The following is a 71,735-nucleotide window of genomic DNA, read 5'->3' as shown; positions in this document are numbered from 1 at the left end:
TGCTCTATAGGTAGTTGCGCTCTTCTAATGTATATCTGCAACGCCACCTTGCAATCTGAAGCCACCTGAATCTTAGATTGGTTCTGCCCAAGTTTCGCCTCGAGACGGCGGCACTTCATCCTGAAAGCTCTCTTCTGATTTTTTTCCAGGTCAAAAGACATCATATAGTAGAAGAGGGGCACCAAAGGCTTGCCAAGGGGCCCTGAAGCCAGGGAGACGCGCCCAGGGGGTAGGGCGCGCCCCCATCCTTGTGGCCACTTGGTGGGTCCCCTCTTGTATTTTCTTCACCCAATATTTTTTATATATTCCAAAATAATTCTCTGTAAATTTTGAGGATTTTTGGAGTTATGCAGAATAGGTCTCTCAGATTTGCTCCTTTCCGGTCCAGAATTCCAGCTGTCGGCATTCTCCCTCTTTGTCTAAACCTTGTAAAATAAGAGAGAAAAGACATAAGTATTGTACGTAAATACGTAATAACAGCACATAATGCAATAAATATCAATATAAAAACATGATGCAAAATGGACATATCATCGGTTATGGAGTATTGACGACAAATTTGGTTGAGGGACTAATCTATTTATGAGATTCACAGGAGAACACAGATAGAAGTCCCTAGAGATTCGGCTTACCAATCAAATATGACTCCTAAACATGTATGAAGACATTAAAGATAATGGTGGTACGGGAAGACATTTATTTGAAGACAATGGGACGTGTGGACTTTCGCTTGAATACAATGGAGCACGAAGACATAGTCTTTTGATAGTTTCATTTTCGCCTTTCTTGAGCCATAGGAACCACCGTATTGTTAAATGGGGTCGAGGTAAACAAAGTTAGAAACTGACTTGATGTTGAACCTAAAACTCTATGTCTTCTAGTGTAGACAGTGAGAGAACACCTTTTCCAAGGTTCGTTGAGTTAGCTTTAGTTGGAGCTCAAGTAAAGCTGTCGCGTGTGTTTCAAATACGGTTGTTGGACACATGTCGGTTGCCCATTGACCCAGGGTCATTTTGTTCATATCATGTCAGGTTGCCTCCTGGCTATAAATAGCCCACCACCTCTAGCATAAGTTGGTGGTTGTTTCGAGTTATTACATGGTTGTTATCGTTTGAGAGCAACCCACCTCTTAAGCCTTGAGAGAAATTCCTTGCGAGGACAAACCCAGAACACCCAGAGCCCAAAGTGATTGAGCATCACTGAAGCCTTTCTGTTCTGCGTGAACCAAAGACTTGTTACACTTGAAGACTGTGATCTTCCAACCGGTTAGGTGTTGAATTCTGAGCATCCAAGAGTCATTGTGGATTGCTAGTGAACGAAGTCTGTGAAGGTTTGGAAGTTTACCTTGAAGACTTCCCCGAGTGATTGGGTGAGATTTGCGGATATTAGCTTAAGGGGAATAAGGTGAAGACTAAGTCTTCAGATTTCAATCTCAGCCTCCTTAACCAGACATATAGCTGTCACAGCAGCTGGAATTGGTCAAACAAATCACATGTCTTCTATGAGCAAGTGGTTCTATCACTTCACTCCTTTACTTACTGTTTAGTTTCGTGAAGCCTTTGCCTGCTCATACTATTCAAAGACATTGTATGAAGACATTTCCTCTGATTACATATTTGTCTTCACACTATCTTCTCATTGTTCTGAACTACCTAGTTGTTTTCTATCTTCGCATCTTACATCAATTTTTGTTGACATACCGACATGTCTAGTGTGGTTTATATTCCGATGTATCCTGTTTAGTGATTGTTTTTCTTCCGCGTTTTCGAAGACATTGCATGTTTTGAAGACTTTTATAAAAAATTGCCTATTCACCCCCCCATCTAGTCGATAACTAGCACTTTCAATGGTCAACTTGGAAGTCTAAGGTTTGGAATGATAACAGGTGTATACAACTTGAAGGTGAGATCATTATGTCAAATATATTCATAGAAGCATAAGTGTTCAGATCTGAAATTATGACACTCGGGCCCTATTGACAAGCATTAAGTATAAGAAAGTCATAACAACTTCAATCTCAAAACATAGTGCATACTAGGGATCAAGCCCTAACAAATTAACATGATTACATAGGAAATCTCATTCATCTTACTCTACCTCTAGTATGCCTGCAAGGGATTACACACTCTTGGTGGTGAGAATCAGGAAATTATTGATGGAGAAGGGTTGGTGATTACAACCACGACGAATCCCTCTCTCCGGAGATAGGAATGGACTCCAGATCAGGGCTCCCAATGAAGACAAGAGATGGTGGCAGCTCCCAAATTACTTTCTCTCTTATTTTCTTGGTACGGATGCCGATGCTCCGGTATTTTTTATTTATTCCATAAAAAATCTCTACGAAGTTTCGTCCAATTATGAGATTTTTATTTCTACACAAAAAATAACATCAAGGTAGTTCTACTTAAAACAGCGTTAGTTTGGGTTAGTTTCATTCAAATCATATAAATTAGAGGCCAAAACAAAAAGTAAATATGTTGGAGACATATCACATGTGCGGATCTGGTTCACTAGAGCCATGGATGTGGCATGCAACGGAGGATCTTGTGTCTAGATCCGAGTTCAGGAATATATGGATCGGCAACCGCACGCGCCCGTCCGCACCAAGCCATCCACGGATCGCTCGCGGGGATGTATCCTATGCACCCGCAGTAATGGTGCTACCGGTGCACCGGATGCTATAGAACATTTAAAAAGTAAAAAAAATCTAGCACATTAACGCACATCAATGTATGATGTCACAAAAATTTTGTATTAAAGTTTATAACATTTTTAAGATACAAAAATGATAAATTTGACATCAGTGTGATAATGAGCCAAATCTAAAGCTCAAGTTATGTTATGTACTATTTGATGACCCACATCTATAGGGGATCTATCGTAGTCCTTTCAATAAGTAAGAGTGTCGAACCCAATGAGGAATAGAAGGAATGGCAGGCAGTTTTCAGTAAGGTATTCTCTGCAAGCACTGAAATATTGGTAACAGATAGTTTTGTGATACGATAGTTCGTAACGGGTAACAAGTAACAAAAGTAACAAGGTGCAACAAGGTGGCCCAATCCTTTTTGTAACAAAGTACAAGCCTGGACAAACTCTTATATAAAGCAAAGCGCTCCCGAGGACACATGGGAATCATCGTCAAGCTAGTTTTCATCATGCTCATATGATTCACGTTCGTTACTTTGATAATTTGATATGTGGTTGGACCAGTGCTTGGGTACTGCCCTTCCTTTAACAAGCATCCCACTTATGATTAACCCCTCTCGCAAGCATCCGCAACTATGAAAGAAGAATTAAGGTAAACCTAACCATAGCATGAAACATATGGATCCAAATCAGCCCCTTACGAAGCAACACATAAACTAGGGTTTAAGCTTCTATCACTCTAGCAACCCATCATCTACTTATTACTTCCAAATGCCTTCCCCTAGGCCCAAACAATGGTGAACTATCATGTAGTCGATGTTCACATAACACCACTGGAGGAGAGACAACATACGTCTCATCAAAATATCAAAGAATACAAAATTCACATGACTACTTATAACAAGAATTCTCCCATGTCCTCAGGAACAAACATAACTACTCACAAATCATATTCATGTTCATAATCATAGGGGTATTAAATTGCATAAAGGATCTGAACATAGGATTTTTCCACCAAATAAACCAACTAGCATCAACTACAAGGAGTAATCAACACTACTAGCAACCCACACGTACCAACCTGACGTTTTGAGACAAAGATCGGATACAAGAGATGAACTAGGGTTTGAGAGGAAATGGTGTTGGTGATAATGTTGATGGAGATTGGCCCCTCTCGATGAGAGGATCCATGGTGATGACGATGGTGATGATTTCCCCCTCCCGCAGGGATGTTTCCCCGGCAGAACAGCTCCACCGGAGCCCTAGATTGGTTCCACCAAGGTTCCGCCTCGAGACGGCGGCGCTTCGTCCCGAAATCTACCTTATGATTTTTTTTCCAGGGCAAAAGACACCATATAGGAGAAGATGGGCATCGGGGGCCTGCCAGGTGGCCCATGAGGCAGGGGGCGCAACCAGGGGGTAGGGCACGCCTTCCACCCTCGTGGACGGTGGGTGGCCCCCTCTGGTGCTTTCTTCGCCCAATATTTTTAATATATTCCAAAACTGACTTTCCTGGAGTTTCAGGACTTTTCGAGTTGTGCAGAATAGGCCTCTAATATTTGCTCCTTTTCCAGCCCAGAATGTAGCTGCCGGCATTCTCCCTCTTCATGTAAACCTCGTAAAATAAGAGAGAAAAGGCATAAGTATTGTGACATAATGTGTAGTAACAGCCCATAATGCAATAAATATTGATATAAAAGCATGATGCAAAATGGACGTATCAACTCCCCCAAGCTTAGACCTCGCTTGTCCTCAAGCGGATGCCGATATCGAAAAATATGTCCACATGTTTAGAGATAGAGGTGACGATTAAATAAAATACGGACATGAGGGCATCATGATCATTCTTAGAACAACAACATATATAGTTTCATATGATTTCTTATGCTAAAGTAACAATCTATTCACAATGTAAAGTATGAATCAGAAACTTCATTGCAAACTAGCAAACTATAATCTCAGTCATTGAAGCAATTGCAATTTTATCTTAACATCGGAAAGAGTCAATATAAGAGCTTTTCAGCAAGTCCAAATACTCAATTATCATTTAATCTTTCACAATTGCTAACACTCACGCGATACTTATGAGTATGAAGTTTCAATCGGACAGAGAGAAAGGTAGGGGCTTATACTTTCGCCTCCCAACCTTTTACCTCAAGGGTAATGTCAACAATAATACTTTATGAAAACCCACATCCAATTGGATATATATATATATATATATATATAATATATATAATATATATATATATCAGGATCTTTCCAACACACAGAGCTTGCCAAAGGATAAAGTATAAAAAGGAAAGGTGAAGATCACCAAGACTCTTGTATAAGGGTAGAAGGTAAAAATAAAAGATAGGCCCGGGGCGAGGTGTCATCCTTTATGGTTGGATGCACAAAATCTTAATGCAAAAGAACGTCACTTTATGTTGCCACTTGTGATATGGACCTTTATTATGCAGTCCTGTCGCTTTTATTTCTTCCGTATCACAAGCTCGTATAAAGCTTATTTTCTCCACACTAATAGATCATACATATTTAGAGAGAAATTTTTATTGCTTGCACCGATGACAACTTACTTGAAGGATCTTACTCAATCCATAGGTAGGTATGGTGGACTCTCATGACAAAACTGGGTTTAGGGATGTTTGTAAGCACAAGTAGTATCTCTACTTGGTTGCAAAGAATTTGGCTAACATGAGGGGGAAAGGCAAGTTCAACATGTTGGATGATCCATGACAATATAATTTATTTAGGATATAAGCAAACATAACTCATTATGTTGTCTTCCTTGTCCAACATCAACTTTTTAGCATATCATATTTTAATGAGTGCTCACAATCATAAAAGATGTCCAAGATAGTATATTTATATGTGAAAACCTCTCTTTGTTTATTACTTCCTATTAATTTCCACGATGACCAAAACTATGTTTGTCAACTCTCAACAACTTTTATTCATCATACTCTTTATGTGTAAAGTCATTACTCTCCCAAAAGGTCAATATGATCTTTTTATTTATTTTTATTCTTTCTTTTCTTTTATTCCCTCAATATCATAGCAAGATAGCAAAGCCCTCAACTCAAAACTAATCTTTATTATATATAGCTCATGGACTCGATTACATAGATAGGTATCAACACAAAAATCAAAGCTAGATCGAACTAAAACTTTATTCTACTAGATCAAGATATAACCAAAAGGATCGAACTAAGAAAAACGGTAAAGATAGAAATGTGATGGTGATACAATACCAGGGCAGCTCCCCCAAGCTTAGTAGTTGCCAAGGGGAGTGCCCATACCCATGTGTTTATGTCTCTTTCTTGGGGGGGTGATGATGGAGTTGTTGATGATGTAGGCTTATGGTCCATCTTCCAGGGCATAGGCTCACCATCATAGAAGGATGATCGAGTCTCCGGGATCCTCAAATCTGCAGCCAAACTCATCCTCTTGAATCTATATTCATACTCACAGTTTTGGTTTTGCAAGTCATAGATCTAGGCTTGGAGGTGCTCGATTTTCTCATGAAGCTTGAAGATGGTCTCCCCAATGTTCTTGGCATCCAACTTGTGGTTGTTGGTGAACTCCGCGACCATCATGTGGTTGGCGTTGAGTCCGTGTTCCACCATCCCTTGCTACTTGAAAACTTGTCCTTGGGGGCACCTGAAGACGTCATGGTGATCTAGATCTGTCAGAAAAACAGCTCGAAACAAAAGCATATGATTTTGTCATGGTTCGATGGTCAAAACCTTTGGGAGATTATATAATGATTTTTTACCGACAAAAAGAAGTATCGTGCAAGAAAACGGAATCCAGAGGGCACACGAGGTGTCCACGAGGCAGGGGGCGCGCCCAAGGCGTAGGGCACGCCCTCCACCCTCGTGGATGCCTCGTGTCTCCTTCGGACTACTTCTTATTTTCCTAATTTTTTAAATATTCCAAAACAGAGAAAATTTGCTACTATAACTGTTTTGGAGTCGGTTTACTTACCGTACCACATACCTATTCCTTTTGGAGTCTGAAACATTTTGGGAAGTGTCCCTTATGTAGTCCTCCGGGGTTACGGTGTCAATAACATTGGTTTCAACATTTATGGGATTACCTGAGATATGATGTTTGATTCTTTGACCATTCACCACCTTCGGATTTGTGCCTTCAGCGTTGTTGATTTTGATGGCACCGGAACGATAGACCTCCTCGATAACGTAAGGACCTTCCCATTTAGAGAGAAATTTTCCTGCAAAAAATCTTAAACGAGAGTTGTATAGCAAAACATAATCACCTACATTAAGCTCCCACTTTTGTATCCTTTTGTCATGCCACCTTTTAACTTTTTCTTTAAATAGTTTGGCGTTCTCATAGGCATGGGTTCCCCATTCATCTAGTGAGATAATGTCAAAAAGCCTCTTCTCACCAGCAAGTTTGAAATCATAATTGAGCTCCTTAATGGCCCAATATGCCATATGTTCTAGTTCGAGAGGTAAGTGACATGCCTTTCCATAAACCATTTTATACGGAGACATACCCATAGGAATTTTATATGCAGTTCTATAGGCCTATAATGCATCATCAAGTTTCTTGGACCAATTCTTTCTAGATCTATTAACAGTCTTTTGCAAGATCAATTTAATCTCTCTATTACTCAATTCTACTTGACCGCTAGACTGTGGATGGTATGGAGATGCAATTTTATGATTAACATCATACTTAGCAAGCATTTTATGAAAAGCACCATGAATAAAATGTGAACCACCATCACTCATTAAGTATCTAGTGCTAGAGGGGCCATCATGTGGGAGATGGAGTGGAGAGGAGGTGTCCCTGATGATCCAGGAATCGCAGTTGAGATGGGGGGTTGACCCCCCTAATGTGAGGATGTGTCGGTGTGAAACCGGCGGATATCTGGTAGGGGGTCCCGAACTGTGCATCTAGGCGGATGGTAACAGGAGACAAGGGACATGATGTTTTTACCCAGGTTCGGGCCCTCTTGATGGAGGTAAAACCCTACTCCTGCTTGATTAATATTGATGATATGGGTAGTACAAGAGTAGATCTACCACGAGATCAGAGAGGCTAAACCCTAGAAGCTAGCCTATGGTATGATTGTTGTTCGTCCTACGGACTAAAACCCTCCGGTTTATATAGACACCGGAGAGGGCTAGGGTTACACAGAGTCGGTTACAATGGGAGGAGATCTACATATCCGTATCGCCAAGCTTGCCTTCCACACCAAGGAAAGTCCCATCCGGACACGGGACGAAGTCTTCAATCTTGTATCTTCATAGCCCAGGAGTCTGGCGAAAGGTTATAGTTCGTTCATCCGGACACCCCCTAATCCGGGACTCCCTCAATAGCCCCTGAACCAGGCTTCAATGACGACGAGTCCGGCGCGAAATTGTCTTCGGCATTGCAAGGCGGGTTCCTCCTCCGAATACTTCATAGAAGATTTTGAACAGAAGGATAGTGTCCGGTTCTACAAAATAAGTTCCACATACCACCGTAGAGAGAATAATGTTTGTACAAATCTAATCTGCTGACGTATTCCGTAGCGTGACATCATCCCAAGGCCAAGCCTTCATTCGAATTGTTTTACTGTCCCACCTCAGCGCGTTCAGCGAGGCGGTTTCCTTGGCACGTCTTGCCAAAGCAGAGATCATGTCCCCTTATTCCGGGATTCTCATCAATACGGGCGTGGGTAACCCAACCGTGCCATTAATCACGGCACTTGGGAGATAAGCGAGTTTTACCAGGCTGGTGGGGGCACACAGTTTCGTCCGCTCATATAAGGGGATAAGGATCCACCTTTTCCGTCCACGCCCTCTCCCTCCTTCGCTTATCCATTTCCGCGCACTCGAGCTCCAGCGCCCAAGTCCGCACTTCCCACCTCGACCTTCTCCAGCCATGTCCGGAGCGGGAGGCAGGTGGATCGCCTCCTCCGTCACGGAGGGGCACATCAAAAAGTTGAGGAAGGCTGGATACTTGTCCAACGACATTGCGCACCGGCTTCCAGACGAGGGGCAGCTCATCCCCACCCCCAGGCCCCATGAGAGGGTGGTGTTCCTCCCCCATTTCCTTCGCGGACTTGGTTTCCCACTCCACCCATTTGTTCGGGGGCTCATGTTCTACTACGGCCTGGATTTCCACGATCTGGCCCCGAACTTCATCCTTAACATCTCGGCGTTTATCGTCGTGTGCGAGGTCTTCCTCCGCATCAAGCCCCACTTCGGCTTATGGCTGAAGACCTTCAATGTCAAGCCGAAGGTTGTGGGCAGCCGGCAAGCGGAGTGCGGAGGCGCCATGGTGGGCAAGATGCCCAACATCACATGGCTCGAGGGCTCCTTTGTGGAAACCATCAAAGGGTGGCAATCGGGGTGGTTCTACATCACCGAGCCGCGTGACCCTGAATGGGCAGCGGCCCCCGAATTCCAATCTGGCATCCCCACACGGCTCACCTCCTGGAAAGGGATGGGCCTGTCGTGGGGTAATCCGGAAGAGGTGACCGGGCTCCAAACCTGGGTCCAAAACCTGGTGGACAAGAAGGTTAAACTTGTCTACGTAGTCTAGGTCATGCTCTTCCGCCGGATCCTCCCATGTCAACGACGGGCTTTTAACTTGTGGGAGTTCGACCCGGCCCAGCATCAAACTTTGTCCAGGCTCTTTGACACAACGCACGAAGACGCCTGGAAGGTGCTATTCAAGGGCTCCGAGGTTTCCCCTCCCATTACCGAGGATCGCGGATTCTGCGCAAAGCGCCAAGCCAGCGCAGTAAGCTTGTTTTACCCTTTGCAGGATACTTGTTTTTCATAGTTTGACTCTACGCGGGATCTAAGCTCCCGCTCCTTTGACAGGACTGGAAGAAGACGTCTGGACAGATTGACTGCCCGGCTCCTTTGCCCGAAGGCCCAGTAGATGCACGCTTGGCGAAGCTGCTGGACCCGACACCTCACATGGTGCCGAAGAAGAAGGCCAAGAAGAAGTCCACGGGAAGTCGAAAGAGTTCCTGGCGCCTGGTGGTGTCGGATTCATCGCCTGACGACCCCTAAGCGCACTCCTCCCCCGAAAACGAGGAGGAAGAAGAAGCCTCTCCCCCTCCAATGGGGGGAGGAAAGAAAAGGAAGGCCACCCGAACTGGGGAGGCCGGAGGGTCCAAGAAGGGAAAGACCCTTCTTCCGGACTACTCCACCAGCGACGACGACGGCGGAGAGGAGTGGCCGTCTAGGGCCAAGCCCCTGGCAAAATCGTAAGTATCCGGATACCAGAATAACTCATGGCGTTCCTTTATTGCACAGTATCTTCTGACGCCGAATATAATCATGTAGTCCGCCCAAGGCCCGGCTCGACGCTTCGTCGAGCGGCTCCCTGGATTGGTCGGATGTGAATAGTCTTTGACTCCCGACTGCTACCTCCCCTCGCCCCGCGGACGATGCCGACGTGAAGTCCCAAAAGGGGCTAAGCCAGGAGGAGGTGGTCCTGGAGGCGCCGCAAGGCGACCTCCCGGGATCTAGGCGCAAAGGGGATGAAACCCCAGAGGGATCTAAGTCCGGCCATGGGCTGGACACCGCACCGGAACCCTCAGTGGTTCCGGAGTCCGGCAGGCGGCCCCCTCATAAGAAGGGCAAGCCTATGACGCCGGTGTCCTCCATCCAACCGGAGGCACCGGACAATTTGCTGGAGGTGCTTAACGGCGCCTCCATCGACGAGGAGCACCTCACTATTATGAGTGCGGTGATCCAGAAGGTTCAGTCCGCCAAGAGCAGGCTGACAGAAGCCTGTGCCAGCCTTCTAACAGGCTTTGAGGTATATATTTAAGACATGTAAAAATATTACCGCATAGACATTAGCCCCTGATGCTCAGTTTGGTGGTAGGAAAGAAAATCCGGACTGAGGATCTAAAAAGATATACGCAGGAGTCTAACATAAATATGTCAAGATGGGAATGCAGGCTGCGCTGCTGACCTCTGCCGCACTGACTGCGGAGGTCGATGCATTGAAGAAGAGCCTCGAGCGGTCCGAGAACGAGCTCGGTCTTGCCAAGAAGCAGCTCGAGGACAAGGAAGGTAAGTAGTACCTTATGTAAGTATATAAAAATACCTAGTTGCAAATAGTGACAGGACCAACGTGAGTGTTATAGGGGCCACAACCGAGGTGGCTACCCTGAAGGAAGCGTTGTCCAAGGCCGAAGACAATGCGGCCATGGTGCGCATCGAGCAAAAAAAGGAGGAGCGCGAGTGGAGGAGGTGCGGCAAGAGCTCCACGCTCTTGTGAAAAAACACGAGAGTTTGGAGCTTGAGTCAAAGACTCGAGAGTCCGAGCTTGCCTCGGCTCTTGAAAGCGCCAAATCTGCCAAGGCCGAAGCCCAAAAAGCCCTCCAGGAAATTGAGGCGATGAAGAATATATCGGCGGGTAAGGCATTCTTTATGCAAAGCAAGTACGTGAAAGTGAATTACTTGTTACTTACCCGAGTCCGGAGCTCTGCAGGAGCATTCGCAGATCTGCCCCGCAGTGTGTCCGATGCTGCCGCATTCTACCGAGCAGAGGAAAGGAGCTCAACGGACAAGGTGTTCTGGTCCCAGTATGTTGAGGCCGGACACCCGGTGCCCTTGAGCGACCAGCTGAAGTAGTTGGTCGAGCTCCATAAGGTAGCTGAACAGGCCATGAAGGGCCTAATAGTCCGGCTATGGCCTGGGGGGGTCATGCCCGGGAGCTACTTTGGGCTGGTGAGGCGGCTGGTGGATGCCTGTCCATGGCTTGAAGTCATCAAGCGCTCCGTATGCATCGAAGGCGCCCGTAGGGCCCTTGCCCGTGCTAAAGTACACTGGGGCAAGCTGGATGCTGAGAAGCTGGTGACAGATGGGCCACCGGAGGGGAAGGAGCATCGCAGGCCCGAGATGTATTATGAGGGCGTCCTGAAGGGTGCCCTCCTTGTGGCGAATGAATGTTCCAAATATGTAACATTTGAGTAAACTCGCTCGTGTTATCCTGTGCGCTCAAGACTTGTTCATATGCGCTAAGCAATGCTTTTTGAATTTACAATATTACCTTCTGTGCGGCCACTTATCAAATCTGAGAGATGGCGAGTCGTCGGCTTCTACCCCCATGCCACGAGTGCTGGGGTGTTCGGGATAAACCTGAGCGCTCTTGTTCCCATTATTGGGTCCTTCGAGGGAGGCGCTCAGCACAACGAACAAGGCAATCGGACTATAATGCTTTATCACTCTCACATAGCCATAGAATTCTATAATTTTAAATTTTGGCAAAGCCCCTAGTATTCGGAAGACCGAGTTCGGGGCGCTATCCACGCCTAGGCCGGACAAAGCCAGCTCCTCGCTCTAAGCGGCATAAGTCTTTAGGGACTCGAAACCTCTCGAACAGCGATCGGCTCTCGCCCTATCATGACGGTCAGTTTTAGCTTTCTCTACTGAGGTGCTTAACCCAGCTCAACTGGGGCACAATCGCAGTAGTTCTCCCAGCGCTACCTTAGCCGATATAATGGAACGTAAGCTACCAAAACATGGGAGCCGGGCAAACCCAACTATTGACCCAAGACATGATTCGGAGCCGATGCATATAATGCTATAAGTTCGGGGTGCCGCACTCGTGAGAGTGTTCAGACTTCTCACACCATATTCTGGAGTACTTAAGCCCCTGGTGTGTTGGCCGTACCAAAGTGTACGGTTGCATAATGTCATGACTGAACATATTTACATAAAAAATGAATGCAATAATAGACAAGAGCTATGCATTGTTTATTAAAAGGCTGCTGTGAAAGCAGAACGATACAAATAGTGCGATAAGCAAGAGATGGGATTATTTGACATGTCCCCCTCCAAGGGCAAGCTGCGAGACTTTATGTAAGACAGGTATTTAGCTCGTTATAGAGACCACCTGGATATTTGACGTAGCTTGCTACCTCCCTGGCTGTTGCATCGTGTGTTCGGCGATTGTACTGCCGGACAGGCCTTCCAGAGAATGGAGTCCTCAAAGTAAGAAAAAAGAAATGACAAAATCGGGAGCCCCTAATGCGGTTGAGCCGCATTTTGGGCGTGCCATGGTTGTGCCCCTCCCCCTATGCCCATGATATTTCCAGAGCGTAATTATGTACGCGTGGTACTGGTTTCGCAATTTCGCGAGGGCTGGGGTTGGGGCCGCACTGCTACACTTGCTCGGAACGTGCCAGGCGGTCTTGCTGTAGGTTACTCCGGGCGCGCTTGACGGTGTCTGGACGTTTAATAGCTGGACTGGAGAATTGCCTTGAGAGGCTACTTTGTACTTCCGCCGCGAGGGCCGCCGTATGCTCCTCCGTTCAGAGAGAGCGTTCGGTGTTTCCATTAACCATAATGACTCCTCGAGGGCTTGGCATCTTGAGCTTGAGCTATGTGTAGTGCGGCACCGCATTGAACTTTGCAAATGTGGTTCGTCCGAGTAGCGCGTGATAGCCGTTGCGGAACGGGACTATGTCGAAGATTAAATCCTCGCTTCGGAAATTATCCGGGGATCCGAATACCACTTCGAGTGTAACTGAGCCTGTACAGTGGGCCTCTACACCTGGTATGACGCCTTTAAAGGTCGTCTTTGTGGGTTTAATCCTTGAGGGATTTATGCCCATTTCTCGCACTGTATCCTGATAAAGCAGGTTCAGGCTGCTGCCGCCATCCATAGGACTCTAGTGAGGTGAAATCCGTCAATGATTGGGTCTAGAACCAACGCGGTGAATCCGCCGTGGCGGATGCTAGTGGGGTGGTCCCTTCGATCAAAAGTGATCGGGCAGGAGGACCATGGGTTGAACTTTGGGGCGACTGGCTCCAACGCATATACGTCCCTGAGTGCACGCTTCCGTTCCCTTTTGGGGATGTGGGTTGCGTATATCATGTTCACTGCCCGCACTTGTGGGGGAAAGCCCTTCTGTCCCCTATTGTTCGGCGGTCGGGGCTCCTCCTCATCATTGCTATGCAGCCCCTTGTCTCTGTTTTCGGCGCTTAACTTGCCTGCCTCCTTGAACACCCAACAATCCCTGTTGGTGTGATTGGCTGGTTTTTCGGGGGTGCCGTCTATCTGGCACAAGCGATCGAGTATTCGGTCCAAATTGGACGGGCTCGGAGTACTTCTTTTGAATGGCTTTTTCCGCTGACCGGGTTTGGAGCCTCGGAATCCGGCATTGACTGTCGTATCCTCAGTATTGTCGCCGTTAATGCGGCGCTTGTATTTGTTGCGACATGACCTGCCATTGTTGTCCTTGGTATCCGAATTAGCAGGGCTCTTGGTCATGTCTTCTCCCGCGCAAAAGCGGGTCATGAGTGTTGTGAGGGCTGCCATGGATTTTGGCTTTTCCTGTCCTAGGTGCCGGGCAAGCCATTCGTCATGGATGTTATGTTTGAAGGTTGCGAGGGCCTCTGCGTCCGGACAGTCGACTATTTGATTTTTCTTGGTTAAGAACCGTGTCCAGAATTGTCTGGCCGATTCCTCTGGCTGCTGAATGATGTGGCTTAGGTCATCGGCGTCTGGTGGTCGCACATAGGTGCCCTGGAAATTGTCGAGGAATGCGGCTTCCAGGTCCTCCCAGCAACCAATTGACTCTGTTGGCAAGCTGTTGAGCCAATGCCGAGCTGGTCCTTTAAGCTTGAGTGGGAGGTATTTGATAGCGTGTAGGTCATCACCGCAGGCCATGTGGATATGAAGGAGATAATCCTCGATCCATACCGCAGGATCTGTTGTGCCATCGTATGATTCGATGTTTACGGGTTTAAAACCCTAGGGGATATGATGATCCATTATTTCATCTGTGAAGCGTAGTGGGTGTGCGGCGCCTCTGTACTGGGCTATATCACGTCGTAGCTCAAATGAGCTTTGTCTGCTGTGTTTGGCCTAGCCGTATTTGCCATATCCGGCATGACGGTTATCGTTACGTGTCGTGGGGCGCCCACGCGATCCGGAGATCGATCTTGTTTGCCTTGCCTTGTCCTCCAATATATCTCGCAGGTCTGGCGCCTTTCCCCGTGCCTTGGTATTTTTTGAGCGACGCCGGGGTGCGGCTTGAGTGGATGGCCGAGAGGCCTCTCTGTCGCGGCCACGAGGTGGCCAGTCTGCCGCGTCGTGCGCTGATGATGTAGGTTTAGGTGCTTCCTCCTCTAATTGGTATAGCAGCCTACGCTTTGGGTAGCTCTTGGAGGGGCGTTTGAGTTCGTACTCTTCGGCTGCAAGGACTTCAGTCCATCTGTCGGCTAGCAAGTCTTGGTCAGCTCTAAGCTGCTACTGTTTTTTCTTGAGGCTGCTCGCCGTGGCCATAAGCCTGCGTTTGAAACGCTCTTGTTCGACGGGATCCTCAGGCACGATAAATTCGTCGTCGTCGAGGCTTGCCTCGTCTCCGGAGGGAGGCATGTGATTATCGTCCTCTACCTCTCTGTCTGCCGCTCTCTCATGAGGGCTGGTTTCTCCATCCTCCTGTGCTGAATCTTGCTGGAGGGGGTTGTCTTCGGCACTATCCGGGGTGTTATTATCTCCCGTGCCGGAATCATCGTTTTTGCTTTGGCAGGATTTAGAGCGGCGCTGCTGATGCCGGCGCTTAGGCTGCTTCTTGGAGGGGTTAACCTCCGTTGTTTCATCGCCATTCCCTTCTTTTGGGGTGTCCACCATGTATATGTCATATGACGAGGTGGCCTTCCAGTGCCCTATAGGCGCTGGTTCTTCGTCGTCTCCTGCATCGGCGTCCATACCGTCGATGTCTTCTGAGTCGAAGTCGAGCATGTCGGTTAAATCATCGATAGTGGCTACGAAGTGGGTGGTGGGTGGGATTTGAATTTCTTTGTCGTCCGCATCCCAACCTCGCTGACCATAGTCCGGCCAGGGCTCTCCTGATAAAGAGAGAGACTTTAGTGAATTCAGAATGTCGCCGAAGGGCGAGTGCTGAAAGATGTCTGCGGCAGCGAACTCCATGATCGGCGCCCAGTCACGAGCTTCGTAAAGGACAAGGCTGGTATTCGGCTCGATCGCCGTAGGGATTGCAGCCCCCGAGGCGGTGTCCAGCCACCCGTCCTCGATTGGCGCAGTCGGCTTCGAGCTAAGGGTTGGAGCGGACGCTGGGGCGGCCTCCTGGACACTGTTCGGTGGCAGAGTTAGATCATGCCCATCGTGACAGTGCGGCGCGCCCGGCTGTGGCTCGAATCCGTCGAAGATCAAGTCTCCGCGGATGTCGGCCGTGTAGTTCAAACTTCCAAATCTGACCTGATGGCCAGGGGCGTAGCTTTCGATCTGCTCCAGATGGCCAAGCGAATTGACCCACAGCGCAAAGCCGCCGAATACGAAGATCTGTCCGGGGAGAAAAGTCTCACCCTGGACCGCTTCGTTGTTGATTATCGGAGGAGCCATCGGGCCTAAAGATGACGACACAGAGGAACTCTCAATGAAAGCACCAATGTCGGTGTCAAAACCGGCGGATCTCGGGTAGGGGGTCCCGAACTGTGCGTCTAGGCTGATGGTAACAGAGGACAAGGGACATGATGTTTTTACCCAGGTTCGGGCCCTCTCGATGGAGGTAAAACCCTACTCCTGCTTGATTAATATTGATGATATGGGTAGTACAAGAGTAGATCTACCACGAGATCAGAGAGGCTAAACCCTAGAAGCTAGCCTATGGTATGATTGTTGTTCGTCCTACGGACTAAAACCCTCCGGTTTATATAGACACTAGAGAGGGCTAGGGTTACACAGAGTCGGTTACAATGGGAGGAGATCTACATATCCGCGCCAAGCTTGCGTTCCACGCCAAGGAAAGTCCCATTCGGTCACGGGACGAAGTCTTCAATCTTGTATCTTCATAGCCCAGGAGTCCGGCCAAAGGTCATAGTCAGGTCATCCGGACACCCCCTAATCCGGGACTCCCTCAGATGGCACACCACCGATCTCGCCCAGTGGGCGCATCAATGGAGTAGAGGATGGGGCTGTCGGGCTATAATATTATGGAACAATAAAAAATATAGATACGTTGTAGACATATCAACGCTCGGTAACTATTGCGCCCCTTCTTTATTTTCATTCTTTTTGCATTTTTGTCTAGCACTCCCTTTTTGTGTCTGATATTTGATATCTTTTTATGACTAAAGTTTCAAAATGCCATGAGTTTTGATGACTTATGTTCTAGGCTAGATTTTTTCAAATCTCAACTTGTAAGCACTGTAAAGTAAAAAAACATGAGAATGTAACCTGCCATAACACGGAGAACCGTTTGTGCAGGACGTCTATGCACCATTGTTAGGATCTCCTAGTTCTCATGGCCTGCATGCCTATGTTCCAGGGGAGTGGGTTCTCTCTCCCTCGATATATATGCTTGATCTTTGTAAGAGAAATCATCAAGGAAAGAATTATTCTCTCCAACTAGAAAGGCCATCATGAACTACTCTCAAACAACATATTTGACCAAACAATTGTATTCATTAATGACAATCAGGGTGTGGCTATAACGTTGAACTCTGTAGACTAACCCCCCCCCCTCCCCCAAGATGGGGCCTCTCTGTGAAGACATAATGGACTTGTTATCTGCTTTAGAAGAGCATCGGGTGAAGTGGAGTAGAAGAACAACTAATAGGGCTAATTCCATCATGGCAAGGGAAGGTTGCCCCAATGATTTGTGTAAAACTTGGTTTCATGTTTTTCCTCTTTGTATTTATGATGTTGTGGCTGATGAGGCCTTGGACTAATTAATAAAGGCATGATTTGAATGCACTTAATATAGATTAGCATGGGTGTTCTTCAGCTAATGAGACTATGATCCGGAAGCCTTTGGAGTATCTTTTTAATAGGTGCTTCTATCTGTATGGAAAATTTTCTACTAAAAGTCCCGCAAAGTGTCCCCTTCCTCCACTCTGGAAAAATAAGATAGAGTTGGATGTGGAGCATGGTTGTACCAAAAAATTTGCACATATATAAGAAAGCGGGATCTAAATTTGGTGTGTGGTAGAGTTTTTCTTTCATCAACCAACCATACCCTAGTTGGCGAGCCAGCATGAGAAGCGATAGTAGTCATGGAAGGGAGGCGTACGAGCATCGGCTAGCCATGGTGATGAATAACACCAGTTTCTACTACCATCAAAGACCCGATGTTTCACATCAGAACATGGTTTGCAATAGGTGAGATCAGCCACTACAGGACAAAGACAAAGATGGCCACATGTTCTCTTGCCCAGTTGGTGAGTCAGGGTAGTCTAAATAACTATGTGGACTAGGAGTAGTATGATGTTCCAGCGATCATCGTTGGAGCTGTAATTGGCGACTTAATTAGCCCAGACTTTTCATACCAATGCAAACATACCCAAGCCTAGAGATGCTCTTCACGTCGTCTCGCGAACCGACAACTTTGTGATTCATGGATGTGACCTCACAGACCATCCCTCTGTTTTTCCCCTCCTCCGGCTACTGCTCGTGGAAGTGCCGTCGTACTCTTATAAGAAGGCCATGCTGAAATTTCAGACCGAAACGACATGTTTAATATGCCCAAATATGGTGATTGGCTAAACTCTAGGTACAACAACCAACAACAAGACTTGCTTATAGAGAAAAACAAACAGAAGAAACAGCAAAACAAAGTCACTAGAGGACCAACCAACCAAGTATATGTTTTATAAACAGCCTGTAGGCGGGGGCCAACACATCCACGACACTCTAGAATATAGACTTCACACTGACATCAACACACGACAACAGTTTTCTTTCACAGGGTTACGAGCCCAAAGTTCCGAAGCGAGAATATTCATCTAAGTTTTACGCGCACCCTATAGTGCTAGACACCCTTTGAAAATGGCTACATCTTCCAAGACACATGGACCGCATAATGCAAGGGATTGCATGGGGCCAGGCTCTTCCCCCTTCACTTGCCGCTACTTAGGAGTCAGGACCACATGCCGCGATCTGCTCTTCGAGCTGCAACAAAATATGAATAACAGGTCAATGATTAAGAGAAGTACCTTCCGAAAAATGATTAAGATAAGTCTATGGCACATAATGGTGCTCAAGTCACATGGTTTCACTAATCACCATGTTACAAGTTAGCTAGTTTCTTATTTGGGTATTTGGTGAAGCTTAATTTAAGCTGGGAAACAGAGAATTTCTCCCACTTTTTTTAGCTACCCTATGCATCTACCGAACATGATGACAAAATTACCACATAATCATTTAACGGCTAAAGGAGACTTTTCGGTACCTCAAACTAAGTGCTCCAAATCTAAATGTCAAAAGAATTAGATTAAGGATTAAAGATTGTTCCCATTTCTCTATCTTAATATGACCAATCTATGGGTTATGAAACTAGTGGAAAGTTGGTATCAACATCCAACATTATGCACATACGGTGCTACCTGCATCACGATCTCCAACTCATGTCGCACAATATAGAACTCATTCCTAACAAGAGCCAATGACACGAGAGACCTGAAATAATGCAAAATTACCACATTGTCAAATTCTGAAGAGGTTAACAGAACTGAGATGAAATGGTTCAAAAATTGTAACCCTATATTTCCAAAAAGAAAAATCTCTAGCCATATAAGAATTTAGTTGTGCTATAAACAAAAGTCTAGAGCCAATAAATTACAAGAGAACCATCAAAGAGTAGCATATTCAGATAGTGAACCGAGTAATATCAATAACGTGATTGCAGATGAAGTGAAAAAGCAAATCAGGATACTTCTTAACAATGTTAGATTGGTATATGAGCTGAAAATAACGACAGAAAAGACAACATGAGCTGTCAGGTTTACATAGAGACCTTGAAAAACAATGTTGCGAATAATTATTGTGTAGCAGTATTAAATAAGCTACTAAGTTTTGACCCTTGTTTGTATTGTATGGCATAGAAATTGCCGAAGTGCATGCAGGCGAGGTTCACTTGCTGTGCACCAACACTGAAACATGCAAAAAAAATGCAGATCAGAAAACTAGGAACTTATCAAACTTATTATAAACTGAGACGTCAACTCAATAATATTCTCAAGGAGCCATTTCCTATCATGATTGTCAACTCCATAAATTGTTTGATGAAGCAGAAAAAAAAACACCATTGCCGCTATGTGCAATAGCAGATCAGTAGTACCAGAAATATTTAGAAAATGACAAAGTTTTTCTTGCCGGACCATGAAATTGTCATGAATACCGACAATTCCGCTACACGACACACAACTACAATGAGGTCTTCTAATTTTGGATATACGACACCCAAATGACGTCCATGACGTACACACCCTGCGCCTGACAAATCTGAATAGAAACAACACCGTTCCAATGGTGAAACATGGCCACTGGCATTATGTAGAATTGCAAATCATTAATACCAGCCATGCTTATAAAACGACAATTTTTTTCATTCTCAACCTAGAATAATGGCATTGCCCGAAGAACAGACATGATAGTAGAACAAACGTTTGCAAAACGACAAAAATTCCCCTCGCCAAGCTATACGATTTGATTAACATTGGGAAGAATACCAACAATTTCGTTACACGATATATGACTAAACTCAGCTCTTCTACCTATGGCTATACGACGCCTGTAAAACGACACAAACCTCAATTGTCTGGCCGTGTCATGAGGTACACACCCCGTGCCGACACATCAAAATGAAAAAACAACATCAAAGCTGTGGACAAACTAGAAAAAACACCATTAGAGATACATAGAATAGCAGATCATTAATACCAGAAAAACCACCATTAGCAATACACAGAATAGCAGATCATTAATACCAAGACTATTCCAAAAATGCCAGCAATTTATCCTCATCATAACAATGATATTAATCGGGATACTGGTAACTCTGTTACACTAAACTCGACTAAACTTGATTCTTCTAATTACGCCTATGGGGTAGTGCAACCGACAAATAAGAATCCTTTGCCCAGTATAAACAGATCCGAATCGCACGACATTGACGCAGCGGGCAAACAAACATAGAGTTAAAAATAAGCAGGTGGAAGAGAGAGAAATGGTTTATGATAGTCATCACCTGGAGGTGCACCGCATGAGCTGCTGCGTCAGGGCTTCCACCTCGTCAAAGTCCAATTCAGGCTCCTCCCTGCGATTTCCAGAGCAGATAATTAAGATGAGTCAGTTCCCGAGACAGAGAGCAGACGGAGAGATGACAGAGGGCGTGGGGGCGGACATCTGGAGGTCGATGTCGTCGATGATCTCGGAGGCGTCGTAGATGAAGAGGCGGGAGACCTCGGCGGCGGTGCCCTCGTCCCGCAGCTCCTCGAATGTATCCTCGTCCACCACACCCTGCATCGACATCGACCACGCCAAAGCAAAGGCAAAGGCCAAGTTAGTCGTCCAGCCAAGCCAAAATCCAATACCACACGACTAGAGGGGAGGGGAAGGGCCTCACATTGGTGTACATGCCGGCGATATGGGCGTTCAGCTGCGCCCTCAGTGCTGCGGCTGCCATGGCAAGGCGAGGAGAGGTCCGGCTGTCCGGGGGACTGAGCGGTGCAGACGGGGGAATTCGGCTGCAGATGCGGAGTGAACGAGGATGGGTGGAGGAGAGGAGGTTGTATAGCTGGGCTCACGAGGGTCTCTCACGTAGGCGTTTGGCAGCGAGTGCTCTACTAGCTGTACTGTGTTGTCGGCCGGGCGCCATTAGTTAGCTTGGCAACAGCCCGCTTGCGTACTGCGTGCGATGTATCATGCATGCATGCATGGAGCCACCGGTTGTGTGTCCACGTGTTCATGGAAGTGAGCGTCTGTTTCAACTTTTCCTTTCAAAAAATAATAATTTTAGTACCTCACAATCTTAACTTATATTTTATATCTTATTTTATATATATTTACTAATTGAAGGCACCAAACGAGGCATCACGTTAATCCTACAAAACTAACAAAAATAACCATCTGATCTCAGTATAAAATATCTACAGCCGTTGGATGAAATCGATAAGAGAGTCCTAGCAAATTATCCCACACGTATGTCTCCTTACAAGAAAAATAATTCTTTGTGTGGAACCCAAATAAAAGGGTCACGTTAATCCTATATAAAACTAATAAAATTAATCATCAGATATCAGTATGAAATATCTGCAGCCGTTAGATGAAATCCCTGAGAGTCCTAGCAAATTATCCCACAGGTACATCTCTTTACAAGAAAAAATAGGTCTTCGTATGGAAACCCAAAGAAAAAACAGGTTTCCCCGCATGGCCGCATCTCTTCTGCCAGCGCCACTCCTCCTCCTCTGCCGCCTCTCCATGTTCTCCTATATACTGCAAGGTACGATCCCTGATGCAGTCCATCTAGAAGAAAATGAACCAATTCAATCTCTACTCATTGCCCTTCCACTTGAGTTTTGATATCTCCTTTTATTTCAGGTTTCTGAATCCTAGATGGCCTATGCATATGTGGATGTGTATCCATGGTAGTTTGAAGGAGGGCGCACATGCCGGTGCGCCATTGATATTCGAGGGCGCACATGCGAGAAGGTAAAGGCAGGTACATGTCGGCGGCGGTTCATCATCTACTCCTGCTCTGTTTTTTTCAGGAGATTCTTATTTTGGGGGAAAGTTCTATATTTTCTAGACCCTCTCCCCAGCAGTGCAAGCGGCTGCCTTCCTCCAGATTGTCTTTTGTGATTGGGCAACGATAGGCGCTGGCGCACTGGCCGAAAGTTTGTCCGGTCGTTTGGTAGCCGTAAGATTTGCGCGCTTGTAACCGTTCGATTCTCCCCCAAACTCGTCTCCTTCCTCGCGCGGAACGCGCGCCCCCCTGTGACCCGCGAGATGCATGATTCCACGCCTGGTGATGGACACGACGGCCATGTTCGTCGAGCTCCGCTCGAGGGATGCCGCCGTGGCTGCTAGGGCACGCCATGGCCATGGGAGTCGAGCTCCGCGAGGGATGCTACCGTGGCCATGGGCGTCGAGCTCCGCGAGGGGTGCTGCCATGGCCATCGGCATCAAGCTCCACGAGGGGTGCTGCCATGGCCATGGGCGTCGAGCTCCGCGAGGGCTGTCGCCATGGCCATGGGCGTCGAGCTCTGCGAGAGGTGCCCGATATGGTTGCCGGGACACCACCCACAGTAGATGCACCTCTGCTGATGGTTGGTTCCAGCTTTTGACGATGCCCGTTGCAGCTTATCCGGCGGAAAAACTTGTCATCATCGCCGGCGGCTGTATCTCGCCATTGGATCGTTGCCGGCAAAAAAAGAATGGATGTAGCAAAAATTGTTGCTGGATGTACCAAAAGTCTATTACGGTTGCAGCCAAAAAGTCATCGCCGCCGTCGTCGGGTCACAACTCAGCCTGAACATATGTAGCAAAAAATGAAAACGGTTGTAGCAAAAAGTGACATCGATTCGAGGTCGATTCTGTATTGCAGAAAAATGTGACACCGGTGGCAGCAGTATGGGATGCCGTTTGTAGCAAATTCCGACGCAGGTTGAAGCATGTAGAAAAAATAACGACATCGATTGTTTTCTTGGAGGAGCGTTGCCCTATCCTCGCCGTCCTGAGGTCACCATGCTCGTCGTCTCATGGCCGTTCGCAGGCTCCCCGGGCACCGGTTGCAGCCTCCTTCCCAGACCTTGTCTCGTCTGGAACCATGGCTTATTTGAGAGAGAAGGAGAGATGTTTTGGGGGATAAGATGTGCGGAGGAGGAGGACTAGCAGCAGTCGGGTAGTCCCCCTGGCTCGGCGAAGCACACGGCCGGCAGCGGCCGCCGGTAGGCAGCAGCGCAGGGAAAAGGAAGAAGAAAAATGGCCACGGGAAAGGATGTGTCTGGAGGTAGGGGATGAAGGCAGCAGTTAGGGGAAAGATAAAAAAGGGAGGAGGGGTGGTCCACGTGGGGCCCAACAATAACAGGAGTCTCGCGCGGGGCGCTGGCGCGGGGCGCCAGCACTAGTAGAAAAGGGGGCATTAGTCCCGGTTCGTAAGGGCCTTTATTTCCGGTTCTTGAACCGGGACTAAAGGGTCGTTACTAATGCCTCCCTCCTTTAGTCCCGGTTCAAACTGGAACCGGGACTAAAGGTCGCGGCCACGTGGAGCTCCACCTTTAGTCCCGGTTGGTAACACCAACCGGGACTAAAGGAAATTTTATGATTTTTTTTTTTGAAATTTTTTTTTGAAATTTTTTATTTTCAAATTTCTGAATTTTTTTAACCTCTAATCTTTAATCACCACCCCTCATCACTGCTCAATTTATCCTCTAATCTCTAATCACCCCACATCATTCCTAATCATCTAACTTTCCGAACGGTCACCCATCCTCCCACTCCCCCAGCCTGAGCACGCTTAACTTCCGGGTTCTATTCTCCCTCGTTTCCAAGTCTGCACTTGTTGTTTTGCTGACAATAGTAAGATGTCAATCCTATTAACCCTCAGGAATTTTGCATGAGCATGAAGTGACACATTTCACTGTTTGAGTTTAAAACTACTGTTTTAAAAAACAATAATTATTTAGTAACACTAATATTTCCTGAATAATTAGTTTGACCATTGTTTGACCACAGTTTGACCAGATTTGACCAAAATTCAAAATAACTGAAATAATTATTTAGTAACACTAATATTCTAGAATAATTAGTTTGACCATTGTTTGACCATTGTTTGACCACAGTTTGCATTGTTTTCGATTTTTTCCACTCTAGATCTTAAAAGCCCCGTAACTTTTTTCTGTTAGGTTTTTGAAGATTTTGAAAATGTTTAACGGGGTTCCCCCGTTAAATTTGGATGTAACTTTTCGAGTAGATGATTTTTCATATAAAAAACTTTTTCATCCGAGTCAGTATGCAAAAGTTATGCCCATTTTTACTAAATTCTAGAGAGATTTTGCAAATAAAGTCGAAATTCATATTTGTAAATTTTCCCAACAACTAGACCACATATCACATGGGAAACTTATTTTCTTTTATTTTTTGACATTTTCATCATTTTCTTTTATTTTTTTTAACTGAAAAGGCAATCCAAGGGGGGGGGGGGGGAGGGGGTGGAGTTTGAAAATGGGACCTTTAGTACCGGTTCGTGCCATGAACCAGTACTAATGCCTCAAACCCCATTAGTACCGGTTGGTGGCACGAACCGGGATTAAAGGTCTAACCCTTTAGTCCCGGTTGGTGCCACGAACCGGGACTAATGGGCATCGCACCCTTTAGTCCCGGTTCGTGGCACCAACGGGGACTAAAAGGTCTAGACGAACCGGGACAAATGACCCACGTGGCCCCTGGGCGCACGAACCGGGACTAATGCCCCCATTAGTCCTGGTTCTAGACTGAACCGGGACTAATGGGCTAACCCGGGATGGACCAAAGCCCTCTTTTCTACTAGTGCAGCGTGGCTCGCGACCGGCCGAAGGTTCGGCCGGTTCCCCGGCCTGAAACGTTTCCCTTTGTGATTGCCTAGCATGTCGTTTGACTGTTAGTTACAAGGATTACGTGATATCAATAGAGAACATCACACGTGAAACTTTTCCTACCCGCCATGGCGACAAGTATGTTGATCTATTTTGCTAACTTAATGGCGATGATGGTTGTGTTCATGTTAATAATCCCTGCGGTGGCAATGTCTGGAGGTGTAAACATATGAGCAGATTAATAATCATCCATATACATGGGCAATAGATTGAGAGCAGCAACTTGCAGGTCTGAACATGCTCCCCAAGCCATGGTTCCCAATGGTAAGTTTCCACTGACTATTCATATCTTAATTGTAGGGAGTTGGAATTACTGATCTCACATCGAAATACACAGCACCAAACACACAGACACACACACACATGAGAGGAGTGTCCTTCTTTATCAATTATTAGAATTAATGGATATCGTACTAATATTTGTGTATCTGCCAAATTTCTACCTACTTAAAGCAACATGGGGTGATTTGGTGAGCTCACCTAGGTGCTACTTGCAGAAATCGAAGAGAGGCAGACATCTGGTGACTTCTAATAATTATAGTTTCATGAAACTAGATCACTGTCAACTGTAAATTGTTAGTTTTAGTTAAAGGCCGTGAGACACTTCCTTGAACAAATATTAGATTCATCAAGTTTCAGGTACGGCTGGCTTAAGTACCATGCATGATATTATTTCCATTCGATGAGAGTTACTATTTGTAAATTATTTTTCATTAGCTGGTGATATGTGAAAATTGGTTCAATAATGGCCTCCTGGATCCTACTCCGACTGATGCGTGTTCCTGTTACACAGGGCACATAATCCTCCTCTACTGCCTTGATTAGATTATTAGAGGTAAGAAATATGCACAATCTCCCTATGTACTAGATGGTTGCGTTTTTTAATCCATCCGACCAGGGCGCAACAAAGACCATAGGTTCAAATATTCATAGACAAATGTGATAATTGTTGTCAAGTGACTGATTTTGTCGCAACCAATTTTGTCCTTCATAATTAAATTTTTAGCTGTACACTTGAGCTAAATTGTTGTCAAGTACTCATCCATTGCTTTGTTCCTCAGGGTTGCAATATTATGGTTCCTTACTGTCGAGTCAAAACAGATGTGTACAGTTGAGCTAAATTTTATGTTTAGATCTAGCATGCAAGAGGAGGTATTCAATATCGATTACAGATGGCAATGATAACACTATCAGCTCAATCATCTATTTTAGTCGACTGCTAGCATATTCAGTACTAGAAGGATGAGAGGCCCTCTGCAGGAATTGAACGGCGATCGGCCCCTACCGCTGGCATGGGGCCTCCTGTACAATATTGTGTTGCTTGCTCGAGGCTTGGAGGAGGTACGGTACTGATGTTCCTCTTTGAAGCAACACTAGTAGAAAAGAGGGCTTTGGTCCAGGCCGGTTTAGCCCATTAGTCCCGGTTCAGTCTAGAACCGGGACTAATGGGGGCACTAATCCCGGTTCGTGCGCCCAGAGGCCACGTGGGCCATTTGTCCCGGTTCGTCTGGACCCTTTAGTCCCGGTTGGTGCCACGAACCGGGACTAAAGTGTGCGATGCCCATTAGTACCGGTTCGTGGCACCAACCGGTACTAAAGGTTAGATCTTTAGTCCCGGTTCGAGCCACCAACCGGTACTAATGGGGTTTGAGGCATTAGTACCGGTTCATGGCACGAACCGGTACTAAAGGTCCCATTTTCAAACTCCACCCCCTGGATCGCCTTTTCAGTTTTAAAAAAATAAAAGAAAATGATGAAAATGTCAAAAAAATAATAAAAAAAGCAAGTTTCCATGTGATACGTGGTCTAGTTGTTGGGAAAATTTGCAAATGTGAATTTCGACTTTATTTGCAAAATCTCTCTAGAATTTAGTAAAATGGATAACTTTTGCATACTAACTCGGATGAAAAAGTTTTTTATATAAAAAATCATCTACTCGAAAAGTTACATCCAAATTTAACCGGGGGAACCCCGTTAAACATTTTCAAAATCCTCAAAAACCTAACAGAAAAAAGATACGGGGCTTTTAAGATGTAGAGTGAAAAAAATCGAAAACAATTCAAACTATGGTCAAACAATGGTCAGACTAATTAATCTAGAATATTAGTGTTACTAAATAATTATTTCAGTTATTTTGAATTTTGGTCAAATCTGGTCAAACTGTGGTCAAACTGTGGTCAAACAGTGGTCAAACAATGGTCAAACTAATTATTCAAGAAATATTAGTGTTATCAAATAATTATTGTTTTTTAAAACAATAGTTTCAAACTCAAACAGTGAAATGTGTCACTTCATGCTCAAGCAAAATTCCTGAAGGTTAATAGGATTGACATATTAATATTGTCAGGAAAACAACAAGTGCAGACTTGGAAACGAGGGAGAATAGAACCCAAAAGTTAAGCGTGCTCAGGCTGGGGGAGTGGGAGGGTGGGTGACCGTTCGGGAAGTTAGATGATTTGGAATGATGAGGGGTGATTAGAGATTAGAGTTTAAATAATTCGGAAATTTGAAAATTAAAAAAAATTAAAAAAAAATCAAAAAAAAGTCATAAAATTTCCTTTAGTCCCGGTTGGTGTTACCAACCGGGACTAAAGGTGGAGCTTCACGTGGCCGCGACCTTTTGTCCCGGTTCGTTCGTGTTAGAATCGGGACTAAAGGGGGGAGGCATTAGTAACGACCCTTTAGTCCCGGTTCATGAACCGGGACTAATGGCCCTTACGAACCGGGACAAATGCCCTGTTTTCTACTAGTGCAAGTATGGTTGTGGCCATCATCGCTATGGCGGCACAACGTTTCACATCCTGGATTCCATTCAAGGGCATAATGCTCTCCTCTCCTGTCCCAATTTAGCACAGTATCCCTAATTCCCCTCTTTCCAGGTCTTTTTTCCATCCTTTTGAATTCATATTACCCCCAACGGACATGATGTATCATCAGGAAAGATTGCAAGCAGAAGATAGATGATGTTTGTCAGGCGCGTGAGAACTGAAAATCTTGGTTTTCCTTTTGTGGATACTGCAGGAGAGCGGTATGTCTGAGCACAGACATAATTAATAGTGCATAGTTGTGTCCTTTTTCGTACTTTTTGCTGATGAAATATCCATGGTTTCACATGCATGAGTTGGAAAAAAAATCGGTGGATGCAGCAAGGTTTGATTAATATGATGGTAAGTATTATTTCCAAGTGTCAAAGCTTAAGAAAGATGGATCCCACTATGAAAGGTTATGGTGAACGAAGAGGTCAAAAAAGATATTCAAGCGTTGCGTTCAATATCAACGATATGTGGTTGGCGTCTTCCATCATGCAGCCAGCGACTTTCACGGCTGCGTATCTGTTCTTTCGTGTTACACTGGTGCAAACCAAAGAAGCCTCCTGTATATCAAGTTACTGCTGGGCTCGCCTATGTGTTCTTTGGTGATTAGGGAAAAGAAATATCGAGAAGCACATGGCAACCATCTGCTGATTCCTCACCGGCTGCCTACATTTTTCTATGAGATTGGATGGTGAAATTGAAACATGAGACTCTCAACAATGCAGCGATTAATGTTTTTCCTGGATCACCCTTTCTAGGCTTTTGATTTGAGATAAAAATCTGAAATTGGTTTGCCCTACTGTGTTTGCTTCCATTGTTTAATCTACCAGGTGCATATGCAAAGAAAATGTGTGCCAATATATATAGTATAAGCTAAGCGTGTGATAGAATATGATTTTGTTATGCATTATTGCTTTTCCACTTCTACATCTCAACAGTACTACCGCACAACTACTCCCTATATAGTTCTGTTCGATGGTGGCCTCTACGATCTAAGGTACATATATAGTTTAGGGTAATTATATTTTCATAATTCAGAATAACTATATTTTCATAATTTAGAGTAATTAGATTTACTAGCGCATATGTTGGTCAAGAAGCTTTTGGCATGACATATACTGCTAGCTGTCCGATAGGGCGATCCGTAGGATAGAGCCTGTGCACGGGAGTGGATCATCGCAAAGCAGACAATGCCAAACCGATCATACTTCTGTGCCATTGCAGCAACATTCACACTGAAGCTATGGTCTAAATCTAACAAAGTTCTATGTACCATATCTAAATCTTATTTACACAGCACATGCACAGCTATTTGAGCAATAATTGGCGAATATAAGGAAAAGATACATTTTATGGCGTCAGTTGGATCCTTCTGTTTAAAGAAAAATGATGTTTATTTGAGTATTTTCTTTGTGTGGGTTTGAATGTAATGATGTAAGAAATAATTACAATTTTTTTTTAGTTTTTCCTACAAATATGCATGTGAGTCCTCAACATGTTCGATTTTGTATACCATAACAACTGCATGCGCTTGATCAATGAACTTGAGAATTCATACGTGTCCACTTTTAATTCTGCCTGAAATTTGAAGACTAAACACCACTATAAAATAAAAACTGAAAAGCATGTTCCATGTTTTATGTTTCCAGTTATAGGCTTACAAAGTATATTTACAAGATTCTATGATGGTATATCTAGCCCGTGTAGGTGCACGGGTTGATGATTAGTGTTTATAGGGACGAATAGAAAACCACCCACTCTCCTCTGTCTCACTTAAGTGAATTGGTTTCAAGAGCATTCCGCCACTTATTATGATTTTCACAGTTTCATTTTCAACCCCGCCGCCTACATGCCCTTTACACCCAGTCATTCCAAAGAGTACTTCCCCCCACCCCCACCCCCACCCCCGTCTTAGCGCGGCTGCTGGCACGGAGTTAGCCTGGGCTTCTTCCTCGAGATATGTCATGATCGCGCACTCAACGTAAGAGCTTTACAAGGAGCATTGACCTTCTTCACTCACGCGATATTGCTGGATCGGGCTTTCGCCCATTGTCCAAGATTCCCCTCTGCTGCCCCCCATGGGAGTCTAGGCCATGTCTCAGTTCCAGTGTGGCTAAACATTCAAAAAGACCAGCTAAGCATCATTGGCTTGCCAACCTTTACCTAACCAACGAACTAATACTACGTAGGCTCACCAAACAGCGCTTTGAACTTTCTTCAGGATTCGGCCCGAACTATCCAGCAGCTTTCCACGCATTACGCATCCGTTGGTCACTTTCTTCTCAACTATTCCAATTAATTCCAGCAAACGGAGGCTTTAGGTCAAAACCGCAGCGCACGCTCAGTAGTTTTGAAGCAAGGCGAGACAACTTTAGCTATGGGGTTACCTAACCAAACATGGCGGTCAACCCCTAGGGATAAGGCATGCTTCACGAGTTTGTGAGCTTCAACATTCAAGCTCCTAAATTTATGGCTAATGTACAATTAGTAAAAGTAGCCTTCTGATCTATGATCTCAGTTATGATTGCTCTGTAGATAGCTGCGCTCTTCTGATGTATATCTGCAACACCACCTTGCAATCTGAAGCCACCTGAATCTTCCTCTCATAGAGATTATCACCAAGTGCAAGTGCCACCCTGATTGCTGAAGATTCGACAGTAACAAGATCTGATATATGTGGGAACACAATGGCCGACACACCCAGAAAATTACATGCTTGATCTCTGCATATAGCTCCCATTGCGCCTCGAGTGTCGCCTGGTCCAACCGCCGCATCCACATTGACCTTCACCATATCATCCCAAGGAGCGATACATTGACTTGGCCTAATCACGTGTGCCCCTGGAACTGGACTTTGAGTGCTTTGGGTAGCTCTCAGCTCAGTTAAGTAACTCTGCACAAAAGCCTGAAAAGTGAAAGGGCTTTTATATATCTCCTCATGTATAGCTTTGTGCCGAGCTCCCCATATCGTCCACAAAAGTGATCGTAAACATGATAAAATCGTCCGCATGTGATAACACCTCATGCATGGTGAATAGCCATTGTTTGGCGTCATCATTTACATTCAGACTCAATAGCTCGACAATTTGCTCGTATGATAGTGCCCACGTGCTCCTTGAAACCAAGCAATTCAGCAGGGCGTGCCTGCACATATCGTTAGACCTGCACAAACAACAAGCACTTGTCATCGACATGTTTCTATGATGAAGAAGGACATTGTGAGTATTGTGCTAATATTCACATGAACACCTTGATTTTCGGGGGGCTTTTATATGCCATAAGTCTATCCATCCTTGACAATCAGCCTCTGAGTTTGATCGGCCACCCTGCTCATACAGCCATGATTCTCTACTGATCTTGGTTCACTGTATCATCTTGTAAGCAGAATGCCCAGTGAACATGCCCCTTCTATCCTCAATCCAAGACCAAAAATAAGATATTTGTCTCGTGCAAAGAGGGATCTTCAATATAGTCTCGGCATCAATGGGAATAAGTATCGATTGAATAAGTTGTTCATCCATTGATGACATAGTGTGATCAATGTGTTCAGCGAGCTTGTCGGCGGCTGTGGTGTTTGTGAAGTTCTCGGCCTCTTTGTATGCTCTCTAGTTATCCTATTATTGTTCCAAATATCAGGGGATTCTCCGTCTCCTATTCTCCTTATCAAACCCTAAGTCATTAAGTCTTTCCCATGGAAAATAGTCGGCCATATATGTGATGGATGTGGTCCCAAGGTTGCATCGGAAAGAGGGTTATTTGGATAGTTTAGAACTTTTAAGATCAATGGAACTCAGAGAACTGGGATGGTCTAGCAAGCGCCAGGCTCAATTGGGGGTAGGGGTAGCTATCTCGTAGATCATGAATTGGATCCACATCTCAATTGTGTCCAAGGCTATTGTTGATGGTTTAGTGAATCCATCATACGACGCCAAAAGCACCGTGTTGCCTCGGTAAGTCCAGAGCCCATCATCCATGACTCCCTCCTAGTCGCCTAAACAAGAAAATTGCAGCATGTACATATTATTGTTGAGTGGCCAGATCTTCACCTCTTTCGCCAAGTCCCAAGCCACCCTCATGTTTCTGAAAACCAGTACTGAGCATAAGTTTTCTCTATGTGCACTCGCATGATTGCCATCCACTGGATTGCTTCAGCAGGGAGCTCCTCCTCTTCCTCTACTACCACATCATCAAAGTCATCCTCCGTGATCCCCAACTTCTTCATCATGTCCTCTACCTCAGTATTGTTCATCATGGTGCTAGCCTCGAATGTGTCCATTTTTTTCTTAACTTGCCCGCACTACACCACGACACTGCATTCAGTACACCACTGCACTACATCCCCAAAAGCCAGATTGGTCGGGAATACAAGTTGTGCCAACACTAAAGGAATCAGGCACTTTGCGGTCATCCATGGCTGACGATAAAGGCATGCCTGGAGTATGGCAAAGGCCTTTGTCGTCAGCCAAAAAATGGCAACAGGTCTGGCTAAATAAGCTACGGCAAAGCCCTCTTTGCCGTATACTGGCAGACGGCAAAGAGCCTGGACACCACACGTGGCAGCTTAGGTCCGTTAAGGGGTTAAGGGTGTGCTTTGCCGTCAGCTGGCAGACAACAAAGGCCTTTGCATCTTTGCCGTCTGCCAGCGGATGGCAAATATGCAAAGGTCTTTGCCGTCTGCCGCTGACGGCAAAGCTGCCAAATAGGTCAGCCCAGAGCACCCCAAGTTGCACAGGTAGCTGCCATGTGGCAGCTTTGCCGGCAGACGGCAAAGCTCTTTGCCATATGCCAGCAGACGACAAAGAGACTGTATAGCCCCTGTTTTTTCTGTTTTTTCTTAAATTCATTCAGTTTGACAGAATTTCACAGATATATATATATACACACATTTCAAAATAATTTCAACAAGCATACCAACAATAAGTTTCCAACAACATATCCAACATACAAGTTTCCAACAACATATCCACCATACAATGGCTTCCAACAACATATCCATATATACATACATATCCAAAATAAGTTTCCATAAACAAAAAGGAAGCACAAGTAGAAGAGTACACTCCATCAATGCAAGCTTCCTCATCTAAAGCAAATCTACAAATTAGGAAAGATGAAAGTTAGAAGAAGAAGAAGAAGACTAGCTAGAAGAAAAGGAAGAAAAAGAAGAAGAAGAAGAAGAAAAAGAATTTATCTTCTCATTCTTTTTCTCCTCTCCTCTTCTTTATCTTCTTCTTATTCTAACTAAGGTAGGTAAAAATGCCATTTTTTAGCTTTAGCTAGCTAACAATGCTAAGTGTGTAGGTCATTTTAGAGCTAAGCTAGGTAAATAGGTCACTTTGGAGCTAACCTAGGTAGTTATGCCATTTTTGAGCTAACTAAGCAAATTTATTCATTTTGGAGGACAAAATGGTAAGTGTAGGCCAGTTTGGAGCTGACCTAAGTAGTTGTGACATTTTTAGCTAACTAAGCATATTAAGTCATTTAGGAGTAAAAAAATGCTAAGTATAGGCCATTTTATAGCTATCCTAGGTAAAGTATGTCAGTTCAGAGCTAAGTAAGGTTGTTATGTCATTTTCAAGGAAATAAGCTAAGTATAGGTCATTTGGGAGCTAAACCAAGGTTGTTATGCCATTTTTTACCTAAGTGAGCTAACTATGGCATAAATGAACTAGCTAAGCTAATTATAGATCATTATTCAGCTATCCTAGGTAGTTATGCCATTTTTTACCTAAGTGAGCTAATTATGTCATAAATGAACTAGCTAAGATAGCTATAGATCATTATTGAGCTATCCTAGGTAGTTATGCCATTTTCTAGCTAACTAAGCATATCAAGTCATTTTGGAGAAAAAAAATGCTAAGTATAGGTCATTTTATAGCTATCCTAGGTAGAATATGTCAGTTTGGAGCTAAGTAAGGTTATTATGTCATTTTTGAGGAAAATAAGATAAGTATAGGTCATTTTGGAGCTAAGTAGGTCATTTCTTAAGCTAAGTATGTATTTGTTAAGCTAAGTATGTAGGTGAAGGAACGGTTTGGCTTGCGCTAGTGCCAGACGGAGAAGGACTGGTCGGGGTTGCGCTAGTTTGAGATGAAGAAGGATCGGTCGATGCTTGCCGGGAGGCGTGCTGCACCAAAGATCATTTGCAATGTCTAGTTAGCATGATGCAACTGAAATGTGAATACTAGTAACTAATGACCATTCAAATGAAACTCACCGCGTCCGCTATACCAATCTGCACTAGTAGAAAAAGGACCTAATGTGAGACACATTAGTCTCGATTCAATGTTGGCCCAGTACTAATGGTACCATTAGTCCCGGTTCAAACGGCTATGCATTAATGCCGGTTCGTGTTGAACCGGTACTAAAGGGGTGGTGGCAGGCTGGCGTCAGGCGGGGCCCCACGAGCCCCTTTAGTCCCGGTTCGTGGCACAAACTGGTACTACAGGGCTAACCTTTAGTACCGGTTTGTGCCACGAACCGGGACTAAAGGGGTCTGACCTATAGTCTCGGTTGGAGACACAAACCGAGACTAAAGGACCCATTTTCAAACTCTACCCCCCCCCCCGACCGCCTTTTCAATTTTGTTAAAAGCAAAAGAAAATGATAAAAACTTCAAAAAGTAAAATCGTTCGAGATGTAGTTATGTTACTAAATCTACTAGTTAGGAAAATTAAAAAACTTAAATTTGGACATGTTTTGCAAAAAAAGTGTTATGAAAATGTAAAACGGCCATATCTTTTGCATACGATGTCAAAAAAACGCATAATATATCAAAAAATCAGCACGAAAATCCGCATCCAATTTTGACCGCCTACTGCTTGTTTGCAATTTTTTAGAAACCTCAAATTCTAAAAGGAAAAAAAGATTTTCTCCAATTTCAGTTTGTTTTAAAAAATTTGTTAAATCTGGTCGAATTGTGGTCAAACTATGGTCAAACTAATTATTCAAGAAATATTAGTGTTAATAAATAGTTATTTTAGTTTTTTTGACTTTTGGTCAAACTATGGTCAAACTGTGGTCAGACTACTTATTCAAGAAGTATCTCGGTTACTAAATAATATTTATTTTTTAAAATAATAGTTTCAAACTAAAACGGTGAAACATGTGACTTCATGTTCAAGCTAAATTCCTGAGGGTTAATAGGATTGACAACTTACTATTGTCAGGTAAACAACACGTGCAGACTTAGAACTCGGAAGTTAAGCGTGCTCAGGCTGGAGTAATGAGAGGATGGGTGACTGTCCAGGAAGTTAGACAATTTGGATTGATGAGGGGTGATTACAGCAATGATGAGCAGTGATTAGAGACAAAATCGTCAAATAATTCAGAAATTTGAAAATCGGAAAAAATATTCAATTTTTTCGTAAAAAATAAAATCAAAAATAAAAAAAATCCTTTAGTACCGGTTGGTGTTACCAACCGGTACTAAAGATCCCCCAGATCACCACGCGGGATTGTGCCACATGGTGGGCCTTTGGCCCCGGTTCGTGCAGAAGCGGTACTAAGGGGGGCCTTTAGTCTCCACCCTTTAGTGCAGGTTACAGAACCGGGACTAAAGGCCCTTACGAACCAGTGCTATAGCCCGGTTCTGCACTAGTGCTGGTGCATCGGCTGAGGGGTCTGGTCGTTTTTCTCGCAAACGGATTGCACATTTTGTTTTCACGAGTCAGTCATATTAGTTAGTAATGAAACGAACATCACATACATGATTTGGCTAATATGCAGGAGAAACTTACCACGAGGAGCTCGTATAGGGCCCGGTGACCCGCGTCGTTCCGGTTCCTCTCCGCCTCCAACATACTAGCTGTCCTCTCCTCCAACTCCCTCTCCCTCTGCGTCGACTACCTGTTTGCCTCCGCCAGAAGCTCCTGGGCCCTAGCCTTGATGGCGAGCTCCATTGGTCGTTATCGAGGCCTCATCTCAGGAAGAGACCTCATCTGGCGCTTCTTGATCTCTGGGAGACTTCTAGGACAACGTATCAGTCCATCCCTAATGGCTACTGAGCCATGTTTCGTCCCTTCAGATAGCATCACAAGCTTAGGATCAAAAGGACTCTGGCTCGGGTTGAAGTCCTCCCCTTTCATCGCCTTCCCAAAGACTCTGTACCTCATGAGCTTATCGTATGGGAGGATATGTTGGTGGAGCTCTCAGAATGCCTTGGCCTTCTTGTACGGGGCAGTATGGGCCATGGCATAGAGGTTGTACAGCAGTGGCACCTCCTTCTTGTTGTGTCGTGCCTAAAAGAGAGGAACAAAATATTAGTTAAGGGCTCAAGCTAGCATGAAGAATGAAATTGCATGAATCATTAAGGGCTCAAACCACATACCAAGTGATCCCCGTACTCAAACAGGTTGGAGCTCCCTTGATGGTGTGGCACACCTTGCATCTGGGCACACTTATCCCTGGCCTTGTTGTGGACGGCTAGCCATTGGGGAGAGCACCACTCATTCACCAACCTCTCCCAACAGTCCATCCTATCCGCACACCATCTCGGGGGCACCAAAGTTAGACAAAGAGAAATTTCAGCGCTATGCCTACAAATCAAATCAAGGAAACTAAGTCCAAGGCCTTAAGAATAGGTAATTACCTTCATGTACTTCTCCTTACTCAGATACTTGCCGCGTCACTTCTTCTTGGACCTTCTGATGTTAGTCGAGGCATAGTAGTCTTGAACAGCCTGTACCTGAGCCTCGTACCATAAGTTCTGAATTAGGCGCTTGCACTCGGCTTCGAGAACCATAGCCGTGTCCGCCTCGTGTTCCTCAAGACACCTGTAGAAGGTCTGCAATCAAACAAGACAACACTGATTAGTACAATCACTAAGTATTGTTGATTTTTAATTCTATAAAGGAGAAATTACCCAAAACCGCCGTCTCACAATGTCCGCCACCGTCTCGCACACGACACCGTCGACCATCTCCCTCGGCGGGGCCGGGGCAGCCTTGTGCAGCTCCCAGGTCAGTGCTAGCTATGGAACCTCACCCTCATCGGGCAATGTGACCCATCCCGGGAAGTGGTGCCGGCAAATCACACCAAGGACCTGGTTGGGCCTACGGACATCAGAGGCATGTATCCAACCCTTGCAGTATGACAAGGCCAACACATTAGATATTAATTTGAAGAAACATGAAGGCAAATGGTTAAAAAAGAGTAAATGCACTTACTTCTCCCCTTTAGGCTCAATCAACCACCTCTGGTCGCGGGTCGCCGACACGGACGGGAGATCTGTACCACCACGCTGGTAGACCTTCTTGCCCCCCTCAACTAGCTCGCCATCATTGTAGCTATCGTCAGATAAGGTGTCCTCGCCACCATCAGCATGGCCACTAGTCTCCGGAGTCACGTGGGACGAAGACTCTGGGACCCGAGTCTCCTGGGACGAAGACTCTAGGACCCGAGTCTCGTCGGATGTAGGCTCGTTGGCCCGAGGCTTGTGGACCGGAGTCCGAGAAGGGTCCAAGTCAGACGGGTCCACCTGGGACGAAGCACTCCAGTGGTCCAAAGAATCAGCTGGGGTGGCGGCGAGGAAGGCGTAGCAGCCTTCCTACCTATCCCGCCGCCACGTCTAGCTGTACCCCTCTTCGTCTTCCCCCGACCTCTCTCGGTCGAAGAAGAAGCGCCCGCTGGTGTCTGTGTGCTGTCTATCAGCGCTCTCCGAAGGTGCTGGAGTGGAATAACAACACACCTCCCAGCACGCGCCGAAGAAGGAGGCTCGGAGCGCTCTCGACCCGCGCCCACCATCTGTCAACACCTGCAATGACAAAGAGTAAATGAAATTAGTACAACATAAACATAATAAAAAAATTAAGTGTGTATCATCATCATGAACATAATAAAAAATTGAATACCTAATAAGATGAACTAATTAATAATAATATATATGTATATGTACATAATAATAATTGAATACCTGACCTAACTCATAATTCACAAATATATGACCCCGTCGGCCTCTGGAAGGCCGAAGAGCACCTTTTTGAGGAGGTATCGGGGGTCGGGGTGTCGGGGGTGTCATGTTAGGGTCGAGGTGCTGTGTCGAGGTTGGGGGTGCCGTGTCGGGGTCTCTAGTGTCGTGTCGGGGATCAGGGTGTCAACGCGGTCTCGGGGTGTCATGTCGGGGGTCGGGGTGTCGGGGGTGTCATGTCGGGGTGCTGTGTCGGGATTGGGGTGTCGTGTCAGGGTCGGGGTGCTATGTCGAGGTCGAAGTGCCGGGGTGTCGAGGCGGGGTTGGGGTGTCGTGTCGGGGGTCGGGGTGTCACTGGTGTCGTGTCGAGGTGGTCTTGGGGTGTCATGTCCTGGGTCGGGGTGCTGTGTCGGGGTCGTGGTGTCGGGGTGTCGAGCGGGGTCGGGGTGTCATGTCGGGGTGTCGAAGTGATCTCAGGGTGTCGTGTGGGGGGTCGGATGTCGGTGGTGTCGTGTCGAGGTGTCAGTGGTGTCAGGGTGTCGATGGTATCGGGGTCGGGGTGTCGGTGGTGTCGTGTTGGGGTGTCGAGGTGGTCTCGGGGTGTTGTGTCGGGGTCGGGGTGTCGGGGACCGGTGATCTTCTCCTCCTCCTCCTCCTCCTCTTCTTCTTCTTCTTCTTCTTCTTTTCTTCTCCTGCCCCTTTTCTTATTCTTTTTATTCTTCTTCTTCTCCTCCTCCTCCTCCTATTCTTCTTCTTCTTCTTCTTCTTCTTCTTCTTCTCCTTTTTTCTTCTTCTTCTTCTTCTTCTTCTTCTTCTTCTCCTCCCCTTTTTCTTCTTCTCCTGCCCCTCCTCTTCTTCTAATTCTTCTTATTTTCTTCTCCTAATAATTTTTTTCAAGAACTAACCTAGAAACTAACCTAACTAACCTAACCAACTCTAAAAATACTAACTAACCTAATTACTAGCAGTAGAAAAAAAGAAACCAATAGTACAAAGTAACCTAATTACTAGCAGTAGAAAAAACGGGGGGAGCTCAACTGAGTGGGTCGGCGGGGCACCGGGGCGGCGGGGTGTCGGGGTGGCTAGGGTGCCGGGACGGCGTGGCCCCTGGTTGTCAAGGTGGCGGGCGCCTGGCGGGCGATGGCGGCGGGGTGACGGGGGCGTCGGGGCGGTGGGGGCATCGGGGCACCTTGTTGTCGGGACCGGCGGGGGCGAGAGCGTTGGGGCGGTGGTTGCAGGGGCCGGGGGGCGCAGCGGACCGCGGGGTGGCGGGTCGTGGACCGGCGGGGCGGCAGGGGGGTCAGGGGCGGCGAGGGAGGTGGGGGTCGGGAGCGGCGGCGGCGGTTGGGGTCGGGGTCGGCACGGTGGAGTGAGAGAGAAAGAGAAATGGAGAGTGGGAGGTGTGGGGTGGGCCGTATGTAGCCATTAGCTGCAATCTTTGTCGTCCGCTAGCAGACGCCAAAGAAAGTGGTCGTTAGGTGGTACTCCTTAGTGGACCACCCTCCCTCTTTGTCGGCTGCTATGCTGGACGGCAAACATGCTCTTTGTCGTTGGCTCTTTCTTTGCCGTCAGTTTTCTGTAAGCTGATGGCAAAAACTTTCTTTGTCGTGAGCTGGCTGACGGCAAAGATCCTTGGGGAAAGTCCAGACAGGAAAACCCTTTCCCGACCGACATTTTATTCCCAACCGACTGCTTGTCAGCTATAGTGTATCATTCGAGACCAACATTCTGTTGGGCCTGCCACGGACGTTTCCCGACCGACAGTCCATTTGAGCTACTATGGTCCTTTCCCGACCGACTATCAAATAGTGTTTTTCCCATCCAACAATTAATTAGGGTTGCCATGGACATTTCTCGGCCGACGGTCAGATGGGAGTTTGTTTCGCCGACCAAAAATTTACAATATTTTGTTTAGGCAACCAACATTTAATACCGACCAATTATTTGGCATTTGCCTGACAAAAATAGTGCCCGTCAAGTAACCACTAGTAGAAAAAGGGCCTAATGTTCAACAATTTAGTCCCGGTTTTTAATAGAACCGACACTAATGTGACCATTACTGCCGGTTCCAACGGCTAGGTGGGCTGCTCTCATTAGTACCAGTTCGTGGCGAACCTTTAGTACCGGTTCGTGCCACAAACCGGTACTAAAGAGGTGGTGGCAGGCTTGCGGCAGGCTGCGGCCGCACCATGACCTATAGTACCGGTTCATGCCACGAACCGAGACTACAAGTTGACCTTTAGTCCCGGTTCGTGTAACCAACCGAGCCGAAGCCCTCTACTTTTCCCCTCCTTTTTGTTTTCTTCCCCTCTTGCTCGATCTCCCACCTCCATTTTTTCCAAAATTTTCCAACATTTGAAGGCACCCCATCCGTCCAAGTGATCACAAAGGTTAGCAACACTGTCCTTTCATCTCTCATTGTTACATTAGCTCTTGCAATGCTCTATAAGTATAGTGATTTGTGGGTTTTTAGTTTGGGAGGAATTATATATATGTTGTAGTTTATTTGATTTATATGCAATTTGAGGTCAAAATAACTCTTAGTTTGCATATGTAGGTGTGGTTTACTTAGTGCCTTCCCGTCTCCGTCCTAACCACCATCGACCGCCCGCACCGTCCCGTCGCCGGCACCACCTTGTGATGAGTCTCTTGTTCTTATCTTTTTAATATAAGAAAAATCATGTTTTTGTTATTTAGATATATAGTTACTTGTATAATTATCTTACATGTATATTGTTTGTTATACATAGTGCCATGGTTTTGATATCCGTCCCCGTTGGCCCTCGTCCGGGTCATGATTCGGATGTGGTATATTCCCTTTTATAACTATTTGTTGCATTTCGTGTTTATGACAAATTATACCCATCAAGTTGACAGATATTTTTATCTGGGAGGTATGTGAACCAGAAATTCCAACCGACCCTATTCTCGAGAGGTTAAATTTAGTTGAAAAAGAAAACGAGTATTTGAAAGAAAAATTGAAAAGAATTGAGGGGGAGAAGATGGAATTGGAGTTGCATGTTGCCGATGTCGTCGATGATCACAAGATCAAGATGGAGAAAATGCGCTTGAAGATTAGAAAGATTAAAAAATATGCCATCGATAGTGAGGCTTGGTATCATTATGTTGTTGGATCAATTGTTACCTTAGTTGCGATCTTGATCGCATTTGTTGTTGCATTTAAATACTTTAGCTACAGAGTTATTTGTATGTTGTTTTGTATGAACTTGTATTAATTTGGTCTTTTCGGTGTTGTGTAAATGAAGATGAACCGGCAGTGGATGTACGATGACCGATGCTCTCCCCAGTTCATTAATGGTGTGCATACGTTTCTGCTTGCAGATGAGCCAAACAAGCGGGCGGATGGTTTTATGCCTTTTCCATGTGCTAACTGTAAGAATGATCTGAATTACTCTAAGTCAAGAACCATTCACGTCCACCTGTTTGAGTCTGGTTTCATGCCCCACTATAATGTTTGGACTAAGCACGGAGAAATAGGGGTTATGATGGAAGACAGTGAACAAGAAGAGGACGACGATAGCTATCCTGGCCATGGGTTCCCTGAACGATGGTACAACAATGGGGGAAGAAATTGAGCCGGAAATGCGGGAAGAAGCTAAAGAAGAGGCATCAGATGAGCCCGCTGATGATCTAGGTCGTGCCATTGCTGATGCAAAGAGAAACTGCACAAGTGAAAAGGGGGAGAAGAAGTTGTAGCGCATGTTAGAGGATCACAAGAAATTGTTGTACCCAAATTGTGAAGCTGACAAGAAAAAGCTGGGCACCACACTAGAATTGTTGCAAATGGAAGGTAGAGAATGGTGTATCTGACAAGGGATTTGGAAAGTTGCTGATAATGTTAAAGAAGATGCTTCCAAAGGACAACAAATTGCCCGAGTACGTACGAAGCAAAGAAGGTCGTCTGCCCTCTAGGATTAGAGGTGCAGAAGATACATGCATGCCCTAATGACTGCATCCTCTACTGTGGTGAGTATGAGGATTTGAACGCGTTCCTCGTATGTGGTGCATTGCGCTATAAGATCAGCCGCGATGACCCTGGAGATGTCGAGGGCGAGCGCTCCAGGAAGAAGATTCCTGCCAAGGTGATGTGGTATGCTCGGTTGAAATTATAAATTATGAATGTTATTGTTGTGCATTGCCACTAATTATTGTTGTGCATTGCTTGAAAGGCTAAACAATGTAACCGTGATTTCAAAAAGTACACTTATAATTAGAAATTATGAATGTTATTCAATGTTTATTCTTTTTCCAAAGTATATTAAACACAAAGTTTTCGGACTCAAGTCGCTAGCCCGTGCAGCTGCACAGGTTGATGACTAGTGTTTATAGGGACGAATAGAAAACCATCCACTCTCCTCTATCTCACTTAAGTGAATTCATTTCAAGAGCATTCCGCCACTTTTTATGATTTTCATAGCTTCACTTTCAACCCGCCGCCTACATGCCCTTTACACCCAGTCATTCCAAAGAGTACATGCCCCCCCCCCCCCCCCCCCCCCGTCTTAGCGCGGCTGCTGGCATGGAGTTACTTCTTCCTCGAGATATGTCATGATCGCGCACTCAATGTAAAAGCTTTACAAGGAGCATTGACCTTCTTCACTCACGCGATATTGCTGGATCGGGCTTTCGCCCATTGTCAAGGATTCCCTCTGCTGCCTTCCATGGGAGTCTGGGCCATGTCTCAGTCCTAGTGTGGCTAATCATTCAAAAATACTAGCTAAGCATCATTGGCTTGTCAGCCTTTACCTGGCCAACTAACTAATACTACGTAGGCTCGTCAAACAGCGCTTTGAACTTTCCTCAGGATTCGGCCCGAACTATTCGGCAGATTCACCTTTTCTAGGCTTTTGATTTGAGATAAAAATCTGAAATTGGTTTGCCCTACTGTGTTTGCTTCCATTGTTTAATCTACCAGGTGCATATGCAAAGAAAATGTGTGCCAATATACATAGTATAAGCTAAGCGTGTGATAGAATATGATTTTGTTATGCATTGTTGCTTTTCCACTTCTACATCTCAACAATACTACCGCACAACTACTCCCTATATAGTTCTGTTCGATGGTGGCCTCTACGATCTAAGGTACATATATAGTTTAGGGTAATTATATTTTCATAATTCAGAATAACTATATTTTCATAATTTAGAGTAATTAGATTTACTAGCACATATGTTGGTCAAGAAGCTTTTGGCATGACATATACTGCTAGCTGTCCGATAGGACGATCCGTAGGATAGAGCCTGTGCACGGGAGTGGATCATCGCAAAGCAGATGATGCCAAACCGATCATACTTCTGTGCCATTGCAGCAACATTCACACTGAAGCTATGATCTAAATCTAACAACAGTTCTATGTACCATATCTAAATCTTATTTACACAGCACATGCACAGCTATGAGCAATAATTGGCCAATATAAGGAAAAGATACATTTTATGGCGTTAGTTGGATCCTTCTGTTTAAAGAAAAATGATGTTTATTTGACTATTTTCTTTGTGTGGGTTTGAATGTAATGATGTAAGAAATAATTACAATTTTTTTTAGTTTTTCCTACAAATATGCATGTGAGTCTTCAACATGTTCGATTTTGTATACCATAACAACTGCATGCGCTTGATCAATGAACTTGAGAATTTATACGTGTCCACTTTTAATTTTGCCTGAAATTTGAAGACTAAACACCACTATAAAATAAAAACTGAAAAGCATGTTCCATGTTTTATGTTTCCAGTTATAGGCTTACAAAGTATATTTACAAGATTCTATGATGGTATATCTAGCCCGTGCACCTACATGGATTGATGAGTAGTGTTTATAGGGACGAATAGAAAATCACCCACTCTCCTCTGTCTCACTTAAGTGAATTGGTTTCGAGAGCATTCCGCCACTTTTTATGATTTTCACAGTTTCATTTTCAACCCGCCGCCTACATGCCCTTTACACCCAGTCATTCCAAAGAGTACTTACCCCCCCCCCCCCCCGTCTTAGCGCGGCTGCTGGCACGGAGTGAGCCGGGGCTTCTTCCTCGAGATATGTCATGATCGCGCACTCAACATAAGAGCTTTAAAAGGAGCATTGACCTTCTTCACTCGCGCGATATTGCTAGATCGGGCTTTCACCCATTGTCCAAGATTCCCCTCTGCTGCCCCCCATGGGAGTCTGGGCTATGTCTCAGTCCCAGTGTGGCTAAACATTCAAAAAGACCAGCTAAGCATCATTGGCTGGCCAACCTTTACCTGACCAACGAACTAATACTACGTAGGCTCATCAAACAGCGTTTTCAACTTTCTTCGGGATTCGACCTGAACTATTCGGCAGATTCCCACGCATTACGCATTCGTTTGTCACTTTCTTCTCAACTATTCCAATTAATTCCAGCAAATGGAGGCCGTTAGGTCAAAATCGCAGCGCACGCCCAGTAGATTTGAAGCAAGGCGAGACAACTTCAGCTATGGGGTTACCTAACCAAACATGGCGGTCAACCCCTAGGGATAAAGCATGCTTCACGAGTTTGTGAGCTTCAACATTCAAGCTCCTAAATTCATGGCTAATGTACTATTAGTAAAAGTAGCCTTCCGATCTATGATCTCAGTTATGATTGCTCTATAGGTAGTTGCGCTCTTCTAATGTATATCTGCAACGCCACCTTGCAATCTAAACCACCTGAATCTTAGATTGGTTCTGCCCAAGTTTCGCCTCGAGACGGCGGCACTTCATCCTGAAAGCTCTCTTCTGATTTATTTTTTCCAGGTCAAAAGACATCATATAGTAGAAGAGGGGCACCAAAGGCTTGCCAAGGGGCCCTGAAGACAGGGAGGCGCGCCCAGGGGGTAGGGCGCGCCCCCATCCTTGTGGCCACTTGGTGGGTCCCCTCTGGTATTTTCTTCGCCCAATATTTTTTATATATTCCAAAATAATTCTCTGTAAATTTTGAGGATTTTTGGAGTTATGCAGAATAGGTCTCTCTGATTTGCTCCTTTCCGGTCCAGAATTCCAGCTGTCGGCATTCTCCCTCTTTGTGTAAACCTTGTAAAATAAGAGAGAAAAGACATAAGTATTGTACGTAAATACGTAATAACAACACATAATGCAATAAATATCAATATAAAAACATGATGCAAAATGGACATATCATTGGTTATGGAGTATTGACGACAAATTTGGTTGAGGGACTAATCTATTTATGAGATTCACAGGAGAACACAGATAGAAGTCCCTAGAGATTTGGCTTACCAATCAAATATGACTCCTAAACATGTATGAAGACATTAAAGATAATGGTGGTAAGGGAAGACATTTATTTGAAGACAATGGGACTGAGGACTTTCGCTTGAATACAATGGAGCACGAAGACAGTCTTTTGATAGTTTCATTTTCGCCTTTCTTGAGCCATAGGAACCACCGTATTGTTAAATGGGGTCGAGGTAAACAAAGTTAGAAACTGACTTGATGTCTTCCAGTGAAGACAGTGAGAGAACACCTTTTCCAACGTTTGTTGAGTTAGCTTTAGTTGGAGCTCAAGTAAAGTTATCGCGTGTGTTTGAAATACGGTTGTTGGACACATGTCGGTTGCCCATTGACCCAGGGTCATTTTGGTCATATCATGTCGGGTTGCCTCCTGGCTATAAATAGCCCACCACCTCTAGCATAAGTTGGTGGTTGTTTCGAGTTATTACATGGTTGTTATCGTTTGAGAGCAACCCACCTCTTAAGCCTTGAGAGAAATTCCTTGCGAGGACAAACCCAAAACACCCAGAGCCCAAAGTGATTGAGCATCACTGAAGCCTTTCTGTTCTGCGTGAACCAAAGACTTATTACACTTGAAGACTGTGATCTTCCAACCGGTTAGGTGTCAAATTCTGAGCATCCAAGAGTCATTGTGGATTGCTAGTGAACAAAGTCTGTGAAGGTTTGGAAGTTTACCTAGAAGACTTCCCCGAGTGATTGGGTGAGATTTGCGGATATTAGCTTACGGGGAATAAGGTGAAGACTAAGTCTTCAGATTTCAATCTCAGCCTCCTTAACCAAACATATAGCTGTCACAACAGCTGGAATTGGTCAAACAAATCACATGTCTTCTATGAGCAACTGGTTCTATCACTTCACTCCTTTACTTTCTGTTTAGTTTCGTGAAGCCTTTGTGTGCTCATACTATTCGAAGACATTGTATGAAGACATTTCCTCTGATTACATATTTGTCTTCACACTATCTTCTCATTGTTCTGAACTACCTAGTTGTTTTCTATCTTCGCATCTTACGTCAATTTTTGTTGACATACCGACATGTCTAGTGTGGTTTATATTCCGATGTATCCTGTTTAGTGATTGTTTTTCTTCTGCGTTTTCGAAGACATTGCATGTTTTGAAGACTTTTATAAAAATTTCCTATTCACCCCCCCCTCTAGTCGATAGCTAGCACTTTCAATGGTCAACTTGGAAGTCTAAGATTTGGAATGATAACAGGTGTATACAACTTGCAGGTAAGATCAGCATGTCAAATATATTCAAAGAAGCATAAGTGTTTAGATCTGAAATTATGACACTTGGGCCCTACTGACAAGCATTAAGTATAAGAAAGTCATAACAACTTCAATCTCAGAACATAGTGCATACTAGGGATCAAGCCCTAACAAATTGACATGATTACATAGGAAATCTCATTCATCTTACTCTACCTCTAGTATGCATGCAAGGGATTACACACTCTTGGTGGTGAGAATCAGGAAATTATTGATGGAGAAGGGTTGGTGATTACAACCACGACGAATCCCTCTCTCGGGAGCTAGGAATGGACTCCAGATCAGGGCTCCCAATGAAGACAAGAGATGGTGGCAGCTCCCAAATTACTTTCTCTCTTATTTTCTTGGTATGGATGCCGATGGCTCCGGTATTTTTTATTTATTCCATAAAAAATCTGTACGAAGTTTCGTCCAATTATGAGATTTTTATTTCTACACAAAAAATAACATCAAGGTAGTTCTACTTAAAACAACGTTAGTTTGGGTTAGTTTCATTCAAATCATATAAATTAGAGGCCAAAACAAAAAGTAAATATGTTGGAGACATATCACATGTGCGGATCTGGCTCACTAGAGCCATGGATGTGGCATGCAACGGAGGATCTTGTGTCTAGATCCGAGTTCAGGAATATATGGATCGGCCCGCACGCGCCCGTCCGCACCAAGCCATCCACGGATCGCTCGCGGGGATGTATCCTATGCACCCGTAGTAATGGTGCTACCGGTGCACCGGATGCAATAGAACATTTTAAAAAGTCAAAAAAATCTAGCACATTAACGCACATCAATGTATGATGTCACAAAAATTTTGTATTAAAGTTTATAACATTTTTAAGATACAAAAATGACAAATTTGACATCAGTGTGATAATGAGCCAAATCTAAAGCTCAAGTTATGTTATGTACTATTTGATGACCCACAACTATAGGGGATCTATTGTAGTCCTTTCAATAAGTAAGAGTGTCGAACCCAATGAGGAATAGAAGGAAATGGCAGGCAGTTTTCAGTAAGGTATTCTCTGCAAGCACTGAAATTATTGGTAACAGATAGTTTTGTGATACGATAGTTCGTAACGGGTAACAAGTAACAAAAGTAACAAGGTGCAACAAGGTGGCCCAATCCTTTTTGTAGCAAAGTACAAGCCTGGACAAACTCTTATATAAAGCAAAGCGCTCCCGAGGACACATGGGAATCATCGTCAAGCTAGTTTTCATCATGCTCATATGATTCACGTTCGTTACTTTGATAATTTGATATGTGGTTGGACCGGTGCTTGGGTACTGCCCTTCCTTTGACAAGCATCCCACTTATGATTAACCCCTCTCGCAAGCATCCGCAACTATGAAAGAAGAATTAAGGTAAACCTAACCATAGCATGAAACATATGGATCCAAATCAGCCCCTTACGAAGCAACGCATAAACTAGGGTTTAAGCTTCTATCACTCTAGCAACCCATCATCTACTTATTACTTCCAAATGCCTTCCCCTAGGCCCAAACAATGGTGAACTATCATGTAGTCGATGTTCACATAACACCACTAGAGGAGAGACAACATACGTCTCATCAAAATATCAAAGAATACAAAATTCACATGACTACTTATAACAAGACTTCTCCCATGTCCTCAGGAACAAACATAACTATTCACAAATCATATTCATGTTCATAATCATAGGGGTATTAATATGCATAAAGGATCTGAACATATGATTTTTCCACCAAATAAACCAACTAGCATCAACTACAAGGAGTAATCAACATTACTAGCAACCCACATGTACCAACTGAGGTTTTGAGACAAAGATCGGATACAAGAGATGAACTAGGTTTTGAGAGGAAATGGTGTTGGTGATGATGTTGATGGAGATTGGCCCCTCTCGATGAGAGGATCCATGGTGATGACGATGGTGATGATTTCCCCCTCCCGCAGGGATGTTTGCCCGGCAGAACAGCTCCACCGGAGCCCTAGATTGGTTCCACCAAGGTTCCGCCTCGAGACGGCGGCGCTTCGTCCCGAAATCTACCTTATGATTTTTTTCCAGGGCAAAAGACACCATATAGTAGAAGATGGGGATCGGGGGCCTGCCAGGTGGCCCATGAGGCAGGGGGCGCAACCAGGGGGTAGGGCGCGCCTTCCACCCTCGTGGACGGTGGGTGGCCCCCCTCTGGTGCTTTCTTCGCCCAATATTTTTAATATATTCCAAAACTGACTTTCGTGGAGTTTCAGGACTTTTCGAGTTGTGCAGAATAGGCCTCTAATATTTGCTCCTTTTCCAGCCCAGAATTCTAGCTGCCGGCATTCTCCCTCTTCATGTAAACCTCGTAAAATAAGAAAGAAAAGGCATAAGTATTGTGACATAATGTGTAGTAACAGCCCATAATGCAATAAATATTGATATAAAAGCATGATGCAAAATGGACGTATCAACTCCCCCAAGCTTAGACCTCGCTTGTCCTCAAGCGGATGCCGATATCGAAAAATATGTCCACATGTTTAGAGATAGAGGTGACGATAAAATAAAATACGGACATGAGGGCATCATGATCATTCTTAGAACAGCAACATATATATTTTCATATGATTTCTTATGCTAAAGTAACAATCTATTCACAATGTAAAGTATGAATCAGAAACTTCATTGCAAACTAGCAAACTATAATCTCAGTCATTGAAGCAATTGCAATTTTATCTTCACATCGGAAAGAGTCAATATAAGAGGTTTTCAGCACGTCCAAATACTCAATTATCATTTAATCTTTCACAATTGCTAACACTCACGCGATACTTATGAATATGAAGTTTCAATCGGACAGAGAGAAAGGTAGGGGCTTATACTTTCGCCTCCCAACCTTTTACCTCAAGGGTAATATCAACAATAATACTTTATGAAAACCCACATCCAATTGGATATATATATATCAGGATCTTTCCAACACACAGAGCTTGCCAAAGGATAAAGTATAAAAAGGAAAGGTGAAGATCACCAAGATTCTTGTATAAGGGTAGAAGGTAAAAATAAAAGATAGGCCCTTCGCAGAGGGAAGCAGAGGTTGTCATGTGCTTTTATGGTTGGATGCACAAAATCTTAATGCAAAAGAACGTCACTTTATGTTGCCACTTGTGATATGGACCTTTATTATGCAGTCTGTCGCTTTTATTTCTTCCGTATCACAAGCTCGTATAAAGCTTATTTTCTCCACACTAATAGATCATACATATTTAGAGAGAAATTTTTATTGCTTGCACCGATGACAACTTACTTGAAGGATCTTACTCAATCCATAGGTAGGTATGGTGGAATCTCATGACAAAACTGGGTTTAGGGATGTTTGTAAGCACAAGTAGTATCTGTACTTGGTGCAAAGAATTTGGCTAACATGAGGGGGAAAGGCAAGTTCAACATGTTGGATGATCCATGACAATATAATTTATTTAGGATATAAGCAAACATAACTCATTATGTTGTCTTCCTTGTCCAACATCAACTTTTTAGCATGTCATATTTTAATGAGTGCTCACAATCATCAAAGATGTCCAAGATAGTATATTTATATGTGAAAACCTCTCTTTGTTTATTACTTCCTATTAATTGCCACGATGACCAAAACTATGTTTGTCAACTCTCAACAACTTTTATTCATCATACTCTTTATGTGTAAAGTCATTACTCTCCAAAAGGTCAATATGATCTTTTTATTTATTTTTATTCTTTCTTTTTCTTTTATTCCCTCAATATCATAGCAAGATAGCAAAGCCCTCAACTCAAAACTAATCTTTATTATATATAGCTCACGGACTCGATTAAATAGATAGGTATCAACACAAAAATCAAAGCTAGATCGAACTAAAACTTTATTCTACTAGATCAAGATATAACCAAAAGGATCGAACTAAGAAAAACGGTAAAGATAGAAATGTGATGGTGATACGATACCGGGGCAGCTTCCCCAAGCTTGGTAGTTGCCAAGGGGAGTGCCCATACCCATGTGTTTATGTCTCTTTCTTGGGGGGGTGATGATGGAGTTGTTGATGATGTAGGCTTGTGGTCCATCTTCCAGGGCATAGGCTCACCATCATAGAAGGATGATCGAGTCTCCGGGATCCTCAAATCTGCAGCCAAACTCATCCTCTTGAATCTATATTCATACTCACAGTTTTGGTTTTGCAAGTCATAGATCTAGGCTTGGAGGTGCTCGATTTTCTCATGAAGCTTCAAGATGGTCTCCCCAATGTTCTTGGCATCCAACTTGTGGTTGTTGGTGAACTCCGCGACCATCATGTGGTTGGCGTTGAGTCCGTGTTCCACCATCCCTTGGCACTTGAAAACTTGTCCTTGGGGGCGCTTGAAGACGCCATGGTGATCTAGATCTGTCAGAAAAACCGCTCAAAACAAAAGCAGATGATTTTTTCATGGTTCGATGGTCAAAACCTTTGGGAGATTATATAATGAATTTTTACCAACAAAAATAAGTATCATGCAAGAACACGGAATCCGGAGGGCACACGAGGTGTCCACGAGGCAGGGGGCGCGCCCAGGGGGTAGGGCATGCCTCCACCCTCGTGGATGCCTCGTGTCTCCTTCGGACTACTTCTTATTTTCCTAATTTTTTAAATATTCCAAAATAGAGAAAATTTGCTATTATAACTGTTTTGGAGTCAGTTTACTTACCGTACCACATACCTATTCCTTTTGGAGTCTAAAACATTTTGGGAAGTGTCCCTTATGTAGTCCTCCGGGGTTACGGTGTCAATAACATTGGTTTCAACATTTATGGGATTACCTGAGATATGATGTTTGATTCTTTGACCGTTCACCACCTTCGGATTTGTGCCTTCAGCGTTGTTGATTTTGATAGCACCGGAACGATAGACCTCCTCGATAACGTAAGGACCTTCCCATTTAGAGAGAAGTTTTCCTGCAAAAAATCTTAAACGAGAGTTGTATAGCAAAACATAATCACCTACATTAAGCTCCCACTTTTGTATCCTTTTGTCATGCCACCTTTTAACTTTTTCTTTCAATAGTTTGGCGTTCTCATAGGCCTGGGTTCCCCATTCATCAAGTGAGATAATGTCAAAAAGCCTCTTCTCACCAGCAAGTTTGAAATCATAATTGAGCTCTTTAATTGCCCAATATGCCATATGTTCTAGTTTGAGAGGTAAGTGACATGCCTTTCCATAAACCATTTTATACGGAGACATACCCATAGGATTTTTATATGCAGTTCTATAGGCCTATAATGCATCATCAAGTTTCTTGGACCAATTCTTTCTAGATCTATTAACATTCTTTTGCAAGATCAATTTAATCTCTCTATTACTCAATTCTACTTGACCGCTAGACTGTGGATGGTATGGAGATGCAATTTTATGATTAACATCATACTTAGCAAGCATTTTACGAAAAGCACCATGAATAAAATGTGAACCACCATCACTCATTAAGTATCTAGTGCTAGAGGGGCCATCATGTGGGAGATGGAGTGGAGAGGAGGTGTCCCTGATGATCCAGGAATCGCAGTTGAGATGGGGGGTTGAACCCCCTAATGTGAGGATGGTGTCGGTGTCAAAACCTGCGGATCTCTTGTAGGGGTCCCGAACTGTGCATCTAGGCGGATGGTAACAGCAGACAAGGGACACGATGTTTTTACCCAGGTTCGGGCCCTCTCGATGGAGGTAAAACCCTACTCCTGCTTGATTAATATTGATGATATGGGTAGTACAAGAGTAGATCTACCACGAGATCAGAGAGGCTAAACCCTAGAAGCTAGCCTATGGTATGATTGTTGTTCGTCCTACGGACTAAAACCCTCCGGTTTATATAGACATCGGAGAGGGCTAGGGTTACACAGAGTCGGTTACAATGGGAGGAGATCTACATATCCGTATCGCCAAGCTTGCCTTCCACACCAAGGAAAGTCCCATCCGAACACGGGACGAAGTCTTCAATCTTGTATCTTCATAGCCCAGGAGTCCGGCGAAAGGTTATAGTCCGGTCATCCGGACACCCCCTAATCCGGGACTCCCTCAGTAGCCCCTGAACCAGGCTTCAATGACAACGAGTCCGGCGCACAAATTGTCTTCAGCATTGCAAGGCGGGTTCCTCCTCCGAATACTTCATAGAAGATTTCGAACACAAGGATAGTGTCCGGTTCTGCAAAATAAGTTCTATATACCACCGTAGAGAGAATAATGTTTGTACAAATCTAATCTGCTAACGTATTCCGTAGCGTGACATCATCCCACGGCCAAGCCTTCATTCGAATCATTTTACTGTCCCACCTCAGCGCGTTCAGCGAGGCGATTTCCTTGGCACGTCTTGTCAAAGCAGAGATCATGTCCTCTTATTCCGGGATTCTCATCAATACGGGCATGGGTAACCCAACCGTGCCATTAATCACGGCACTTGGGAGATAAGCGAGTTTTACCAGGCTGGTGGGGGCACACAGTTTCGTCCGCTCATATAAGGGGATAAGGATCCACCTTTTCCATCCACGCCCTCTTCCTCCTTCGCTTATCCATTTCCGCGCACTCGAGCTCCAGCGCCCATGTCCGAACTTCCCACCTCGACCTTCTCCAGCCATGTCCGGAGCGGGAGGCAGGTGGATCGCCTCCTCCGTCACGGAGGGGCACATCAAAAAGTTGAGGAAGGCTGGATACTTGTCCAACGACATTGCGCACCGGCTTCCAGACGAGGGGCAGCTCATCCCCACCCCCAGGCCCCATGAGAGGGTGGTGTTCCTCCCCCATTTGCTCCGCGGACTGGGTTTCCCACTCCACCCATTTGTTCGGGGGCTCATGTTCTACTACGGCCTGGATTTCCACGATCTGGTCCTGAAATTCATCCTTAACATCTCGGCGTTTATCGTCGTGTGAGAGGTCTTCCTCCGCATCAAGCCCCACTTCGGCTTATGGCTGAAGACCTTCAATGTCAAGCCGAAAGTTGTGGGCGGCCGGCAAGCGGAGTGCGGAGGCGCCATGGTGGGCAAGATGCCCAACGTCACATGGCTCGAGGGTTCCTTTGTGGAAACCATCAAAGGGTGGCAATCGGGGTGGTTCTACATAACCGAGCCGCGTGACCCTGAATGGGCAGCGGCCCCCGAATTCCAATCTGGCATCCCCACACGGCTCACCTCCTGAAAAGGGATGGGCCTGTCGTGGGGTAATCCGAAAGAGGTGACCGGACTCCAAACCTGGGTCCAAAACCTGGTGGACAAGAAGGTTAAACTTGTCAACGTAGTCCAAGTCATGCTCTTCCGCCAGATCCTCCCGTGTCAACGACGGGCTTTTAACTTGTGGGAGTTCGACCCGGCCCAGCATCAAACTTTGTCCAGGCTCTTTGACACAATGCACGAAGACGCCTGGAAGGTGCTATTCAAGGGCTCCGAGGTTTCCCCTCCCATTACCGAGGATCGCGGATTCTGCGCGAAGCGCCAAGCCAGCGCAGTAAGCTTGTTTTACCCTTTACAGGATACTTGTTTTTCATAGTTTGACTCTACGCGGGATCTAAGCTCCCGCTCCTTTGACAGGACTGGAAGAAGACGTCCAGACAGATTGACTGTCCGGCTCCTTTGCCCAAAGGCCCAGTAGATGCACGCTTGGCGAAGCTTCTGGTCCCGACACCTCACATGGTGCCAAAGAAGAAGGCCAAGAAGAAGGCCACGGGAACTCGAAAGAGTTCCTGGCGCCTGGTGGTGTCAGATTCATCGCCTGACGACCCCGAAACGCACTCCTCCCCCGAAAACGAGAAGGAGGAAGAAGAAGCCTCTCCCCCTCCAACGGGGGGAGGAAAGAAAAGGAAGGCCGCCCCAACTGGGGAGGTCGGAGGGTCCAAGAAGGGAAAGACCCTTCTTCCGGACTACTCCACCAGCGCCGACGACGGCGGAGAGGAGTGGCCGTCCAGCGCCAAGCCCCTGGCAAAATCGTCAGTATCCGGGTACCAGAATAACTCATGGCGTTCCTTTATTGCACAGTATCTTCTCACGCCAAATATAATCATGTAGTCCGCCCAAGGCCCGGCTCGATGCTTCGTCGAGCGGCTCCCTGGATTCGTCGGATGTGAATAGTCTTTCACTCCCGACTGCTACCTCCCCTCGCCCCGCGGACGATGCCGAGGTGAAGTCCCAAAAGGGGCTAAGCCAGGAGGAGGTGGTCCTGGAGGCGCCGCAAGGCGACCTCCCGGGCTGCAGGCGCAAAGGGGATGAAACCCCAGAGGGATCTAAGTCCGGCCATGGGCCGGACACCGCACCGGAACCCTCAGTGGTTCCGGATTCCGGCAGGCGGCCCCCTCGTAAGAAGGGCAAGCCTACGATGCCGGTGTCCTCCGTCCAACCGGAGGCACCGGACAATTTGCTGGAGGTGCTTAACGGCGCCTCCATCGACGAGGAGCACCTCACTATTATGAGTGCGGTGATCCAGAAGGTTCAGTCCGCCAAGAGCGGGCTGACAGAAGCCTGTGCCAGCCTTCTAACAGGTTTTGAGGTATGTATTTAAGACATGTAAAAATATTACCGCATAGACAGTAGCCCCTGATGCTCAGTTTGGTGTTCGGAAAGAAAATCCGGACTGAGGATCTAAAAAGATATACGCAGGAGTCTAACATAAATATATCAAGATGGGAATGCAGGTTGCGCTGCTGACCTCTGCCGCACTGACTGCGGAGGTCGATGCATTGAAGAAGAGCCTCGAGTGGTCCGAGAACGAGCTCGGCCTTGCCAAGAAGTAGCTCAAGGACAAGGAAGGTAAGTAGTACCTTATGTAAGTATATAAAAATACCTGGTTGCAAATAGTGACAGGACCAACGTGAGTGTTATAGGGGCCACAACCGAGGTGGCGACCCTGAAGGAAGCGCTGTCCAAGGCCGAAGACAATGCGGCCGTGGAGCGCATCGAGCAAGAAAAGGAGGAGCGCAAGTGGAGGAGGTGCGGCAAGAGCTCCACGCTCTTGTGAAAAACACGAGAGTTTGGAGCTTGACTCAAAGACTCGAGAGTCCGAGCTTGCCTCGGCTCTTGAAAGCGCCAAATCTGCCAAGCCCGAAGCCCAAAAAGCCCTCCAAGAAATTGAGGCGATGAAGAAGATAGCGGCGGCTAAGGCATTCTTTATGCAAAGCAAGCACGTGAAAGTGAATTACTTGTTACTTACCCGAGTCCGGATCCAGGAGCATTCGCAGATGTGCCCCGCAGTGTGTCCGATGCTGCCGCATTCTACCGAGCCGAGGAAAGGAGCTCGACGGACAAGGTGTTCTGGTCCCAGTATGTTGAGGCCGGACACCCGGTGCCCTTGAGCGACCAGCTGAAGTAGTTGGTCGAGCTCCATAAGGTAGCCGAACAGGCCATGAAGGGCCTAATAGTCCGACTATGGCCTGGGGGCTCATGCCCGGGAGCTACTTTGGGCTGGTGAGGCGGCTGGTGGATACATGTCCACGGCTTGAAGTCATCAAGCGCTCCGTATGCATCGAAGGCGCCCGTAGGGCCCTTGCCTGTGCTAAAGTACACTGGGGCAAGCTGGATGCTGAGAAGCTGGTGACAGATGGGCCACCGGAGGGGAAGGAGCATCGCAGCCCGAGATGTATTATGAGGGTGTCCTGAAGGGTGCCCTCCTTGTGGCGAATGAATGTTCCAAATATGTAATATTTGAGTAAACTCGCTCGTGTTATCCTGTGCGCTGAAGACTTGTTCATATGCGCTAAGCAATGCTTTTTGAATTTACAATATTACCTTCTGTGCGGCCATTTATCAAATCTGAGAGATGGCGAGTCGTCGGCTTCTACCCCCATGCCACGAGTGCTGGGGTGTTTGGGATAAACCTGAGCGCTCTTGTTCCCATTATTGGGTGCTTCGAGGGAGGCGCTCAGCACAACGAACAAGGCAATTGGACTATAATGCTTTATCACTCTCACTTAGCCATAGAATTCTATAATTTTAAATTTCGGCAAAGCCCCTAGTATTCGGAAGACCGAGTTCGGGGCGCTATCCACGCCTAGGCCGGACAAAGCCAGCTCCTCGCTCTAAGCGGCATAAGTCTTTAGGGACTCGAAACCTCTCGAACAGCGACCGGCTCTCGCCCTATCATGACAGTCAGTTTTAGCTTTCTCTACTGAGGTGCTTAACCCAGCTCAACTGGGGCACAATCGCAGTAGTTCTCCCAGCGCTACCTTAGCCGATATAACGGAACGTAAGGTACCAAAACATGGGAGCCGAGCAAACCCAACTATTGACCCAAGACATGATTCGGAGCCGATGCATATAATGCTATAAGTTCGGGGTGCCGCACTCGTGAGAGTGTTCGGACTTCTCACACCATATTCTGGAGTACTTAAGCCCCTGGTGTGTTGGCCGTACCAAAGTGTACGGTTGCATAATGTCATGACTGAACATATTTACATAAAAAAGAAAGCAATAATAGACAAGAGCTATGCATTGTTTATTAAAAGGCTGCTGTGAAAGCAGAACGATACAAATAGTGCGATAAGCAAGAGATGGGATTATTTGACATGTCCCCCTCCAAGGGCAAGCTGCGAGACTTTATGTAAGACAGGTATTTAGCTCGTTATAGAGACCACCTCGATATTTGACGTAGCTTGCTGCCTCCCTGGCTGTTGCATCGTGTGTTTGGCGATTGTACTGCCGGACAGGCCTTCCGGAGAATGGAGTCCTCAAAGTAAGAAAAAAGAAATGACAAAATCGGGAGCCCCTAGTGCGGTTAAGCCGCATTTTGGGCGTGCCATGGTTGTGCCCCTCCCCCTATGCCCATGATATTTCTAGAGCGTAATTATGTACGCGTGGTACTGGTTTCGCAATTTCGCGAGGGCTAGGGTTGGGGCCGCACTGCTACACTTGCTCGGAACGTGTCAGGCGGTCTTGTTGTAGGTTACTCCGGGCGCGCTTGACGGTGTCTGGACGTTTAATAGCTGGACTGGAGAATTGCCTTGAGAGGCTACTTTGTACTTCCGCCGCGAGGGCCGCCGTATGCTCCTCTGTTCGGAGAGAGCGTTCGGTGTTTCCATTAACCGTAATGACTCCTCGAGGGACTGGCATCTTGAGCTTGAGCTATGTGTCGTGCGGCACCGCATTGAACTTTGGAAATGCGGTTCGTCCGAGCAGCGCGTGATAGCCGTTGCGGAACGGTACTATGTCGAAGATTAACTCCTCGCTTCGGAAATTATCCGGGGATCCGAAGACCACTTCGAGTGTAACTGAGCCTGTACAGTGGGCGTCTACACCTGGTATGACGCCTTTAAAGGTCGTCTTTGTGGGTTTAATCCTTGAGGGATCTATGCCCATTTCTCGCACTGTATCCTGATAAAGTAGGTTCAGGCTGTTGCCGCCGTCCATAAGGACTCTAGTGAGGTGAAATCCGTCAATGATTGGGTCTAGAACCAACGTGGTGAATCCGCCGTGGCGGATGCTAGTGGGGTGGTCCCTTCGATCAAAAGTGATCGGGCAGGAGGACCATGGGTTGAACTTTGGGGCGACTGGCTCCAAGGCATATACGTCCCTGAGTGCACGCTTCCGTTCCCTTTTGGGGATGTGGGTTGCGTATATCATGTTCACCGTCCGCACTTGTGGGGGAAAGCCCTTCTGTCCCCTATTGTTCGGTGGTCGGGGCTCCTCCTCGTCATCGCTATGCAGCCCCTTGTCTCTGTTTTCGGCGCTTAACTTGCCTGCCTCCTTGAACACCCAACAATCCCTGTTGGTGTGATTGGCTGGTTTTTCAGGGGTGTCGTGTATCTGGCACAAGCGATCGAGTATTCGGTCCAAATTGGACGGGCCCAGAGTACTTCTTTTGAATGGCTTTTTCCGCTGACCGGGTTTGGAGCCTCGGAATCCGGCATTGACTGTCGTATCCTCAGTATTGTCGCCATTAATGTGGCGCTTGTATTTGTTGCGACGCGACCTGCCATTGTTGTCCTTGGTATCCGAATTACCAGGGCTCTTGGTCATGTTATTACTACGAGCTAGCCAGTTGTCTTCTCCCGCGCAAAAGCGGGTCATGAGTGTTGTGAAGGTTGCCATGGATTTCGGCTTTTCCTGTCCTAGGTGCCGGGCAAGCCATTCGTCACGGATGTTATGTTTGAAGGTTGCGAGGGCCTCTGCGTCTGGACAGTCGACTATTTGATTTTTCTTGGTTAAGAACCATGTCCAGAATTGTCTGGCCGATTCCTCTGGCTGCTGAATGATGTGGCTTAGGTCATCGGCGTCTGGTGGTCGCACATAGGTGCCCTGGAAATTGTCGAGGAATGCGGCTTCCAGGTCCTCCCAGCAACCAATTGACTCTGTTGGTAAGCTCTTGAGCCAATGCCGAGCTGGTCCTTTAAGCTTGAGTGGGAGGTATTTGATAGCGTGTAGGTCATCACCGCGGGCCATGTGGATATGAAGGAGATAGTCCTCGATCCATACCGTAGGATCTGTTGTGCCATCGTATGATTCGATGTTTACGGGTTTAAAACCCTAGGGGATTTGATGATCCATTACTTCATCTGTGAAGCATAGTGGGTGTGCGGCGCCTCTGTACTGGGCTATATCACGTCGTAGCTCAAATGAGCTTTGTCTGCTGTGTTTGGCCTGGCCGTATTTGCCATATCCGGCATGACGGTTATCGTTACGTGTCGTGGGGCGCCCACGCGATCCGGAGGTCTATCTTGTTTGCCTTGCCTTGTCCTCCAATATATCTCGCAGGTCTGGCACCTTTCCCCGTGCCTTGGTATTTTTTGAGCGACGTCGGGGTGCGGCTTGAGTGGATGGCCGAGAGGCCTCTCTGTCGCGGCCACGAGGTGGCCGGTCTGCCGCGTCGTGCGCTGGTGATGTAGGTTTAGGTGCTTCCTCCTCTAATTGGTATAGCAGCCTACGCTTTGGGTAGCTCTTGGAGGGGCGTTTGAGTTCGTACTCTTCGGCTGCAAGGACTTCAGTCCATCTGTCGGCTAGCAAGTCTTGGTCAGCTCTAAGCTGCTGCTGTTTTTTCTTGAGGCTGCTCGCCGTGGCCATAAGCCTGCGTTTGAAACGGTCTTGTTCGACGGGATCCTCAGGCACGATAAATTCGTCGTCGTCGAGGCTTGCCTCGTCTTCGGAGGGAGGCATGTGATTATCGTCCTCTACCTCTCTGTCTGCCGCTCTCTCATGAGGGCTGGCTTCTCCATCCTCCTGTGCTGAATCCTGCTGGAGGGGGTTGTCTTCGGCACTGTCCGGGGTGTTATTATCTCCCATGCCGGAATCATCGTTTTTTCTTTGGCGGGATTTAGAGCGGCGCCGCGGATGCCGGCGCTTAGGCTGCTTCTTGGAGGGGTCAACCTCCGTTGTTCCATCGCCATTCCCTTCTTTGGGGGTGTCCACCATGTATATGTCATATGACGAGGTGGCCTTCTAGTTCTCTATAGGCGCTGGTTCTTCGTCATCTCCTGCATCGGCGTCCATACCGTCGATGTCTTCGGAGTCGAAGTCGAGCATGTCGGTTAAATCATCGACAGTGGCTACGAAGTGGGTGGTGGGTGGGATTTGAATTTCTTTGTCGTCTGCATCCCAACCTCGCTGACCATAGTCCGGCCAGGGCTCTCCTGATAAAGAGAGAGACTTTAGTGAATTCAGAATGTCGCCGAAGGGCGAGTGCTGAAAGATGTCCGCGGCAGCGAACTCCATGATCGGCGCCCAATCGGGTTCGATCGGCAGGGGCGTGGAAGGTTTGGATTCTGGAAAGGAGTCTGGCACCTGGGAGTCACGAGCTTCGTAAAGGACAAGGCTGGTATTCGGCTCGATCGCCGTAGGGATTGCAGCCCCCGAGGCGGTGTCCAGCCACCCGTCCTCGATTGGCGCAGTCGGCTTCGAGCTAAGGGTCGGATCGGACGCTAGGGCGGCCTCCTGGACACTGTTCGGTGGCAGAGTTAGAACATGCCCATCGTGACAGTGCGGCGCGCCCGGCTGTGGCTCGAATCCGCCGAAGATCAAGTCTTCGCGGATGTCGGCCGTGTAGTTCAAACTTACAAATCTGACCTGATGGCCAGGGGCGTAGCTTTCGATCTGCTCCAGATGGCCAAGCGAATTGACCCGCATCACAAAGCCGCCGAATATGAAGATCTGTCCGGGGAGAAAAGTCTCACCCTGGACCGCTTCGTTGTTGATTATCGGAGGAGCCATCGGGCCTAAAGATGACGACACAAAGGAACTCTCAATGAAAGCACCAATGTCGGTGTCAAAACCGGCGGATCTCGGGTAGGGGGTCCCGAACTGTGCGTCTAGGCAGATGGTAACGAAGACAAGGGACATGATGTTTTTACCCAGGTTCGGGCCCTCTCGATGGAGGTAAAACCCTACTCCTGCTTGATTAATATTGATGATATGGGTAGTACGAGAGTAGATCTACCACGAGATCAGAGAGGCTAAACCCTAGAAGCTAGCCTATGGTATGATTGTTGTTCGTCCTACGGACTAAAACCCTCCGGTTTATATAGACACTGGAGAGGGCTAGGGTTACACAGAGTCGGTTACAATGGGAGGAGATCTACATATCCGCGCCAAGCTTGTGTTCCACGCCAAGGAAAGTCCCATCCGGACACGGGACGAAGTCTTCAATCTTGTATCTTCATAGCCCAGGAGTCCGGCCAAAGGTCATAGTCAGGTCATCCGGACACCCCCTAATCCGGGACTCCCTCAGATGGCACACCACCGATCTCGCCCAGTGGACGCATCGATGGAGTAGAGGATGGGGCTGTCGGGCTATAATATTATGGAACAATAAAAAATATAGATACGTTGGAGACATATCAACGCTCGGTAACTATTGTGCCACTTCTTTATTTTCATTCTTTTTGCGTTTTTGTCTAGCAGTCCCTTTTTGTGTCTGATATTTGATATCTTTTTATGACTAAAGTTTCAAAATGCCATGAGTTTTGATGACTTATGTTCTAGGCTAGATTTTTTCAAATCTCAACTTGTAAGCACTGTAAAGTAAAAAAACATGAGAATGTAACCTGCCATAACACGGAGAACCGTTTGTGCAGGACGTCTATGCACCATTGTTAGGATCTCCTAGTTCTCATGGCTTGCATGCCTACGTTCCAGGGGAGTGGGTTCTCTCTCCCTCGATATATATGCTTGATCTTTGTAAGAGAAATCATCAAGGAAAGAATTATTCTCTCCAACTAGAAAGGCCATCATGAACTACTCTCAACCAACATATTTGACCAAACAATTGTATTCATTAATGACAATCAGGGTGTGGCTATAACGTTGAACTCTGTAGACTAACCCCCCCCCCCCTCCCCCAAGATGGGGCCTCTCTGTGAAGACATAATGGACTTGTTATCTGCTTTAGAAGAGCATCGGGTGAAGTGGAATAGAAGAACAACTAATAGGGCTAATTCCATCATGGCAAGGGAAGGTTGCCCCAATGATTTGTGTAAAACTTGGTTTCATGTTTTTCCTCTTTGTATTTATGATGTTGTGGCTGATGAGGCCTTGGACTAGTTAATAAAGGCATGATTTGAATGCACTTAATATAGATTAGCATGTGTGTTCTTCAGCTAATGAGACTATGATCCGGAAGCCTTTGGAGTATCTTTTTAATAGGTGCTTCTATCTGTATGGAAAATTTTCTACTGAAAGTCCCGCAAAGTGTCCCCTTCCTCCACTCTGGAAAAATAAGATAGAGTTGGATGTGGAGCATGGTTGTACCAAAAAATTTGCACATATATAAGAAAGCGGGATCTAAATTTGGTGTGTGAGTTTTTCTTTCATCAACCAACCATACCCTAGTTGGCGAGCCAGCATGAGAAGCGATAGCAGTCATGGAAGGGAGGCCGTACGAGCATCGGCTAGCCATGGTGATGAATAACACCAGTTTCTACTACCATCAAAGACCCGAAGTTTCACATCAGAACATGGTTTGCAACAGGTGAGATCAGCCACTACATGACAAAGACGAAGATGGCCACATGTTCTCTTGCCCAGTTGGTGATTCAGGGTAGTCTAAATAACTATGTGGACTAGGAGTAGTATGATGTTCCAGCGATCATCGTTGGAGCTGTAATTGGCGACTTAATTAGCCCAGACTTTTCATACCAATGCAAACATACCCAAGCCCAGAGATGCTCTTCACGTCGTCTCGCGAACCGACAGCTTTGTGATCCCTGGATGTGACCTCACAGACCATCCCCTCTGTTTTTCCCCTCCTCCGGCTACTGCTCGTGGAAGTGCCGTCGTACTCTTATAAGAAGGCCATGCTGAAATTTCAGACCGAAACAACATGTTTAATATGCCCAAATATGGTGATTGGCTACACTCTGGGTACAACAACTAACAACAAGACTTGCTTATAGAGAAAAACAAACAGAAGAAACAGCAAAACAAAGTCACTAGAGGACCAACCAACCAAGTATAGGTTTCATAAACAGCCCGTAGGCGGGGGCCAACACATCCACGACACTCTATAATATGGACTTCACACTAACATCAACACACGACAACAGTTTTCTTTCACAGGGTTACGAGCCCAAAGTTCCGACGCGAGAATATTCATCTAAGTTTTACGTGCACCCTATAGTGCTAGACACCCTTTGAAAACGGCTACATCTTCCGAGACACATGGACCGCATAATGCAAGGGATTGCATGGGGCCAGGCTCTTCCCCCTTCACTTGCCGCTACTTAGGAGTCAGGACCACATGCCGCGATCTGCTCTTCGAGCTGCAACAAAATATGAATAATAGGTCAATGATTAAGAGAAGTACCTTCCGAAAAATGATTAAGATAAGTCTATGGCACATAATGGTGCTCAAGTCACATGGTTTCACTAATCACCATGTTACAAGTTAGCTAGTTTCTTATTTGGGTATTTGGTGAAGCTTAATTTAAGCTGGGAAACAGAGAATTTCTCCCACTTTTTTAGCTACCCTATGCATCTACCGAACATGATGACAAAATTACCACATAATCATTTAACGGCTAAAGGAGACTTTTCGGTACCTCAAACTAAGTGCTCCAAATCTAAATGTCAAAAGAATTAGATTAAGGATTAAAGATTGTTCCCATTTCTCTATCTTAATATGACCAATCTATGGGTTATGAAACTAGTGGAAAGTTGGTATCAACATCCAACATTATGCACATACGGTGCTACCTGCATCACGATCTCCAACTCATGTCGCACAATATAGAACTCATTCCTAACAAGAGTCAATGACACGAGACACCTGAAATAATGCAAAATTACCACATTGTCAAATTCTGAAGAGGTTAACAGAACTGAGATGAAATGGTTCAAAAATTGTAACCCTATATTTGAAAAGAGAAAAATCTCTAGCCATATAAGAATTTAGTTGTTCTATAAACAAAAGTCTAGAGCCAATAAATTACAAGAGAACCATCAAAGAGTAGCATATTCAGATAGTGAACCGAGTAATATCAATAACGTGATTGCAGATGAAGTGAAAAAGCAAATGAGGATACTTCTTAACAATGTTAGATTGGTATATGAGCTGAAAATAACGACAGAAAAGACAACATGAGCTGTCAGGTTTACATAGAGACATTGAAAAACAATGTTGGGAATAATTATTGTGTAGCAGTATTAAATAAGCTACTAAGTTCTGACCCTTGTTTGTATTGTATGGCATAGAAATTGCCGAAGTGCATGCAGGCGAGGTTCACTTGCTGTGCACCAACACTGAAACATGCAAAAAAAATGCAGATCAGGAAATTAGGAACTTATCAAACTTATTATAAACTGAGACGTCAACTCAATAATAATTTCGCAAGGAGCCATTTCCTATCATGATTGTCAACTCCATAAATTGTTTGATGAAGCAGAAAAAAAAAACACCATTGCCGCTATGTGCAATAGCAGATCAGTAGTACCAGAAATATTTAGAAAACGACAAAGTTTTTCTTGCCGGACCATGAAATTGTCATGAATACCGACAATTCCGCTACACGAGACACAACTACAATGAGGTCTTCTAATTTTGGATATACGACACCCAAATGACGTCCATGACGTACACACCCTGCGCCTGACAAATCTGAATAGAAACAACACCGTTCCAATGGTGAAACATGGCCATTGGCATTATGTAGAATTGCAAATCATTAATACCAGCCATGCTTATAAAACGACAATTTTTTTCATTCTCAACCTAGAATAATGGCATTGCCCGAAGAACAGACATGATAGTAGAACAAACGTTTGTAAAACGACAAAAATTCCCCTCGCCAAGCTATACGATTTGATTAACATTGGGAAGAATACCAACAATTTCGTTACACGATATATGACTAAACTCAGCTCTTCTACCTATGGCTATACGACGCCTGTAAAACGACACAAACCTCAATTGTGTGGCCGTGTCGTGAGGTACACACCCCGTGCCGACACATCAAAATAAAAAACAACATCAAAGCCGTGGACAAACTAGAAAAAACACCATTAGAGATACATAGAATAGCAGATCATTAATACCAGAAAAAACACCATTAGCAATACACAAAATAGCAGATCATTAATACCAAGACTATTCCAAAAATGCCAGCAATTTATCCTCATCATAACATTGATATTAATCGGGATACTGGTAACTCTGTTACACTAAACGCGACTAAACTTGATTCTTCTAATTACGCCTATGGGGTAGTGCAACCGACAAATAAGAATCCTTTGCCCAGTATAAACAGATCCGAATCGCACGACATTGACGCAGCGGGCAAACAAACATAGAGTTAAAAATAAGCAGGTGGAAGAGAGAGAAATGGTTTATGATAGTCATCACCTGGAGGTGCACCGCATGAGCTGCTGCGTCAGGGCTTCCACCTCGTCAAAGTCCACTTCAGGCTCCTCCCTGCGATTTCCAGAGCAGATAATTAAGATGAGTCAGTTCCCGAGACAGAGAGCAGAGGGAGAGATGACAGAGGGCGTGGGGGCGGACATCAGGAGGTCGATGTCGTCGATGATCTCGGAGGCGTCGTAGATGAAGAGGCGGGAGACCTCGGCGGCGGTGCCCTCGTCCCGCAGCTCCTCGAATGTATCCTCGTCCACCACACCCTGCATCGACATCGACCACGCCAAAGCAAAGGCAAAGGCCAAGTTAGTCGTCCAGCCAAGCCAAAATCCAATACCACACGACTAGAGGGGAGGGGAAGGGCCTCACATTGGTGTACATGCCGGCGATATGGGCGTTCAGCTGCGCCCTCAGTGCTGCGGCTGCCATGGCAAGGCGAGGAGAGGTCCGGCGGTCCGGGGGGCTGAGCGGTGGAGACGGGGGAATTCGGCTGCGGATGCGGAGTGAACGAGGATGGGTGGAGGAGCGGATGTTGTATAGCTGGGCTCACGAGGGTCTCTCACGTAGGCGTTTGGCAGCGAGTGCTCTATTAGCTGTACTGTGTTGTCGGCCGGGCGCCATTAGTTAGCTTGGCAACAGCCCGCTTGCGTACTGCGTGCGATGTATCATGCATGCATGCATGGAGCCACCGGTTGTGTGTCCACGTGTTCATGGAAGTGAGTGTCTGTTTCAACTTTTCCTTTCAAAAAAATTAATTTTAGTACCTCACAATCTTATCTTATATCTTATATCTTATCTTATATATTTACTAATTGGAGGCACCAAACGAGGCATCACGTTAATCCTACAAAACTAACAAAAATAACCATCTGATCTCAGTATAAAATATCTACAGCCGTTGGATGAAATCACTAAGAGAGTCCTAGCAAATTATCCCACACGTACGTCTCCTTACAAGAAAAATAGTTCTTTGTATGGAACCCAAATAAAAAGGGTCACGTTAATCCTATAAAACTAATAAAATTAACCATCAGATATCAGTATGAAATATCTGCAGCCGTTAGATGAAATCCCTGAGAGTCCTAGCAAATTATCTCACAGGTACGTCTCCTTACAAGAAAAAAAAAAGAGGTCTTCGTATGGAAACCCAAAGAAAAAACAGGTTTCCCCGCATGGCCGCATCTCTTCTGCCAGCGCCGCTCCTCCTCCTCCGCCGCCTCTCCATGTTCTCCTATATACTGCAAGGTACGATCCCTAATGCAGTCCATCTAGAAGAAAATGAACCAATTCAATCTCTACTCATTGCCCTTCCACTCGAGTTTTGATATCTGTGAAAGATTTAGGAATTGTTGCCACACTTGGGCTTTTCCATTGCATGTCAATATATAGACAGATTTACAATCCTAACCATAAATGGGAGATCACAACAATGTCGATTCTCCTCGATTTAGAGGATAAGGAGATATGTCACGATAGGTGACATATTAGTCTAACACTCCCCCACAGTCACAACAGGAGGAGAACGGACGTTGAGACTGGACCGAAAATCCAAAAACAACGGCGACGGAAGACCCTTCGTCAAGATGTCGGCGAACTGTCGTGACGAGGGAACATGAAGCACACGGACCTGACCCATGGCAACACGATCGCGAACGAAGTGGAGATCGATCTCGATGTGTTTGGTACGCTGATGTTGCACTGGGTTCGTGGACATGTAGACGGCGCTGACGTTGTCGCAGAAGACGATCGTCGCAGGAGGAGATGGTCGATGAAGTTCCTAGAGAAGTTGCCGAAGCCAACTCACCTCAGCCACGGCATTTGCCACGGCACGGTACTCGGCTTCAGCACTCGAACGCGAGACTGTGTGTTGCCGCTTGGAGGACCAAGAGATGAGGTTATCTCCAAGGTAAACACAGAATCCTAACGTTGACCGCCGAGTGTCGGGGCAGCCGGCCCAGTCGGCGTCGGTGTAGGCGATCATGGAGCTTGGTGAAGTCGAGTAGAGCTGAAGGCCATGAGAGCGTGCCCTTGACGTAGCGCAAGATGCGCTTGATGGCGGCGAGGTGTTGCTCACGCGGGTCGTGCATATGAAGGCAAACATGTTGAACGACATACGCGATGTCTGGGCGCATAAAAGTGAGGTATTGGAGAGCGCCGACAAGACTCCGGTACTCCGTGGGATCGGCCACTGAAGGACCGGCAGTAGCAGCGAGCTTCGGTGATGTATCAACAGGTGTCGTGGCCGACTTGCAAGGAGTCATGTCGGCCCTGTCCAGAATCTCCGTGGCGTACTTAGCTTGCAAAAGATGCATGCCGGAGGAGTTGCGGGTAACCGCGATGCCGAGGAAGTAGTGGAGGATGCCCATGTCCGTCATGGCGAACTCGGCGTGGAGAGAGGACGTGATCATGTCGAGCAAGCGAGTCGACGAGGCGGTGAGGACGATGTCGTCCACATAAAGTAGGAGGAAGGCCGTGCCTTCTGCACACCGGAGGGCGAAGAACGAAGTGTCTGAGCGTGAGCATATGAAGCCGGTTGAAGTGGTGAAAGCAGTGAAGCGTTGGTACCACGCACGAGGAGCCTGCTTGAGACCGTAGAGTGAACGGTTCAGCCGACAGACGTGGTCGGGGCAACTGGAGTCGATGAAGCCAGTGGGTTGACGACAGTAGACAACCTCAGCAAGAGTGCCATGCAGAAAGGCGTTCTTGATGTCGAGCTGATGAGTCTCCCAATTAAGAGAGAGCGCGATGGAGAAGATGACACGCACGGTGGCTGGTTTGACAAACGGGTTGAATGTCTTGTCGAAGTCGACACCTGGCTCCTGAGAGAAACCTCGAAGCACCCAACGAGCTTTATAGCGATCGAGGGAGCCATTGGGCTTGAGCTTGTGGCAAAAAACCCACTTGCCGGAGACGTTGTTAGCATCCCGAGGAGGAGGCACAAGATCCCAAGTGTTGTTGCTGAGGAGAGCGCGGTACTCCGCAGTCATAGCATCGAGCCAGTTGGGATCCTTGAGAGCTGCACAGGCGGAGGTGGGAACCGGTGAGTACCTGCTGACAGACGAAACATGCAGGTTAAGCCGCTTGCGAGGCCCCTTGTGGATGCCGGAGGTGTTGCGCGTGCGATGAGTGTGTGCAGGAGGGGCGCCCGGTGAGGGAGGTCCAGGTGGTGAGGGTGGTGCAGGTGGTGAGGGAGGGGCGGGAGGAGGGAGGGTGGTGGGGTGGGTGGAGGGGTAGTAATCGGAAGGGGTGGGACAACTATGGGTAGGTTGTCATCGGCGGCAAGAAAGTCGTATGTGGCGGCGTTGGTAGGCTGTGGGGAGGCAAAGGGAAAGGTCATCTTATCGAATGCGACGTGACGAGAGATGATGATGTGGTGGGTAGTGAGGTCCATGCACCTATATCCCTTATGATGAGAGGAATAGCCAAGAAAAACGCAAGCACTCGAACGCGGCGACAGTTTATGTGGCATAGTGGAGGCGGTGTTGGGATAGCATAGGCAGCCGAAGACGCGTAGTGACGAGTTATCGGGATGGGTGTTGTGAAGGGCAAAGTATGGAGAGGGGCCGCTAATTGTTTTTGTAGGAAGACGGTTAAGGACGTGAGTGGCGGTGTGAAGTGCTTCGGCCCAATAACGAGGTGGTAGGCTAGCCTGAAATAAGAGAGAACGCACAATGTCATTGACAGTGCGAATAATGCATTCAGCTTTACCATTTTGTTGGGATGTGTATGGGCAAGAGAAGCGAATGTGAATGTTGTGCGTGGCGGCGAGAGAGTGAAGTTTGTTATTGTCGAACTCACGACCGTTGTCACATTCTATGGACACGAGAGATAAGCCAAACTGAGTGTGAGCGAACGCGCGAAAAGCGGAGAGCGAGGCGTAAGCATCAGATTTTTGGTGAAGCGGAACAGTCCATAGAAAATGAGTGAAATCATCAAGAATGACTAAAAAATATTTATCGCCAGAAACACTCAAGATCGGTGAAGTCCAAAGATCACAATGGACTAACTTGAATGGACGAGTTGTACGAGTAGTGGAAGAGGAAAAAGGTAAACGTACATGACATCCTAGTTGACAAGCATGACATAAAGTGGTTTGATTTATTTGTCTAATACAAGGAAGAGAAATATGTTGCGAGAGGCGACTATAGGCATCATGGCCGGGGTGACCGAGGCGACGGTGCCACACGTCACGAGGGGCGGTGAGCGTGGCGAGGGTGCGAGGAGGCGGAGGACGTGTGAACGTGTAGAGCTCCCATATACTATTGCACCGAAGGATCTCGCGCCGGGAATGAAGGTCCTTCACAGAGAAACCAAAAGGGTCAAAAACGACGATGCAATGATTATCAGTAGTGAATTGACGAACGGAAATAAGGTTTTTGATAATGTTAGGTGTGACTAAGATATGACGTAAATGAAGAGGTCTATTGGGAAAGAGGGAGGGAAGGGAGGAATGACCGGATGTGGTGACGGGAACGGTGGAACCGTCGCCGACCACCACGTGACGATATATAGGATGGGGAGAAAGAGATGATAAGATACCGACATCGGAGGAGAGGTGGGCGGTCGCGCCGCTATCCATGACCCACTCAGGAGAGGGTTGATGCAACGTCATGTTGGTGAACTGTTGAGCGAGAGCGGCGGTGTCCCATGATGGTGTCGGCGTCGGTGTTGTGGCGTAGGGCAGCACGACACCGAACGGAGCTGCGCTATGGCCACCGTAGGGCGCGCCGAGAGAAGCCGGGGGAGCGGCCATGTAGGCGTGGGCGCGTGATCCCAGACCCCGTCCAAGGATGTCGCCGGTGCTGTTGGGGTGCGACTGCATGGGCCACATCTGGATGGCTCCTGTCCAAGGGTTGAACGGAGTGGGCATTGGAGGAGCACCGCCGCCGGAGGACGACCCGCCGCCGCTGGGAGGAGCAGGGACTGGTCCTTTGGCGGTGTAGAAGGCGGAGGCTAAGGTGTTGGTGGAGCGCCGGGAAGTCTTCATCTCGTGGAGCAGCAGCATGTTGCGAAAGTTGAGGAAGGTAGGGAACAACGTGAGGAGGGGGCGATGTCGGCAACGCTGTCGAAGCGCTCGTGAAGGCCCTTGATGACGTTGGTGACGAGCTCGGGGTCAGATACGGGGGCACCGACCTCGGCAAGAGCGTCAGCCACCGTCTTTTGCAGGTGAAGATACTCGGTGATGGACCGATCCTCCTGCTTGATGTTGTGGAACTCCTCGGCGAGATAAATCTCGCGGCTCTTTTGGTTGTCGTTGAAGAGAGCGAGGACGGAGGTCCAGACCTTGTAGGCCGTGGTGGTGGCAGGGTCGGTGGGCATGACGACGTCGACGATGTCCATGGCCATGGAGCCGTAGAGCCAGCGGAGCACCAAGACGTCGAGGCGGCGCCATGTTGGATCGGTGGAGGGCGTCTCGGCGGTGAGATGGTCCTCAAGGGCGTAGGTGGTGACAGCGAGTTGAATAAGGTCCTCCACTTGGGGAAGACGGCGCTCTTGAACTCGAGGACGATGGGGACGAGAGAGCGGACGCTTGGGATGGCGGTGGCCTGCACCCAGAGGGCGGTGTTGGGATGGGGAGCAGGTGGTTCGGAGGGCGTCATGGGAGGGGAGGGGAGGGAGGTGTTGGCCGGCGGCGCGGGAACAGGGTCGACGGCGCTAGGGTTGGAGGGAGCGGAAGCGAGAGGATTTTCTTAGGCTGATACCATGAAAGATTTAGGAATTGTTGCACACTTGGGCTTTTCCATTGCATGTCAATATATAGACAGATTTACAATCTTAACCATAAATGGGAGATCACAACAATATCGATTCTCCTCGATTTAGGGGATTAGGAGATATGTCACAAAACGTGACATATTAGACTAACAATCTCCTTTTATTTCAGGTTTCCGAATCCTAGATGGCCTATGCATATGTGGATGTGTATCCATGGTAGTTTGAAGGAGGGCGCACATGCCAGAAGGTAAAGGCAGGTACATGCCGGCGCGGTTCATCATCTGCTCCTGCTCTGTTTTTTACAGGAAATTCTTATTTTGGGGGAAAGTTCTATATTTTCTAGACCCTCTCCCCAGCAGTGCAAGCGGTTGCCTTCCTCCAGATTGTCTTTTGTGATTGGGTAACGATAGGCGCCGGCGCACCGGCTGAAAGTTCGGTCGGTCGCTCGGTAGCCGTACGATTTGCACGCCTCTAACCGTTCGATTCTCCCCCAAACTCGTCTCCTTCCTCGCGGGGGACGCGCGCTCCCCCTGTGACCCGCGAGATGCATGATTCCCCGTCTGGTGATGGACACGACGGCCATGTTCGTCGAGATCCACTCGAGGGATGCCGCCGTGGCTGCTAGGGCACGCCATGGCCATGGGAGTCGAGCTCCGCGAGGGATGCTACCGTGGCCATGGGCGTCGAGCTCCGCGAGGGGTGCTGCCATGGCCATCGGCATCGAGCTCCACGAGGGGTGCTGCCATGGCCATGGCCGTCGAGCTCCGCGAGGGCTGTCGCCATGGCCATGGGCGTCGAGCTCCGCGAGAGGTGCCCGATATGGTTGCCGGGGCACCACCCACAGTAGATGCAGCTCTGCTGATGGCCGGTTCCAGCTTTTCACGATGCCCGTTGCAGCTTATTCGGCGAAAAAGCTTGTCATCATCGCTGGCGGCTGTATCTCGCCATTGTATCGTCGCTGGCAAAAAAAGAATGGA

General features: G+C 46.4%; 2 protein-coding genes across 4 annotated transcripts; both read right to left on the bottom strand.

The window, feature by feature from the left end:
* Positions 1–18,226: 18,226 nt before the first annotated feature.
* LOC123094182 (histidine-containing phosphotransfer protein 2-like) lies at positions 18,227–21,211 on the bottom strand. 3 transcript variants are annotated; one of them, XR_006445764.1, is made up of 6 exons: positions 21,011–21,211; positions 20,789–20,904; positions 20,633–20,701; positions 19,400–19,535; positions 18,990–19,062; positions 18,227–18,555 (listed from the first exon to the last, which is right to left on the bottom strand). XR_006445764.1 is itself a non-coding variant. In XM_044516241.1 (6 exons), exons 1-6 carry the CDS (start codon positions 21,068–21,070, stop codon positions 18,517–18,519), a joined length of 429 nt encoding a protein of 142 aa, XP_044372176.1. In that variant the 5' UTR covers positions 21,071–21,211; the 3' UTR covers positions 18,227–18,516. The 3 variants fall into 3 exon arrangements, 2 of the variants coding, with proteins under 2 accessions (XP_044372176.1, XP_044372177.1); XM_044516241.1 differs by having other exon boundaries at positions 19,464–19,535; XM_044516242.1 differs by lacking the exon at positions 19,400–19,535.
* A 41,396-nt stretch (positions 21,212–62,607) lies between these two features.
* LOC123094180 (histidine-containing phosphotransfer protein 2-like) lies at positions 62,608–65,533 on the bottom strand. Its single transcript, XM_044516237.1, has 6 exons — positions 65,413–65,533; positions 65,191–65,306; positions 65,035–65,103; positions 63,864–63,935; positions 63,390–63,462; positions 62,608–62,956 (listed from the first exon to the last, which is right to left on the bottom strand). Exons 1-6 carry the CDS (start codon positions 65,470–65,472, stop codon positions 62,918–62,920), a joined length of 429 nt encoding a protein of 142 aa, XP_044372172.1. The 5' UTR covers positions 65,473–65,533; the 3' UTR covers positions 62,608–62,917.
* Positions 65,534–71,735: the final 6,202 nt, after the last annotated feature.

The sequence above is a fragment of the Triticum aestivum genome, chromosome 4B (assembly GCF_018294505.1).
Source record: "Triticum aestivum cultivar Chinese Spring chromosome 4B, IWGSC CS RefSeq v2.1, whole genome shotgun sequence".
In the NCBI taxonomy this organism is placed as follows: Eukaryota; Viridiplantae; Streptophyta; class Magnoliopsida; order Poales; family Poaceae; genus Triticum; species Triticum aestivum.
The sequence above is the reverse complement of the archived record's forward strand: the minus strand, read 5'-3'. Positions and strand labels throughout refer to the sequence as shown.

What these genes read in the sequence shown, in the direction of transcription:
- LOC123094182 (XM_044516241.1), bottom strand. Translation starts at nt 21,070, where the DNA reads ATGGCAGCCGCAGCACTGAGGGCGCAGCTGAACGCCCATATCGCCGGC. An exon ending in GACGACATCGACCTCCAGAT is followed by an intron (nt 20,702 to 20,788) that starts GTCCGCCCCCAC and finishes TGGAAATCGCAG; the next exon opens with GGAGGAGCCTGAATTGGACT. An exon ending in CTCATGCGGTGCACCTCCAG is followed by an intron (nt 19,536 to 20,632) that starts GTGATGACTATC and finishes TGCATGTTTCAG; the next exon opens with TGTTGGTGCACAGCAAGTGA.
- LOC123094180 (XM_044516237.1), bottom strand. Translation starts at nt 65,472, where the DNA reads ATGGCAGCCGCAGCACTGAGGGCGCAGCTGAACGCCCATATCGCCGGC. An exon ending in TCGCCGGCATGTACACCAAT is followed by an intron (nt 65,307 to 65,412) that starts GTGAGGCCCTTC and finishes ATGTCGATGCAG; the next exon opens with GGTGTGGTGGACGAGGATAC. An exon ending in GACGACATCGACCTCCTGAT is followed by an intron (nt 65,104 to 65,190) that starts GTCCGCCCCCAC and finishes TGGAAATCGCAG; the next exon opens with GGAGGAGCCTGAAGTGGACT.